Source organism: Arachis hypogaea, chromosome 8, assembly GCF_003086295.3.
Source record: "Arachis hypogaea cultivar Tifrunner chromosome 8, arahy.Tifrunner.gnm2.J5K5, whole genome shotgun sequence".
NCBI lineage: Eukaryota > Viridiplantae > Streptophyta > Magnoliopsida > Fabales > Fabaceae > Arachis > Arachis hypogaea.
The window spans coordinates 42,465,360-42,537,448 of NC_092043.1; the positions used below are offsets into that span (position 1 = coordinate 42,465,360).

Sequence of the window (72,089 nt, forward strand, 5' to 3'; positions counted from 1 at the left end):
TCTCTTAATCGCTAAAGTCATCTGAATAAAATTGTTCTACTAATTCACATATTTTATCGATATTAAAGTTCATAATATTAGAGATCATTAATTTTGGGTTGAGCCGAACTTTTATTTATACCAAAGTAAATATTAAATATATTTTCTTAAAAAATTAAATCATACTTAATAACATACTATTATTAATTTTTTTAAAAAAGCTGAGGCTCCTATGTTCATCCCTCACACTATATTCATTTAATATTATTTAATACGCCGTATCTTTCTTGTACAATTGTATCTTAATAAAAAAATAAAAAAAAAATTTTAAAACACGTTTAGATAAGTTAAATATTATTACGTGTTAACATATTATATATAACATTTTTTTTAAATTAGTTTAAAAATATTATACATTATTTATTAAAATAAAAAATTATTCTAAATATTTTATATAATTATAAAAATATTAAAATTTTTAAAATATTAATTTATATTTTAATATTAATAAAATATTATAATATTATTGTAATTTATTTAAAAATATTTTATATTCGTTCAATATTATCTGATACATATATTTTTATGTATAATTATTTATTAATATAAAAATAAAAAATATTTTTTAAAATATGTATAGATATACTTAAATATTATCACATGTTAATATATCTAATTTTTTTAAATTTATATTCTTAAAATAAATTTAGAAATAATATATATTATTATTTATTAAAATTAAACATTATTTTAAATATTTTATATAATTAAAAATATTTAAAATATCAATTTATATTTTATTATGAATAGAATATTATAATATTATTATAATTTATTTGAAAATTATTTTATATTATATATATGATGTCTTCGTATTTTATAACAAACTAAAATTAATCTGTTCATATATCTCTTGTCAAATTGTATCTCGTGTTCGTCTTAGAGTTTGATAGTTATATAATATCAACTCTGTGTCTTTGTAACCAGAAGATGCCGCTTTAGTCTTATATTAAGAAAAAAGAAAAAAAAAACATCTATCAAAATAGGAAAAGAACAAAAGAGGTGTTGCTTTTATGAGTTTATCTTAGCTTATTCCCTATGGGTGAAATCAATATTATTCTATTATTAGCACAATGATGGACCTACACCGAGGAAGAAATTTTATACATGATCACAAATTTGAATGATTAAAAGTCAACTAAAATTTATTTGAACAACTAAATTGAATCTTTACTCTTCTTTGCTCTTAATAAATCCAGATATTATTTTAAGAATTTAACTAATTCGGTATTGAGAATACTGGAGATAATATAGTCAACTACTACTGCCTTTTGGATGCATGCAATCAATATATTTTTTTTAATTAATGACTTAATTTGGTGTCTTAAATTTATTATGTGAATCAATTGGGTTTTTCAAATTTCAAAATATGGAAATGTTATATAATCCCAACTTTAATTTTGTCAGCCGTTTTGGCCTCATTGAAAGAAAAAAGAAAACAAAAATAGTGTTACTTCTAGAGTCGAACTTAAATTCTTAATAGCTTGTAGCTTATCATCTATTAGTCCAAATAATTATTATTCTATTATCTCATGTAACTTAGATCTGGGGGTGGGAAACGGGAAGCCACTCCGCCAAAAATCTGCTAAGCTATATGACAGATTAGTCTGTCTTATTTTATTTAGTGAGGTGGTCTTAAATATTTTTTTTTTATTTTGCTTAACAGCAGATTAGTAGGCCAAGTTTGTTAATTTTTTTATAAATTATTAAATATTAAATAATATATAATTTTAAAATTATTTTAATAAATTTATAATTTCTAAAGATATAAAAAAAATTATAATCTTTATATTTATAAATATTAAAATCTTTATAATTATAAATATATAATAAATATAACTATAAACTAAATTTTTTAAAATAAAATAATAATACTAACATTATACAAAGCAAAACAAATACGGTTGAAAATATATAATTAAGAGTAAAGTATCGTTTTTGTCCCTAACGTTTGGGGTAAGTCCTATTTGTGTCCCTAACGTTTATATCGTCCTATTTATATTCCTAACGTTTAAAAAAGTGATTCAATGTTGTCCTATTATCAATTATACTAACAAATTAGAATATATTTTTCAATTATTCTCATTTGGATGTATTCATTCTCAATTAAACCTCACTTGGATGTGTTCGATTTTGATATTATACCCACTATATGTGTTTAGATTCAATTATGTCCCTAGAAAAGTGAATTATGTAAATGTTGTAGGAATTATTTTCAACTTTTGATGAGCTATTTTTCGGAGTGAATCATTGATTCTATCCCAAACATTTGTATTCTAACTTTAAGAAGAGATTTTTAAAACTCAAACTAAAAGCGTTTATGATGTGTAATTGATTGCAGGATAACATTGAATCACTTTTACAAACGTTAGGGATATAAATAGGACGATTTAAACGTTAGGGACATAAATAGGATTTACCCCAAACGTTGGGGACAAAAACGATACTTTACTCTATAATTAAATATCCTTAAGTTTATAATCAATCAAATATAAAACATAATCTAAAATATAACTTAAAATATCTTCAATTATCATTTTTATTTTCTTGTAGATCAATAACATAATAAAAATTTATAAAAAAAAAGTTTTAACCAAAAAACGTCTGACCCGCCAAAAAGGTTCGACTCGCTCTGCCGAAGCCTGCTGAAATCCGCCAAAATTCATAAATTAAGCGGTACGAGTTAAACAAATTTTTAAAATTTGACAATTTTAAATTTTTAACCAAACCCATATTTTTTAACGAGTTACGTGAATGAATCCTGCAGATTTTGGCCAGTTGCCATCCTTGCTTAGATCTCAAGTAAGGAGGAGATTTGTTTCATTTCTAGGGCTAGAACGGTGGTAATTCCACTAATTATTAAGGTCACTCTTTTCTAGAAGTTGAGTAAATTTTTGAACTGTTTTACAGAAATTTCAATATTAGTAATAGAGTAATGTTTGGTAATCAATTTTTTTAGTTAATATTAATTAATTTTTTTTAAAATTATTTTATTTATTTTAAATTCTAAACCTTAAATTATACACTTTTAATAAAAAAATTTAAATTATAATTCAAAACACTAAAATTGATAACTATTGACTAACACCAAGTGATTCCTTATACTTTTTCGTAGTAATGAAATAGTTTTGTTTGTACTTGTAGGATGGATAAAAACAATTTTTTTTTAAATTAAAACATAAGTATTTATTTCATTCGAGTTGTTTTTTTATACTTTTTTCAAAATATATAAAAATAAATGACAAGCACTTTTTTTAAGTTTATTCAGAAATTTAAATTTTCAATTTTATTTTTAAATGAAAAAAAATTCTTTTAAGATTAGAATGGCTTAATTGTGTTAAAAACTGAAAATGAGACTAGCATAAAAAGAATTAGAAATGTAAATTTAATATGAAATTAAAACAACTAAAATATTCTTTAATTTACTCAATTTTAAAAAGATTAAAATAATTGTGTAGAATTAATTTCGAAAGGCTAAAATATTCTTACGAGAAGTATACTAACGACGATCATGCATGAAAAGAAGATGGAAGAAGTATATATAAAGGAAAATCTTCAAGAAAAGACAAGATTCAGTATTAAGGACACTCGAGATATTATAGTCAACTACTAGTGGCTTGGGATGAATGCAATCAATATATATATTTTAATCAATGATTTGATTCAGTTTCACAAATTATTTCGTTAATCAATTCGGTTTTTCAAATTTCAAATGTCGAAGATGTTATATAATATATATCAACTTTGTCTTAGAGATTATTAATTTAAATTGGTCAAATAGTCAATTTATTTATTTATTTAAAATAAATATTAAGATTCAAATTTTATATTATATATGATTAATAATAAATAAATTATTAAATAAAATTTATATTCGTGATAAATTAATTTTTAATTTATTAGTTAAAAAAAAACCTTGATCATTAGACGATGCGGTTTTAACCTTATTAAGAAAAGAAAAAACAAAAATAGTATTGCTTTTATGAGTTTATCTTAGCTTATTACCAGTCAACTCAATATTAATATTATTATTATTATTAGCACAATGATAGAAATATACAGGGGAAGAAATTTTATAAGTCTCAAATTTGAATGATAAAAAGTCAATTAAAATTTAAGCAATTAAATTGAATCTTTATTTTTTACTTAATTAAAGAACTAATATCCAAATATTATTTTAAGATTTTAACTGATTTGATTTCATAGTTTAGATCTCACGTAAGTAGAAGACTTTTTTAAAAGTTGATTAAATTTCTAAAGTATTCTCCATAAATTATATAAGATCACTATATCTAATTATTTAAGTCGATAGAAAAAAAAATAATTATATTTCTATTTTTTAAATATAATTTTTTTTGAGTTTGTTTAAATTTTTGCATAAAAAACCTTCTTTAATTACTATTTTTTTTTGTTTTTGTCTTATGCTAAAATTTATTTTCTGTTAGGGTTCAATAAGAATCGTATTTTATACTCACTACAAAAAAAACGTTGAATATTGTCAAATTTATTGACGTTCATTACCATCGAATTCAACTTGGACTTTTGCGACAGATACTATTTATCGTTGGTTTTCCGAAATATTTACCGTCGGATTTTATATTCTGACTCTAAATCCAACGATAATAATTAAGTGACGTGAAATATTATTTTACTGGTGTTAACGTTACCGATACGGAAATACCATCGAAAATTACCGATGATAAATCGTTTTAGTAAAATACTGCGTTTATCAAATTTATCAGTGAAAGATTCCGATGGTAAAAATAACTCTCTCTCTCTCTGTGTGAGAGGAGGTGCACTGCGTTATTTTTGTAAAAAATATCATTATAATAGTTTAGTTACCTTTGTTTCAACCTAGGATATTTATTTGTATTTATCTTTAAAAAATATAAAAACAAATTATAAGCAACTTTTTAAAGTTTTAGAAATATAAAAATTTAAATTTCATTTTTTAAAAAACTGAAAATAACATTTTAAGATTAAGATTGTTTAATTGTGTTAGAAATTGGAAATGAGATTATTAAAAAAGAAATTATAAATGTGAATTTAATATAAAAATAACTAAAATATTTTTTTGTCAATTTTAAAAGACAAAATTAATCTTTTAGGATTAGTTTAAAAAGGCTAAAATACTTTTATAAGATTTGATAGGAGTGATGAACCACAAGCCATAGAAGCTGCTGAAACTACTAATGCTGGTGTGCTGAGTTCCGTGAACCCCAAGTCAGTTTGAAGGAAGTTAATTTGCTGAGTTGTTAGTATACTTAGCTGTACACTTTCTGTTTTGAGTAGTTTGTTAGAATTCAGTTACAGTTAGGCTTCTAGAATCTGTTGAGTGTTCACTTGTACATATAAAAAAGCACACTCCCACTGCTGCAAACTCAGTTCTGATGCAATAATCACATAATGCACATTTACAAAGATCAATTCTCTCTGTTCTCTCTGTTCCTTCTTCTTCAACCTCTTACTCTCATCCTCTTCTTCTAAGTTATTATCTGAGTTTCTGGTACCTTTTATGGTATCAGAGCTCTAGGTACCACAGTTTTCGCAAGCTACTGAACAAGATCTATCTCAAGAAAGATGGCACATAATTTTGTAGCAACTCAAATATCCATGAAATTGGATGAAAATAACTATCTACAATGGAAAGATCAGGCAGAGTCCACGGTTGAAGACAATGACATGTTGAATCATCTCACTAGAGAAGACGTTCCTCAAGCTTCTCTTCCAGATGGCTTACCGAATCCAAAGTTTCAAAAGTGAAAAAGGCAAGACGCTCTTCTGAGATCTTGGTTACTTGCTTCTATGTCAATTCCATTCACCACAAGAATGGTTGGTTGCACGCTCACACACCAAATTTGGAGAAGGCTAGAAGATCATTTTTCTTCTCAGATCAAAGTCAAGGTAATGCAATTGAAGAACAAACTTAGCACTATTCAAATAGGTGCATCCGTGACTGAATATGTGTTGTCAATAAAAAGTACTATAGATGCTCTAGCCTAGGTAGGAGAATCAATGAAGGAAGTGATCACGTTAATGCAATTCTACATGGCCTGACTGAGGAGTATGGAAACGTTGTGACTTCAGTCTTGGCAAGATTGAACAGTATCACTGTAGGTGAATTAGAAGCACTGCTGCTTGCTCATGAAAGTATGCTGGCAAGATTCAGAAGATATGAGACATTTGTGCAAGCGAATATAACTCAGCACTCACAGTACTCATAGAATCAACAAAGCCAATTTCCATCTGAAAATTCAGCAACAAGAGGCAATTTTAGATGATGTTTTTGAGGAAGAGCAGGAAGAATGAGTAAAGGAGGCAGAATGATGCAAGATTTGCAAAATGGAGGAAGGGGCGTATTAGGCCAGTATCTTGAAAATAAAGAAGCACAAGAACAACATCACTATGGTTATGGAAGAGGACAATCTGGAAGAGGCAGAGTGCAGTATGGACAGTATGAAAGACCACAGTGTCAAGTTTGTGACAAGATAGGACACACAGCTAAGACCTGTTGGTATAGATACAGTGAGGAGGAGCCGTATGAAGAAAACTATAGTGATCAAGTCAACCAACCTAAAGCTAACTTCAGCAATGTACTGGCTACTGGCTACACCAGCAACCATCCAAGACCCAAACTGGTATCCTGACTCAAGAGCTAGCCACCACATGACATATGATGAACAAAATCTGGTTGAAAAGAAAGAGTACATTGGTGACGAGCAAGTTGTGATAGGAGATGGTACAAGTTTGTAAATTAATTCTGTTGGTAATGCATGCATTAAATCTGACTTGAGTTCTAGATTATTTGTGTTAAGAAAATTGCTGTTTGTGCCTGAAATCACAAAAAACTTGATGAGTGTACATCAGTTCTGTTATGACAATGGAGTCTTCTTTGAATTTCATGCTGGCAAGTGCTGCATTAAATCACAGGAAACAAAAGAAATTGTGCTTCAAAGGAGGGTTGATAAAGGCCTCTATAAATTCTTCAATTTCACCACAATACACACACCAGCTGCATTTCACACTTCTCTAAATAACAAGACCAGCCTTAAAATTTAGTATGTTAGATTAGGACATCCAAATCAAAATGTAATGTCCAAAGTCCTAAATTCTTGTAATATTTCTGTTTCAGCTAGTAATCAAATAAAATGTCAAGCTTGTTGCATAGGAAAATCACACCAACTCTCTTTTCCTACCTCACAAACAATGTATTCTAGCCCTTTAGAACTTGTGTATACAGATATATGGGGACCTTCACCCATTGCTAACAATAATGAAAATTGGTATTTTGTAAACTTCATTGATGCATTTTCAAAATTCACCTGGATATATCTCATTAAGTCTAGAACTCAGTTAAAGTCAGTCTTTAATCATTTCAAACAGATGGTTGAATTAAAATTAAACTTAAAACTAAAAGTGCTTCAAAGTGATAATACAGCAGAATATAAAATCTTGTCAAAGGCCTTGCAAGAAAAAGGAGTTCAACACAAGTTTTCTTGCCCTCATGTACACCAACAGAATGGTTCAGCAGAGAGAAAGCATCGGCATGTAGTGAAAATGGGCTTGACATTGTTAGCAGGAGCCTCAATGCCAACAACATTATGGGGGGAGGCATTCACTACCGCTGCAAAACTGATAAACATGCTTCCGACACATGTGCTAAATGGACTCTCACCAACTGAGAATTACTGGGAAAGAAGCCCTCCTATGACAGTCTTAGAGTATTTGGATCCTTGTGCTTCCTACATCAAAGAGCCTACAACAAACATAAACTTGACTTTAGGTCATCTCCATGTATCTTTATTGGCTACAACACTGCACATAAAGGATACAAATGTCTTACTCTGCAAGGAAAAGTTATCATAACTCCTCATGTAGTTTTCTTTGAAGATAGTTTTCCATTTCAACAAATAGGAAAGAAATTCAACAATGCTCATGATTCAGATGTCGCCACTCCAACAATTCCAACAATTCCTACAATTCCGAGAATTCCAAGACTTGGTGAAGCCTTATAGCAACAACAACACCATCAATTATCAAGTCCATCTTCAACCTGCAATCTCAGAACTGAACAAGAACATAGGTCAACAACAGTAGTCCCAAGTGGTTTCAGAATTGATGATCAAATTCAGCAAAAAGAAGCAGAAGTGTCAAGCTCAATCATAACTGAATCAGTTCAACAAAGAAGAATAGCAGCATCAGCAACTCCCATCCCAATGCCTATTAATGGCATCGAAATAATGCTGCCACTCTTTGAACAAGAAATACCTTGTGCAGCAAGAAATCCAACAAACTCACATTCTATGATCACTAGGAGCAAAGCTGGTGCATTCAAGCCAAGAGCCTGTCAACCAAGTGTGGAGCCAAGGAGTGTAAAATAAGCTCTCAACTTAACTCAATTGAAAGAAGCAATGGACTTGGAGTATGCAGCACCAATGAAGAATAAAACTTAGGAGCTGGTGACCCTCCCTCAAAAAAGAGAAGCAATAGGAAGTAGGTGGGTCTTTAAGGTCAAATAAAATTCAGATAGATCACTACAAAAATATAAAGTAAGGCTAGTGGCACAAGGCTATACACAAAAGGCTGGATCTGACTTCATTGAGACATATAGTTCAGTAGTAAAACCTACTTCAATCAGAATACTTCTATCAATAGCATTAGCCAAGTCTTGGGTGATCAAACAATTAGATGTCAACAATGTGTTTATACATGGAGATCTAGTGGAAGAAGTCTACATGAAGCAACCAAAGGGGTATGAAATTGGTGACCCCTCACTGGTATGCAAGTTAGCCAAAGTCCTCTATGACTTAAAGCAAGCACCAAGGGAATGGTATCACAAACTAGCAGGTGGATTGGCAGAAATTGGTTTTCAAACAACAAAATCATATGTCTCTGTGTTCTTGAGGAATGCAAATGATATAAAAACCTTTGTGTTGGTGTATGTAGATGACATCATCATCACTGATGAGTCTGAACAGCATGTAAAAGAGTGTCATTGACAAACTAAACGCCAGGTTTTCACTTAAGGACTTGGGTGATCTTCACTATTTCTTGGATGTCCAAGTAGCCAAAACAAAAAACTGGGAGTTTGATTTTGTCCCATCAAAAGTATATTGGGGAGGTGCTGAAGAAGGCAGACATAGCAGAGTGCACAAGCTGTCATACACCCTTACCCTCGAATGTGAAGCTGTCAGCTTTTGGGGGCTCAAGCTTTAGTGATCTTCAACTTTACAGGTCAGTTATTGGAAGCTTGTAATACCTGACAATAACTAGACCAGAAATCTCCTATTGTGTCAATAAAATGGCTCAGTTTGTTCAGGCTTCTCTAGACACACACTGGTAAATGGTGAAACGAATACTAAGGTACCTCAGTGGAACAAGGAATTATGGACTATATTTACACAAGGACTGATCGTTGCAAGTAACAGCCTATAGTGACTCAAACTAGGTTGGAGACCCTAATGACAGAAAATCCACAAGTGGATATTGTGTGTTTCTTGACTCAAACTTAGTCTTTTGGGCTTCAAGAAAGCAAACAGTAGTTGCAAGGTCTAGTACTGAAGCAAAATATAGGAGTATGGCTGATCTGGTAGCAGAATTGCTGTGGATAAAGAACTTAATGATTGAGCTGCAGTTCTCACCGAATGAAACACCACTAATATACTGTGATAACTTAAGTGCAGTTCTACTAGCAATCAATTCAATTCTTCACTCCAAATCAAAATATTTTGAGATAAATTTATACTTTGTGAGGGATCATGTGAATAACAACTCTGTCAAAGTAAGCTATATTCCAGGAACAGTTCAAGTAGCAGACATCCTAACAAAAGTTATACCATCAGAGAGTTTTATGCACCTTAGAGTCAGATTGGGTATTGTTAAATTAGACCATAAAAAAGAGGTAGAAAAACAAGAAAGAAAAAAAAGCAGAGATGATGATAGGCTAAGATTATTTAATTCTATTATAAATTATATATTTTTAATTAAATAGGCTAAAATATTTTTTGTCAGTTTCAAAAAGTCTAAGGAACCGTTTCAGTTAACTTTAAAAGATTAAAGTATTCTTTTAGTAAAAATTATAAAAAAGAATTGATTTTTTAGTAACAGGGTTGTTAAAAATTGAATATCCTCAAACTAAATCGACACATATATATATATATATATACTACGCAAATATTGTTCATAATATTTTAGTATTTTTGAAATTAAACGATTAAACATATACAATTAAGCATGTACTTGTGCATTAACATCGGGTACAAAATAAACAAAGGATATTGTCTATATTATACTATGGCCCAAAAAATTAAAATTATGGTCCAAAACTAACTGGATTATTCTCTCATAGACTTAGTAAAACTGGTCCAGATTTAAGGAGATTAATCTAAAAACTATACTAGTCAATCTATTAGATTTATTAGGACTACAGGTCCTATAATTCGTGTTTGACCCAACTTGAGTGACAAATAATAGCTTGTTAATCCATTACTACTAATGTTATCCCTCAGATTTGGTGACAGCCACAATATGAACTTACAAATTATTGTTAGATTTAAGATTATTTTTTATAATGAATATTTTTTTATCTTTTTTCATAAAATTTTATTAAATAAAATATATATCTCAAAGAATTTTAGGATCATCATAGATAATTTTTATATGGTGTAATTTTTTAATCCATTAAATTTTTTTTTGAGGTTTCAGCATCATTTAAATTTACTCTTTGAATATAAGACAAAAAAGCTATAAAATAATCAACTACATTTTCAATTTATTCCATTAGAAGTGATGAGATCGAAGTCTGTGAGTTGTGGCTAAATTCAAAGATTGTTAATATTGAATTAGAATGTTCTTCTTCTGTTGTAGAAATTTGAAGTTGTGATTGCGATTTGATTGACCTTAGTTACTGAATTTGGAATAATATAGCTCCGTTGATGATTTTTGTTTGAATGTGAATTTGAAATTCTAGACCTGGAATCGTTGATGCATCCTGTAATTTTGTTAATGAATCATTGTGAATCTGAATCTGTTGTTGGAACGTTATTGTTGGCATCGACATTTTTTATAATGGATTTTTTCATCTTTCTCCATAAAATTTTGTTAAATAAAATGCATCCCAAAAAATTTTAGAATCATCGAAGATGATTTTTCTATGGATTTTCCAATTTATTAAAAAATTTCTCCATATCATTTAAATTCACTCTTTGAGCATAAGACAAAAAAATTATAAAATACTCAACTACACTTCTAATTTGTTCCAATAGAAGTAAAATCACTAAACCACCATGAAAATAGAGAATGGTGCCCAATAAGAGCACCAATATAAGGGGAAAGAAATTGAATAAGGAAAGTATTAATCAAAAAGAGAAAAATTACGAAGAATCACAAGGGAGGAAATAATTTCATTGATGGAATTTCAAAAATAAAATATTTTAATATTAATTTCATGTTCTTTGATTCTATCATGACTACTCTATTTATAATCTATTTTACTCCTAATGACAAGTAATTGGACTATTTGACATATTTGTACTCATTACATTAAATGTAAGAGAAAAAAATTGAATAAGGAAGGAATTAATCAGATAGAGAAAAATTAGGGAAGACTCATGAAGGAGAGAATAATTTTATTGGTGAAATTCTAAAAAAGAAAATATTTCAATATTAATTTCATGCTACTTGATTCGATCACAACTATTCTTTTTTGTTTTGTCTATGGTATCCCCCAATCCAACAGGTTTAAGACTAATTCATTGTAGATTTGAACTTCATTTAAGAATTTGTCACTGGTTAATGAGTTGTTATATGTACAAGGCAGAATTTAAACTCCCAACACTTGTTTAAACAAACGAGTAAGTTGACTACTCAACCAACCCAAGTTGGTTAATCACAACTACTCCATTTATAGTAAATTCTACTCCTAATAAAAATTCTCTAATTGGACCATTGGGTTCATTTTTACTCATTACATTAAATTCTCCTTAACGACAACCTTACTCTCAAGGTTGTGGAAAAAAAATAGACCTTAGTTAAAATGTGAAACCTAGTTACAATTACTAAAAATAATAATGGATTCTAAACAATATTTTTTTTATCTTATTTCTATTATACTATCCAAAATAAAAATACTCCTAAGATCTTATTGTTTTTAAAAAAAAAACATACTAGGCCCTCCACATGTTTGAAATAATTTTTTGTAACCTTAGGTTACTTGTTGATGTGAATTGGACTCTTGATGTAAATTGGAATTGGTATATTAGGAAAAGGTACAACCCTTGAGGAAAGAACAACTCCTCTTGTTTAGCTTCCTAAGTCTCGTTGCTATCCTTTAGAAGAGAGGGCACCGTCTCAAAATAGCCACCATTCATCTTTTGACCACTCTTTATTAATATTTATATTATTTATTAATTTTAATAAATAATTATTAAAATAAAATAATATTAGATCAAAAAACCATAAATATTATTACAGAGAATCAGAAAAAAATATTTATTAATAATTATATTAATTTTTATTTTTAATAATTTTAAATTAAAAGAAAAAAATATTATAACAAAAATTCTAAGAAATTTTTTATTAATATTTATATTATTGATTAATTTTAAAAATTACAATTTAAATTAAAATAATATTATAACAAAAAAATAAATTACAAAAAAATAATAACTAAAAAATAAAAACATTACAACCTAAAATAATATTAGTAAAGTAATTTTAAACAAATACATCGCATCAAATTAATATATAATTAGGATGTTTTAAATAATTAATAATATGTTCTGCCGACTATGTATAATTACTAGGGGTGGCGAAAGGAGAAGCCTGCTCCACCTAACTGTGGACTGGCGGGCTAAGCCCACTAAAACTCTTCTTCTTTTTTTTTTATTATTAACTACTAAATAATATATATAATTTCACAACCATATTAATAAATTTATAATTTTTAAAGGCAAAAAAATTATATTTTTTATATTCACAAACATTAAAGTCTTTGTAATTATAAAATATCTAATAAACATAATTATAAACTAAATTTTCATTCAAAACATAAGTATAAATATTCTTTCCAAAGCAAAATAAACATAATCCGAAACATAATTATAAATATTATTTTCAAAGTAACATAAACATAATCCAAAATACTCAATTTTTATCTTCATATTCTTGTAAGTTAGGTTGGGAGAAGTTAGATTTTGGCAAAAAAATTACAAAAATACCCTCTCACTAAAAAAAACTAAGCCCGGCAGAAAAGCCCGCCCCGCCAAAACCCTCCAAAACCTGCGTGATGGTTTCAGTGGCTAAGAGAAGAGGGGTTGAATCTTAGCCCCCCTTTTCGCTTGTTAACACTTGTTGGACTTAGAGGAAACTTTTCTGTTTTTAGCTCATCCCTAGTCACGAGACATTTTCATTTTGTCTCGTCACTTGACACGAGACATTTTTTATTTTTCATCTGAACAGTAAAAACAGAATTGAAGTAAGAAGAGAGGTAGAAGATTACACCCAAATATATCCTAGTTCAGCTGCTAAGTGCAGTGCAGCCTACATCCAGTCTCCATCACAACAATGATGGAATTTCACTATAATCATCCAGATTACAAATTGTAAAGTGCTAACCCAACTTACAAGGAGATTCCCACAGAATCATGAAACACAACATAGACGTACAAAGGAACTCTAAGACACCTATGGCTTTTTCTTTTAATTTTGCACTCTCTGCCTTTTTCCGCTCTATGGCTTTTTCTTACAAACCTCACTGTTTGCCTTTTTCCATGAGACTCAAGACATGACAAAATTAAACAGAAAAATATTAAACAGAAAACATTGAAGGAGAAGAGAAATCTGTTAGCTCAGGTAGCTCTGAGAACTATGTGCCTTGCACTCTCAAGTTTTCCTCCTTACTCCAAACAGTGGTTGTTCTCTCTTTTTAAAGAAGAGGGAAGCCTCCACACTTGAAGCCAACTGACGAATGAATTTTTGCCGGTATAGAAATTATCAAGTAATCAATCGTAGTATAGTCTAAACCGACGCAGAATCCATCATCAAAGTAATTCTACAATCTATAACCGAGAGTATTAGTCACGAGTCGTTCTTCCCTAGGAATGCTACAAGGATGCATGTTATTGGTTAAGTGGTCTTTTGTGGCTTGAAGAGTGTGGCATAAAAGTGCTAATAAAAGAAAACAACAATCAACCAATATTAAAAGCCTTGGCCAAGGTTGAACATTGGAAGTTCCATCACTATAGCTTCCTTCAATTGTGATGACAATGGAGTGTTGCTTTACTTAGTTAACCCCTAATTATAGAGGGAAGTCAAGTAAAAGCAACTAACTTGAGTCACAAGTCCTAGTCTTACCCTAGGGAAGTCTAGCTTTAGTGCACTCCAAGTCAATTAGCAATTCTCAATTCTTAATCAACAATTGACATCCATTATTCAAGTGTCTCCAATGACTCAACTACTAGGCCAAGTGAGGGGATACTACTCCATATCTAAAGTTGGCATTTTCTCAAACACTTGGAGAGCGAGAATGAAAGACATAGTAAAATTGAGAGGAAATTTAGAATCAAAGTAATTCAACACAAGAAATCAACAAGAATCAACAATGAACAATAATGAAAATGAGATCTTCAATGAATTAATAGAATCCAAAACAACAAAGTTAAACCTAAGATCTATGAGAATTGAACAATTACAAACACTAATTGAGATTAGAGAAGAGGATCTACAACATGAACAAAGTAAATTGAGAGTTGCAATGGATCTCACCAAGGAATGGTTGAGAATTGAGAAAATGAAGATGAATCCTAGAGAGAAGTTGGAGTTTCTCTCTCTACAAATGTAACTAACTCAAAATATCTACCTAAGGATCTAAAATTAGTCTATGGATGTGAATGTGTGTCAATCCCCTTCAATCCTTGGCTCTTATATGCATTTTGGCGCCAAAGTTGGTTGCTGAAACCTTCCAAAATCGCCAGGCACGTGTTGCAATAAAAGAATCACGTGCGGACCACGACGCGTGCGCGCACGGTACGCGTGCGTGTCCCTGGCTAATTCTGCGATGTGCGTGCGAGCGCCTTGTGCGCGTACGCGTGCTTGGCCGAGATCAACTCTTTGGCTTTTTGTGCTTCTCTCCACTTGCATGCTTCCTTCCTTGCTTCCTTTGATCCATGCCTAGCCTATTTCAATCCTGGAATCACTAGCAAACACATCAAGGCATCTTATGAAATCAAAGAGGAACTAGAATTCATCAAAATAAGGCTTAAAAAGCATGTTTTTACACTTAAGCACAAATATGGGAGAGATAACAAAACCATGCTAATTCATAGGCTAAATGTGAGAAAAGGTTATCAAAATACCCTAAATTTAATACAAGATAAACCGTCAATTTGGGGTTTGTCACCAACACCCAAACCAACTTCTTCCTCCTTCAAGAAACAGAACCGGTTCGGCCACATAGAGAGAGAAGAGATAACAATGCAAAATCCAACATGCAATTACCTTAGTCCTTTCTTGATCATCACTCTTCATCAATCCGAACTCTCCATCCTTGACTTGCTCTCCAAGATGGATTTCTGGCCCTTGATGCTTCATGATGATGATGATTTCATCTGCTTCAATCTCTGCCTCAGCCATCACTTCGCCACTCTAGCTACTTCCTGTGTTGGTTGAGCAGAATCAAAGACAAGCCATGCTTCAAGAATCTCACCTTGCTGGACGAATCTTCTTCCTTCTTTTTGAGTATGAAGGATCCGAGATTACCTCACCAAATCTTACCACATTTGGTGATAATCTCAGCCACAGCATACTTTTCTTTTTCTTTTTCGTGCCATCAACTCGATGGTTTTTAGGCTTGCTTTTCCTTCCTTTTGGTAGCTCCAAGTAGCTTCCATGGCTTCCTGGTTAATGACCGAAGAAAGAAGAAGAAGAGATGAGAGAGAATGTGAAGTTAGAGTAAAAATAATTAAATGTAATGAAGCATATGATGGATAGCTTTTATTCCCTTTGCTTTGAATAACGTATAGCATTAATTATAATGATTCCCATCAAATCAATTTCTCTCTCATTGTTCTAAGGTCTGCAATAACTTCATTTAATAAAATTTGAATTCCATCAAGGAATAAAAGTTGATGTCCGTTGAAGCATGCAGCATATAATCAAAGAAATTGGTTCCTTTGGTTAAGTGAATAAAACAATATTGTGCCTCATTCCCTTTTAATTTCGGACCAAACATTTTTGGTCTCATTCCAAGTCCTTTAATTGGGCTTGTTATCACAATTGCTGGCCCATTTAAAGCATTTGCTTTTCTGGTAAGTTTGGTTTCAGATCAAGCTTAGGAAGCTTTCATCAAAATCAAATATGGGCTTAGTAACATCATTGAGTTTGGCCCTTTAATACAACAATTCAGCGACATAAATGGGAAACATGTAACAAGGCTAATTATTGGTTATAATTTGGGCTAGTAGCATTTTATTTTTCGGCCCATTTAAAAATCTGTATCACAAAATTATTCATTAACATATGATTAATTAAAGTTAAATTAATAATTTTGTAAATAAATATTTTAATAATGTTTGCTCATCACAAATATTAATTTGGAGTTTTTCAAACTCATCATTGCGGTTTAAGCAGTGTGGATTAGGCGGACTTTTACTATTTGGCGGTCCTAATTTTTCAGTCCGACTCATCTTTTTGACAGATTACGCGAATCAATCCAACGAATTTATACCCGTTTGTCACCCCTAATAATCACATAATATTTTTACTAAACACGCCTATAATTTTTTTACACGTAATACTCTCACACTCAACATACTACTTACTCTCACTCTCATTACGCTACTCTCACTATGCTACTCTTTCACTTTCAATCTTTCTCAAAGAACTTATATAATGAACTTACTCTCAATTGCTGAAATGAGCACCGAAGTGTCACTCCCATCACCCCATTTTAAAGAGAGAAAGCCATTATTGCAGAGGCTGTTCCCAGAGCATGTTTGTTTCCTATATGCAGGTAAGCTTCAAAAATAGTCATACGCAAGGGGGGCGTGGTGCGCTGCTATCACGCCACGTGGCAAATAACTGCGGAGAATCTCAAAAAATTGTGACAATTTTTTTGCTATTCTTTAAAAAGCAGTCAACATGCAGAAGTATATTGCTATTGTCGCACCACGTGGTAAATTTTTGTGAAAAATCGCTGATAAAATTGTGACGAATTTTTGAAAAGCAATCAACACGCCATTTGCGTGTTGTCCAATTGCATCATGTATTTAAAACTGCTCTAAATTTTTTATGGAGATGTAGCAATATTCATTTTATGTATTGTATCACATTTTTCTAAACATTTACAATACTGCAAAATATCTTAAATGTCAATATTTTATAAAAACACCATGGTATCTATATAAAAAATAATTTCTAAAGTATGCACATAGTTTGCCTTTTAGTGATACCGTATAAATTTCGTAAAGAAACATTTTGAACATAAGTGAGAAAAAAAAAAAAAAGCGGTAAACAGTTTTTATGTAATGATTAAATAAAATTTATGATTAAATAATGTATATATTCAGTAAAAGGTTTATTATTAAATATCCCTTAAAAATCATTTGTACATTAGTCTCTAAAATATCCATATATTTAAAGGTCAATTCAAATATAGAGATTGATGAACATTTTATTACGAGATGGTTTGCCATGGAAATTGATCAATTTTATTTTCCCCTAAGATAAAAGAAGGTCCACAACAACTTAGTTGATTAAAATTCACGGCATTTATAGTGTTTTAGGTCAAAAGAATTATTTGAATAAAGAAATGTGTATTATTATATTTATAGTCTAGTATTCTTATTTAACTAAGTATATATATAGCTTATGATGCACGAACACTAACACGGACACGGGATACGACACGATATAGGACACGTTGACACGCAAATTTTAAAATTTTACATGATACGGGGACACACGTACATATAAAATATAAAGTATTTTTTAAATAAATCGTAATGATATTTTGATATTTTATTGATATTAAAATATAAATTAAAATTTTTAATTATTTTTAATATTTTATTTTAATTATATCAAGTATTTAAAATATTTTTTTGTTTTAATAAATAATAATATACTATATCTAACTTTATTTTAAGAATATGTGTTAAAAATAATACTAGACACGCTGATACGTGATAGTATTTAGGTGTGTTTAAGTGTGTCTAAAAAAGAATTTTTTATTTTTTATTAAGATACAGTTGGACACAACAAACACACGTGTTGAACGAGTGTCGATGAATATCGTATTTGAAATATATCCGACACGTAAATATAACAACTTAACGAAATATTTGTGCTTCATAGTATATAGCTATATATGAATATTCGTATGATGTATGATTGGTTTAAATAAATAAACAAATTCAGTGAAACCTATTAGTATGTTGATCGCGGTTTCTAGCTATTTATTAGCTGGCTTATTTTTGTAAGAATATTCTAAATATATTTTAATAACTTTGACTTGAATATAAGTCGTTGCTATTATAAATAATATTACGATCTAATATGCAAGTTGCGAGTTTTAAAATGATGATATACAATACCAAACTAGAATTTTATGACATTGTTGACAAATTTGTATCTCATAACCTTTTACTGATATCGATAGTTCGTAAGTGGAAGAGCTAATGAATTCTATAAATTTTGAATTTTATTTTAAAAGATAAAGTATAATTTTTTATTATTTATTTTATAAATAAAACTAAAAAAGTTATAAAAAAAATTATTTAAAAATAAAAATTACATTTTATTTTTTAAAATAAAAATTTAAAATTTAAAAAACTTAAATTTATTCGAAATATATTATGTAAATTTTGACAATGTAGGTTATAAACATAATTATATATGATTATTAAATATCATATACAGTTGAGAATGCAGAAATTAAAAGGTTAAATATTCATAGCGATTTTGATTGATACTTTAACGGATTATTTGTGATAGAAGAAAGATCAAAGGATCAATTTTATTCTCCCCTCAAAGATCAGCTACAACTTAATTGATTCGAAATCAAGGCATGTATAATGTTTTTCGGTCTAAAGAGTCGGCTAGTAAAACGACTTGAATAAAATAAGGTGTATGTATTTTTTATTGATACAAAATAAAGTAAGGTGTATTATTATATATATTCTTATATTGACAGAACAATTGTATGATTTACGATTGGTTTAATCAAATAAACAAATTCAGTGAAACCCGTTAGTATGTTGATCAGTTTTTATTTGACTGACATATTTTTATTAGAATATTCTAAATATATTTTAATAATTTTTGACTAATTGACTGAATTATTATAATAAGTATTAGACTAAAAAGTTAGTTGAACTTAGTCAAGTTTAAGTTAGTTTTTATTCGTTGTGGTACTGAATTCTATTTAAGAATTTGTTACTAGTTAATAGGTTATTATATGCACAAAATGTGATTCGAACCCTCACACTTACTTAAGCGAACTAATGAACTAATCATTAAATTAAGTTCAAGTTATTAGAAAATTATAATTTTTAATCTATTATGAGTAATACATATAATTGATCATAATTACATTAATTATTTTATATTATATGATTTATATAGATGATTTATTTATTGTTATAAATACTAATAGAATAAGTTATTATTATTTTTTATTTAGAATTAAATAAGAATAAAATTAAAAATATTACCATCTTATTTGGACATTAGGGTTTAATGAGTATCACACTCAAATATAAGTAATGACTTTAGAATTTTGGTCTCCAACACATTAAAACTGTCTCCATAGCTCTATTTCCATCAGAAAAATTGTAATTCAGCACTATTAAAAATATAGAAGACTTTGATTGAAAAAATTAAAAAATTAAACTCTTTCAATTATGTTTAAAAATTTAGACACGTTTCAACATTTAAGTATTTTTTTTTAATAATTTAACATGAATAATTTTTTAATTAAAAAAATCTTAAAACTTTTAATAAATGATATCAGAATCATTTATGATTAAATTATTAAAAAAATTATAAATTTATCTTATTTATAATTTAATCTTGATTTGGGTTTCTGATATTAGACTCGAAACAAATACATAAAGTTTTTTCCTTTTCGTGAAACAAATATATTTTACCCAATTTACTTGGTTGAATTAGTGTTACTGTTGTTTTATGAAATTAAAAAGAGTTTTAATTTTTGTTTTGTTTTTACAAAAAATGCATATGGATTGGACTATTACGGTAATGTCTTTTTTTTGTATTTTTCTTAATGTGCACGCATATATATTAAAGATCCAGCTGGCTTAAAAGAAATTATCTATATGCACTGAGGGAATTTTTTTTTTTGGTGACTGCACTGAGGGAATTTAACTACAAGAAATAATATTATATAGTTCCTATATATTGTGCTTGTTATTTTTTTTTATGTTATGTAAATATTTGGTCTTTATTATAAGAAAAATATTGAGTATGTAGGATTGAATTCAACAGTATAAACGGCACTGAAAATTATTTATCAGCGAATTTTTTATCGATTTTTTTAATAAATTTGTTGAGACTAAGTTGCTGATTATTGTTGGATTATTCCAACGGAAATTTTGGCACCATATTATGTGTTTTGGCACTCAATTACTATCGAATTTGTTCGTCGGTAAATTTTATGATAGTTTTTTTTTCTCACAATTAAGCCACAATTAGTAATCAAATTAAAATTCTTATTAACATAATTAGAACAGAAATTTAAAATTATCAGAAATCAACTAATAATTTTATTAAATATCAATTGTTTGATTATAATAAAATTGTCAATTAAATCCCTAAATCCTACAGATCTTGGTAATCGTCGTCGTCGTCTTTCCCCTGCTGAGGCGGTGGAGTAGGTGCTGATGTCGGTGCCCTACCAACAGCATCGCTGCCTCCAGTATGCATCTGCTCGTTTTACACCTCCTTTGCTCTCGCAAACGCTCTAGCTGCTCTAGCTTAACTGTCATCTGCAAGTTGATGGCTATGGTATCTCACTCCCATGCGTGCAAGAAACTCGTTGTATCTCTGTTCAAACTGCTGAGCTTGTTGGTGAAGCTCCTGTGTGAGCTTTTGCACCTCCTCCCTCAAGTTGACAACTTCCTCAAATCGGCAGGATTGGTGACAAAAGCAAAGGCAGATGAAGCTGCCAATGTGGAGGTATGGAGGTCGCTGGCAAAGAACGATCCCAACCCGAAGACGCAATTCTTGTAAGACTCAGAGGCGGTCTCGCGCCAAACTCAATCAGGGTATCTACCATTGAGGTAGTGGAGCCAGGGTTGTCGTTCCCACTAGGCAGCTGAGATTGCTGGGTCGCAGCCTCCATTCTCTGCGTGTAGTCCTCCTGTGTAACATAAGTTGTGATTAGGATAATAGTTAATTGACTTTAAAACGAATAAATTTCAAATTTAGAATTAATTGAAACTCACATAACGAGCCACAAACTGCTCATAAGCAAATCTGCCATTGTTGGCCTTCAACGTATCGGTATACTTGAAGGTCTTCGCCAGGGTCGCCTCACGATCCAACGAGTTAGACTACACATATTGAAATCAATCAAGAAAATAAAACAAGAAACAATTGATTTAAGTAATAATTAACAAACATTTGCAAACTACTTACCATCCTACTCTTCGTCTTCATGAAGGTTGCCGACGCATCTGTATACTTTGACGACCTCGGTGAAGCCCTATTAGCGACGTTCGTCAGACAAAGACACTTGAACCCCTCATCAGTTCTAAAATGGGCCTCCAATTCCTTCTTGATAGATAGATGGATCCAAATCGTTAGGTGGTCGCACCCCTGATGAACGTCGCTCATCATCTGCTGAAGCTGTTTAGCTGTCCAGTGGTCGTAGATCTTCCTGGTCATGAGATCATATCCCATATAAATTTCAAATGCACAAAGTGATTCAATAACATTAGTTAGTCAAAATAAAATATAGTTCAAATACAGTTAATTCAACAACATTGGGTTCTTATTACCCACTTCTGAAATCATTACTCTCTGGTCTCAGCAGGGATCTTCATGTAGCTCGGCCATGGGTGGTTGTACATTGACTTAATCATCTTGGAGATCTCTTGTACACATGCATTGTTGTTCGGTGCAAACCTATCAATGAAAAAACTTAATATTAACAGCATATAAAATGACATAAACCTTATCCGTATAAAGGACATTAAAAGAGTAATAACTCATGCTTGCATGCCATCAGGCCAAATACTCATCCGTATGATGGGCGGTGGGGGAGGGGCATCCTGTTGGGACACATTAAACGAATCGCCCACTATGGGCTTTGTCGCTGGATCTGTAGGAGATAGTAGAAGGAGGCACGTAGTTTGGATTCAGGACCATGATGAACTACTGGTCCGCTGGACCCGCCTGTGATGTCACAGGTGTCGACGGGATAGTCGGGGTAGAGGGCGATGACTAAGCAGTCCTTGGAAATTTGGTGAAAATCCTCCTTTTACCATGACCACGAGATCCACTCGATCTACCTCTGCTATTTGTCACCATGTCTGCAAAGAGAATATATGATTAACACTAATAAGCATATATACTAGTGCTAAATTTGAAGCAATTTATGCTCATGTAAATTTACTTCAAAGTGCATCTTAATTATTGATATCAAGATTAACTTATTCATAAACCCTAAATTAGTATATGATAACCAAATTCTAAATTCTAAATTAACATATAACTAATTCCTAAATCCTAAATTAACTTCATCCTAAGTCCTAAATTAGCAACGATAACCAAATCCTAAATCCTAAATTAACATATAACCAAATCCTAAATTTACTTAATCCTATATCCTAAATTAGCATATAATAATCAAATCGTAAATCCTAAATTAACATATAACTAAATCCTAAATTAACTTAAACAAAAAAAATGACCATGGAACTTGAGGAGCGAACAGAGAAAGAAGAATTCAGGAGAAGGAGATGTAGTGGCAGTGCTGGACGGCAACAGCAACACACGAAGAGAGAGAGAGAGAGAGAGAGAGAGAGAGAGAGAGAGAGAGAGAGAGAGTCACGAATGATGATGAGGGAGAGGATGAGCAAACTGGTTTCAATGAGGGAGAGAGAAGGTGATGGTAGGAGGGGCCGGTGCGGCGGGAAGAGGAGAGGGTTAGAGAAAGAGAGGAGGGAGAGAAGATGTTACACCCTAATTACCGTAAGCCTTACCTCATGCCATAAAGCAAAGGATAACTAAGTGTCACGACATTTCTAAGGCTTATATATATATATATATATATATATATATATATATATATATATAGAGAGAGAGAGAGAGAGAGAGAGAGAGAGAAAAGAGTAATAATAATACAAAAAGAATAATAATAATATGAAAAGCCCGATGAAAAAATTACAGCTCTAAAACAGAATTACAAAAGCACAAAACGTTCACACGAAGCTACAAGCATAAAGGCACAAGATATAGATACAAGATAACAAAGAACATGTAGATATATGAGTATAATAGTCATAAAATACAAGCCTTAGCCCGCGGAGTTTAAGTCGACTAGTTATATACAGACATAATAGAGTTCTGAAAGTTAAAATAGCATATACAATATCTCTCTTAAAGTTAGCCTCTAAGGCAAGTAAAGATACAAAAGTGAGAGTACTAAAACAAAATATGCAAAAAGAAATCCAAAAGATGATAAAGATCCTCCGTTCTGTCACCATCTCGTAATTCACCGAGGTGGGTTACGACCTGCATCTGAAAAATAACAACAAAATATGGTATGAGAACCAAAAGTTCTCAGTTTGGTAATATTGCCTAGTAATGTAAGATATAAGATTCCAGGACACCAGAGGCAATCCTAAAACTTCACATCAAGCATAAGATTTAAGTTATAAGACAATTCAATAAAATCCTTAATCAGGTTATCTAACTTGGGAGATTTCTAATCTATCATTTCCACTGCTGTCCCACAGCCTTCGCCAGCCTAACCTCCATGCGATCCCATCGCCACTGCCTTTTGAACCTCCTCAATCCTAGTATAAAACAGAAGTAATAGCATTACAAGTAAAGCGCAAGTATAATCATGTATATCAAGTAATTCAAAAAGTAATTAAGCATGTTATACAATTAGGCAAACAATGCAAGTCGGCAAAGTAAGCAATCATATAGAATATGCACACGATGAATGTCTGTCCTATTTGGATGTGATATCACATTGTCGGTTCACCTGCCAACCCAACACATTCCCATGGGAATGTCGCCTTTCGGTCACGAATATGAGTGGGATCCCCCTAGGGATATAGTGCTGGGCACACTATCCGCGGATATAGTGTCAGGTACATTCTTGTGATCTGAAAAGATGCGAGTGAAATACTCTGCCACAGACCTCACATCTCAATATAAGCGAAATTAACCACCGTCTTTACACCACAGCCGCGACCTCGATAAACGAGATTAACCACCGTCCTTGCCAGGTGCATAGCGTCTCGACAATACCAGTATAGAACAATATATCAGTGGTTTTCAGAAATCATTTTCAGTACTCAGTAAAATCATCATTTAACCCTGAGTCCTAAACTCGTCTCAAACATCATCAGAGCATAATTTCACAACTCATCACATTAATCATCATGATAATACTCCGCCATCTCACTCAATTAATCCATCCTCAGTACCCCAGAAACCTAAGTCTCCGTCTTCTAAATTCATACAGAAATTCACTAAATTAAGTCACTAATAACTTATCTTTAGTAATATTAAGACCTAATTGTTAGATAGTATTTTTAAACGGCACTTAAGAAATGTTTGGAAAGCTACAGAACCTCGGAAAACAAAGAATAATGATTTTTCAGGAAAATAGGAGTTTCGCATATGCAAGCCCTTGTCTCAGGCACGTATGCATGAAAAATTGCGTGTTCGCGTGTTCGCGTACGCGAGTATCGAAACCTGAATAGAATGCTCGCGTCACGTGTTGACGCTCGCGTACGCAACTGAAAATTTAATGTGAGTGTTGATGAAAAGTAAAGTAGCATAGTTAATGACAAAAAGTCCACTAAATAAATAAGTCCAATACATTCCAAATAAATAAGTCCAATACACATTCTAAATAGTTCAACAAACCGGAAACAATAAGCAACAAACACATTCTAAATAAATAAATTCAATACACACATCATTTTCTCATCGCCGATTTTACCTCTTTGTATAATTTCTTGCATTTCTATGCAACCCGGTTAAAAGCGGACGGGGTAGATCGATTAGCGCTCCGACGTGAAAGATCAGCTCTAAGGTTGTATCCTTTTTCTTTTTCGCTAGTCGTTGTACCTATGAAAACATTTAATAACCAACTAATCAAACTAAACCTACAAGGAAGTTACTTTACCAACTAATAAGGAAATTATTTTACCAGTCTAACCAATAAATTGTTTTACCTGCACTAGGCACTGGACCATCACCGTCGTCATCATCAGCATCATCAGCAACCACATCCTCATCGTCGTCCTCATCCTCGTCCTCATCCTCATCCTCATCCTTATTTCCGTCCGGATGGTCAACCAGATTGTCATCAGCCTCATCATCAACTGCCTGGTTGTACTCTTGAATTAGACCCATCGGAATACGACGTGAATTTTCGCTCTATATGATTCCCCTCGTGGCATCATCACTCCTACTCGAGTCAACAGAAAGTCTACCTCCAGAATTATCAGAGGAAGTGAGCTGTTGAGGTCTCGTATCCAATGACAATCTACCTGAAGCAATCGCACTTGGTTAGGCCCTCTGGTTGATGGGAATGTCTCCGTAACATGGATGTGAGTAACCAGGCACAGGAGCCATGAATCCAACCAGTTGGTTAAACGAACCTTGTTCACCTGATTCTTGGTGCAGGACACTCTAATACTGTTGATATACTGGATATGGTGGTGTGAAATAATCCGCAGAATGCGTGTCAGGAATGTATGGATCGATTTTACCAATTACATAAGCCTCCCAAACAAACTGCATACATTATGCAAGTAATAGAGGATTACACACTGAATAATAATACGGCTAAATGAAAACAACTACTTATTTATTACGACAAACCTGTCCTTTTTGCAGATCATCCAGTGCTCTCCTAAAGTGAGCAAGGCTACGAAATCTGTAAGGCCGATTCTCACGATCCCAGTTACGGCAGACATCAGACAATTCGTTAATTAACGTTTATCAATCAAATTTAAAATATATTTTTTCAAAGCATTTAGTAATTAAATTTACCTATTTGCAATCGGAAAGAGTCAATGATTGCCAGTAATCGGCGCAATAATTGGTAAATGGATCCAAGCCCAGGTAAGCAAAAGTGTCAGCGGACCATCAATCTCTTTACAGTCGACACAAGTTGTCCTACACAACACTCTATACAAGTGTGCCAGACATGCCGATCCCCAACTGAACTGTATGATCCCGGCAAAGTTATGGAGTAAGGTAGAAATTTTCAGTGCACCTCTGCCCCAGACTTATCTCCAAACACAACGGTCCCAAACAATAACATTACGTGGCACTTCACGTACCTCTGAATCTGAATATCATCAACCAACACTAAACGATCTTTCAATCCTCGAAACCACGCCAACTTGATGAAACTTTTCCTACAATCTACCTTCCTAGGTGCAATACCAAACTGATCCAAGCATTCACCCTCTAATGCCTCATAACTACTGAGTGTCGGTCCTGTAACTGGCAGACCATTCATCGGAAGACAAAGAATTAACGCCACGTCCTCCAGCATCACAGCACACTCACCAATCGAAAAATGAAATGTGCGAGTCTCAGGGCGTCATCTCTTGATCAGAGCATTAACTAATGCCAACTGACATTGGACAACTCCAATCTGTGAAACATGATAAAAGCCGATGTCCCATAAATACCCCTCCACTATTGAATTGTACCGATCCGGTAACATATAGTGGTCACATTGCAACATCCATAAACCCTATAAAACATAGCCATAGACCACATTAAACAAATGTAACCTTCTTTAATTAACAAATTAAATTTGTATAATAATAATAATAATAATAATAATAATAATAATAATAATAATAATAATAATAATAATAATAATAATAATACATTAATTATGTCATTTTCAACAATTATTATATTAAAAACTATTTTAATATTTATACTTCTAACATAACAAATAATAATCTGAGGGAACTATGGTCTATTCTACTCTAACAACACACAATAATAAATCATTAATCTTTTATTGAATATCTATTATTACACTCATAAGAAAAATAATTAGTTCAATAATTTTGATATATCTCCTATATTATTCTCATAATAATTATTTATTGTCATACCTTAATAAAAATTATTACTACAATTAATTTATTACTAACAATTAATACTACTCAATTTATTAACTATCAAACCTATAATCTTAATAAAAATTATTACTATATTAATAACATTTTATATTATTTAATTTATTATTACACGTATAATCCTAATTACTGCATTTAATAACAATTAATATTAATTATTTCATTATCATTCATACCTACACATTTTAATAAAAATATATACCACAAAATAATTGATCACAATTAATTTATTATCATACATCCATAATCTTAATATAAATTAATATTATCACACTAATCTCTAACATAATCACTATAATTTATTATATTATTACTAATCTTTAACATTATCACTATATATTATCTTAATTAAATCAAAATATTTAAACATTAGTAAATTTCTAACATTGTCACTATATTTTATCACTATTAATTTCTAACTAATACTATCACTATATTTTATCACCATTAATTTCTAACATTACTACTATTATTTTAATTAAATTAAATTATTTAAAAAAACTTACATAATTAGGATGATCAAAATAATTGATAATATGAAGTTTCAGACAATTGACGTCTTTTACTCTTCTTTTCCTTGGCATTGTTATAAGCTGGTAGTCCAAAAAAATTTTTTTCAAACCTTAGATTTTATCATCAATGGAGGTTGGAGATAGTGGGGTTGGAGAATGTTGAAATAAAAGTGAGAGAGGTAAAAGGAAAGGGGGATTTCGGTATATACAAGCAGAGGGAATGAGGTGATTGCATGGCTGATGCGTAGTTTGGAGATGCTGGGTGCATGTACAAATCGGATGGTCCGATTTGTGTACCTGCCGAGCTTTAAATCAGACCATCTGATTACCGTTTTCAAATCGAACCGTTCGATTACTTGATCACCGTCACACATCGATAAAGTTCCATTCACTCTCATAAATTTGTTATATACCATGCTTCTTCCAGTATTAAAATTAAAAAAATAAATAATTGTATCACCAAAATTTAAATCATAATTTATATATATAATCATCTGGTACATATAGGCATTCAATTGAAATTATTGGTATACACTTCATCTATTAAACAACATTTCTATTTCATCTTCATCTAACGAAAAGTGTAAGGATGTTTTCCAGATAAATGAGCTGCAAAAAAAAAAAGTAATTATTTGACAAGCATAATAATAACTTGGGCATCTATAAACTGTAAGTGAAACTGAATTGATTGAGTACTCATACAAGGTAACTAACACTACTTCTGTTAGTTTCCTTATTTCTTTGTAGTAATATATATATATTTTTTTTAAGTTGGATCTAGAGTTAACTACTTTATTTGAAATAAACACAAATGATTTTTTTTTTGTGTATTCCTAAAAAAACTTAAGGACAAAAGCTACTGAATTTCAAAAATACTCTCCGAACATTAAAAATCATCCACAGCATTATATCTGTGTATATTTATATATGTTGTTTCTCTCTTTTTTTAACAAAATGATTAACCATCAAAATGATGATGTTTTTTATAATAGTATAATTAAACTTTTCATATACACAAAAAATAACATTTTATTCGTATTTTGATTATAAATATAAATCTATTTTAATTATATTATTTATAAAATATGATTATATTATTTTTATTATATTATTTATAAAGTTTGATTATAAATAGAAATATATGGTCAATCTGTATTTTAATACGTAATATTCTTATAAGGCTAGTTTCATTTTTTGTTTCTACATGCATTTAATAACATGGTACACATCAACTTATTATATGAAGTTCTCTATGAAGTAAAATGTATGTTCAATAAAAACAATGCATCATTTTATTTACCATTTGAATCCTCTATATTTTAAATTTTATTTTAGAAAATAAAATATTATCTTTTATTATTTATTTTATAAATGAGATAAAAAAGTATGAGAAAAAATTTATTCAAAAATAAAAAATTATACTTTATCTTTTAAAATAAAAATTCAAATTTTAGAGGATCTAAATTTTTTTATTTATAAGGCTATACTTACCTTAAATATAAACATGTAAAAAGATTGCAAGGAAATATTGCTTGATAAATCTACAGAGTGAGCACGATTCCAAAGAATCAAAGCCATGATAGCATGTGTGGAAACCTACCAAATTGAATGATACAACAAAGTTAAGACATGGATAAAAAATGATCAAATAACTTCACTTTCACTACTTATATGGTAATAAGCTAAGTGTAACTACATAATTTGCACACTTGGAAAAGGTTTAAATGGTTGATTTGCATATTTTTGCATGTTAGGGGCTAAAGTGCATGTAGCGTAAAGTTTAGCGATAAATCCGGTTTATCCTAATTTTTTATTAGGGATAACTACTAAAAACGCTCCCAAATTATTTAAACGTTGGCAAAAATATACACAAATTTTATTATTAATAAAAATACTTTTAAATAATTTAAAAACGTAACAACAATATTCAACAGTAAATATATATTTTTAAAAAAATTCTTAGAAATTGAATTTTGATGTAATTTTTTACAAAAATAATTAAAAAAATGAGATATTATTATTCTTAAAATTTAGTAATTTTTTTAAGTATATATTTTTTTGTAATTTTTTAAAAATATTTTTCAAAAAAATATATTAGAGATTGAATTTTGATGTAATTTTTTGCAAGCATAATTAGAAAAATAAGATATTATTATTCTTAAAATTTAGTAATTTTTTGTTAAATATATATTATTTTGTGATTTTTTAAAAGTATTATTGGTTGTTAACAAAAATAATTATAAAAAAATTATATACTTAACAAAAAATTACCAATTTTTATGTAAAATAATATATTATTTTTATAATCATGCTTGCAAAAAATTACATCAAAATTCAATCTCTAAGATATTTTTTTAAAAATATATGTTTACTGTTGGGTATTGTTGTTGTATTTTTAAATTATTTGAAGGCATTTTTGTCGATAGTAAAATTCGGGTGTATTTTTTTCGGCGTTTGAATAATTCGAGGATCTTTTTGGTGGTTAACCCTTTTTATTATTAAATGATTATTTATATAATTATTGTATAGTTTTACTTAGCAGTTTTGATTTTTGGAGTAAGTACTTTATGATATATACCAGGATTTCTATAATCAAAAGTTTTAAATTTTAATTCATATTATTTTTTAAATAGAAAAAATTTTAGTATAAAAAAAATTCCAAAAAATAAAAGAGGCTCTTACAATTGAGGGAACGTCTTAGATAAATAATTATTTATATAATTCACATATTCCTATCTATCCGTCTAAACTTTTAGTATAAGTGTTTCATAAAAAAAAATGAATAATATTTATAAATCATATTCCATAAAGTAAAAAAAAAAGTACCGAAAAAATTTTGCTCCATAAGAATGGAGATGATGCTCCAATTAGAATAGCAGCTCCATAAGCAATTTCAAGAAGTGAAACACAAAACCAAAATACCTAACAAAGTATTAACAAAGTGAAGTGTGAACATTAATATATTATTATATATCACAAACTAATTATAATATATTGCACGTACGAGGGGAAGAAAAAAAAAATACCCGCTTAGAACCTAATCGGATTGCTAAAGTTTTGATTCCTGCTGCTTTGTCTCCTTCAATGTCCGGCATATCCTATTTGTTTCACCAAATAATGTTACATTAGTTAACTGAACACATTCAACCAATAAATAATATAAAAAATGAATATTCATCTTAAGAACCAAGACAGAAAGTTTTACCTTTGCCATTGCTACAACCGCATAAAAAATTGCCATCACAACAGTAGCAAAAAATAGGGATCTTGGGTAAGTAGTTGCCTTATTGAGTACAAAGGTCTAGACAATAGACATCATGGAATGAATTAGAATCCAAAAATATATTACACTATCATAATAATATTTTTTCTAAAAGTTTACGTTGATATATAGAAGAAAACACGTAAATAATTATATAAAATTTGTATGTGAACTTATTCAAGTTATATTCGATTGATTTTTTTTTTTAAAATAACATATAAATTAGGTATAAGAGCTATGTAATTTTACAATAGTTAAAAAAAAATCATCGCTAAATAAAATAAAATAATAATAGTTTAACTCAAACCGCCACTAAACGTTACAGACTTGGCAGCGTAGTTATTATCGCCGTACTAACCGCTGCTAAATATCACTTTTTGAAACAATTTGTTTGTAGTTTTTAATATATCTCCTTATACAAAAGTGTTTTTTATTTATTTATTTATGTGAACAAATCCCTCACTATTCTAATTTTTTTATTTTAAAATTAGAAATAAAAAAAATGGACTTATATTGTAATTAGTTTTCTAGATTTTTTTTAAAACCAAGTCTCTGGTGGCTATGTCTATGGTAACTAGTGGTGGCTAAAGCTACACTTTTAACTTAAAAGTGTAACTCTTCACAAAGAAAAGCGTCACCTAATGGAAAAAAAGTAAATTAGAAGATTTAAGAGAAGAAATAATTAAGTTATCAAAATTAATAGATCAAAAATTAATGATTTTAACTAATGTTAACTGTAATGACACCGAATTCTTAAAATCAATACAAAATGATTTTTCTCAAAATCTTTATTTTACTATAAGTTTTATTGAAGGACTTCAAAAACCTGAAAAAACTTATTTTTCACACGGAATTTCTAAAAAATGTTACCATGGAAATGATTCCCCACATCTATATCATACTTTTAACCCACAATTAAATTCTATAGTAGATATGCTTGAAGAAATATTAACATCCATAAAATTTCAAAGAAATAAGGAAAAAGAGAATCCCAAGGAAGAAAAATTTCAAAACATAATTAACATAACAGATTTAAAAGTAAAACCACCACTAAAATTATGAATATTGAAGAAAAATTAGAAGAAGTTACAATACTTTTTAAACAACTAAAAATGGCTCAAGAAAATAATATTATGGAACATGGTTTTCAGATAGAGGAAGAATTAGTAAATTCTAAAAATATAGAAAATGAAGAACACATTCTAGATTATTCAAGTGACGAAGAACCAGCTATTACAATACAAGTAAAAAATGAAGCTGGAACATCTAAGTATAATCAATCTCAATTTAAATGGGAAACAGGTTTTGATAATTATGCTTTTAAAAAAGGGTTTATAAATAAAGATTCAAAATATACAAAAATACCATCAAAATACGTTCCTAAAATCCAGGAAATGGAAGGAGAAAGAATGCTCGATTTAGACTGCAAAAAGAACGAAAAAGAAATTTTCGAAAATTGGTTGAATTCCTTCTTATTAGAAGCCTTTACTAATCCAAAACTTGGTGAATTGTCTGGAAGGGACATTTGGAATTACATAGGGTTTCATACTAAAAGAACTATAAGAGATTATATGACATCAATAGAAAACCAAATAATAGAAGAATTAGAAACAAAAACAACAGCTTATAATACGATATTATATATAATGATGATTCTATATAAAGAATTTTTTGGAAAAAATATTATAGATCATAGACAAGAAGTCTATAATAAAGAATATCAAGAAGCAAAAAACCATTTAGCTAATATTCAGATATATGATCTATGTAATGTGGAGTCTTATATATGTGAATATAGAATACATTATTACAAATTAAAAGAAGAAGATAAAAATCATTATCTTAGTATGTACATAACAAAACTTCCATATCCTGCTAATGAATTTATAATGGGAAGATTTATAAGAGAAATAAATAGAGGAACAATTGAAAATAATTTTGGTGGAGCAACCTCTGCTATAAGAGAGGAAATAAAAGAACGTTGTATGCAAGAAGCAACTCAAAAAAGATTTGCAAATATAATCAAAATTTGCTGTCACGATAATGAGGAGATACCTAAAAAATATGGTCTTAATAAAAATCTTCAAAGAAAAAGAAAATATCAATTTAGAAAAAGAAAATACTATCTAAACTGAAGAAAAGAGAGATATTTTAGAAAAGAAAATAACAAGAAAAACAAAAGACAAAGAAATAACTATTGCCCGAATAAAAAAGAAAATTGTAAATGTTGGTATTGTCAAGAAGAAGGACACTACGCAAATGAATGCCCGAAAAAGAAGGATAAAAAGGATCTTACTAAACAAATAGAAATTGCTAAGTCTTGTTTCATGGAACCATTAGAAGAATCTGATGATAACTTAGACTATATTTTTGAATATGTCTCGGGAACAGACTCAGAGACTGAGTAATAATGCTACATTTATTACTATAAAAATAACAGAAAAGTTTATAAATGCTTTCATAGATTCTGGGGCAACACAATGCTTTGCTAGTTCAAGTATAAAACTTGATTGGAAAAAATTAAAGAAACCATTAAGAGTTAGAATAGCTGACAAATCAATACATAAAATTGACCAAAAAGCAGAGATGGTTGAAATTTTTATTCAAAATTATAGGTTCATTGTTCCATCTATATATATGTTAGATTCTGGAATGGATTTTATCATAGGAAATAACTTTTTAAAGCTATATCATCCATTCATTCAAGAATTAACATATATAGTTTTAAAAGCTCCACACGATTCTTCAATAAATCAAAAATCAAAACGTATAAAAATACCAACTACTACTATAGATAAGATCTTAAAATTTAAAATATTTTCTATATTAGAAACATGTTATTTAAATCTATACTTTCAGATAAATATTCCAAAAAATAATCTTGAAATAAAGATAGAAGAACTCTTGGATGAAATTTGTGCTGAAAATCCTTTAGATATTAAAAATACAAATAACGAATTAGTAAGCATTAAATTAAAAGATCCCACAAAAGAGATAAATGTTCCAAATAAAATTCCTTATTCCGCGAGAGATAGAGAAGAGTTCTCATTAGAGTGTAAAGATCTTTTGAAAAAAGGAATTATAAGATCAAGTAAAAGTCCTCTTGCGGCTCCAGCTTTTTACGTTGAAAACAATAATGAAATTAAAAGGGGAAAACGAAGAATGGTAATAAACTATAAGAAAATGAATGAAGCAACTATTGGTGATGCTCATAAACTTCCAAGAAAAGATTCTATTTTAGAAAAAATCAAAGGAGCAGCTTAGTTTTCATCTCTTGATGCAAAATCAGGATATTGGCAACTTCGTTTAGATGAAGAAACAAAGAAATTAACTGCTTTTACTTGCCCAACAAAAGAATCAACAAGTATGTTGCTTTATGAATGGAATGTATTACCATTCGGATTAAAGCAAGCCCCAGGTATTTATCAAAGATTTATGGAAGAAAATCTAAAAGAGTTAAATAAATTTGTTTTAGTATACATTGATGATATACTAATTTTTACAAAACAGGATAAAGAAGATCATCTTCAAAAATTATTAATAGTTTTAGAAAGATGCAAGGAAAAAGGATTAGTTCTTAGTAAAAAGAAAGCAAGAATAGCAAAACAAGAAATAGAGTTCCTTGGATTAATTCTATCCACTCAAGGAAAGCTAAAACTTCAACCAAATGTTCTAGAAAAGGTAAATTTATTTCCTAATAAAATAAAAGATAGAAAACAATTACAAAGATTTTTAGGGTGTATAAATTATATTTCTGATCAGGAATTTTTAAAGAATATAACAGAATACACTAAAAGCTTATTTCCAAAAATAAGTACTAAAAAAGTATGGAAATGGAATGAAAAAGATAGTATACAAATTCAAAGAATTAAAGAATTATGTGAAAATCTTCCAAAACTTTATATTCCAGAAGAAAATGACTACTTAATAGTAGAAACAGATGCTTCAGACATAACCTGGTCAGGATGTCTAAAAGCTAAGAAAACTATAAAAAGTTTGGAACAAGAAAAAGAAACACTAGATTCTAAATATCCCCCAAAGGAATTACTTTGCAGGTATATTTCAGGGACTTTTACTCCAACAGAACAGAGATATACTACTCATGAAAGAGAAACTCTAGCAGCAATTAAATCTCTTAAGAAATGGAAAATTGATTTACTACCCAAAGAATTTTACATTAAGGACAGATTCAAGTTATTTAACAGGTTTCATACGATATAATTTGAAAGTTGATTATAATCATGGACGATTGGTAAGATGGCAATTATTTTTGTTACAATATCTAATAAAAATTGAATATATTAAGGGTGACAAAAATGTTATTGCAGATACATTAACAAGAGAATGGAGTTCGTCTACAACGCATTAAATCAAGAAATTCAAAAATATGAACAAGAACTCGAAAAATGCAAGCATTGTCAGCAAATAAGGACACAGATCCAATCCCTCAAGAAGGCCATCGAAGCAATGAAATCAACACAACAACCAAAACCATCAGAGTTCAGCCAGCTAAGCGTGGTGGACAAATCAGGTGAGGAAAAAATTCCAGAAAATAAAACAATTGCTGAAATTATCAAAAAATCCACCCAAGATAAAAAATATTATGTAATTTATAATGGCCCCATGAAAGGAGTATATGATGCCTGGGAAAAAGCAGCATCATTTACACATCAATCAAGGATAATTCATAAAGGAGGGTTTTTAACACTGGAAGAAGCAAAGGAATCCTTCAGAGAATATGAAGCTCTTCATCCAGAACAAACCCTAAAAAGAGCAGATAAAGCTCCAATTCAAACCCAGAGAACAGGGATAATAAGAAACATTCCTACAAGGGCTGAAATCAAGGAAAAGAAAAGGGTCTGTAGATCAAATCTCAGAGAAACCCTTAACATAGTCCTGAATTGGACTAAAGAAAAGAGGGCAATCTTGGGATATTATCCTATTGCCAAAGAACAGCTAACAAAGCTGGCTATATTTCCAGAGGCTTCCCCATCTGACACCTATCAGTTTTTCCATTATGGATTAATTGATACAATTTTAATTTTTAATGATTTGAAAATTATTAGTGAGTTTCTTGCAGGATTCGTTGATGCAGTAAAGAGATTTAAAAATATGATTGACAACGTAAATCCAAGGGATATATCCCTAAAATTTACAAACAGTCAACCTATTTTTAATGAAGAAGAAGAATGCTTGGTTCCAGCACATCAAGTAATATTCATGTCCGTCTTCCCAGGAAATTTTCAACCAATTGATCAAGTTCAAGATTTAACAATCTACAGTCATGAAGGTAGACTAGCCAGCACACTAGCAAGGGTCTTCGAAAGAACTCAAAAGATAACAAGGGAATCTCACACAAGAATCAATTATAAAAGCAGAAATACTCTGCTTGTGTCCAGTAAAAGAAATGAAATTGAAGAAAGAGAGATGAGACTCTTAGTGGAATTTGAATCAGCATTCTACAACTTATCTGGACTCTTAAAAAATCTCCCCGAAGGGATAAAGAGGAATCTCTGCTATTTGATAAAAGACAGAGAAGACCACAAGTGCCAGCTATGTGTCTCAGAGTTATTTGAAGAAAGCAATAATGAAACAACCCACATGATAAAGGAAGAAGACAACGCATCTGAAGGTCACATGATGAAAGAGGAGGACAGCACATCTGAAGCATCTCTCAACATTATTGCATAGTGACGTAAGCGCTTAGGTCATAGAGCACCAACAATATAGCTGGTGCAAGATAATAAACAATGACGTAAGCAATGACGTCATAAGAAGGGTAAAGATGGGAATTGTCCATCAGACCCAACCATTATAAATAGGTTGCTTAGGCTATTGTAGAGATCATCAAACAATAGAAAGCAGAAGGCTAAGAGTACTCATATGCTAGAAGAGCAAGGAGGAAGCGGCCGAGGCGATTCTATAGTTTGAAGAAGAATTCCCTTAGGAAAAACCAATTCTAAACTCCCCTCTGGAGTTAGTATCTACAATCTTCCCTCTGGAGATAAAAACATTTTATGTAAAATATTCTAAATAAAGGAAGTTTTTCTCCAGAAAGGTACGCCTTTATCTTAATCTCATAGTTATGAATTATTTAGAAAGTTTAAAATTAACGGAAGAATCTGATTATTATAGATTATCTGCCTTATTAGTTAATGAAAAACAGGCTGTTCTAAAAACAGAATTAAATCTCAAATCAAATGAAAATTTTAATAAACAAAATCTTTTAAAAGAAGTTTTTAATGGAAAAAATATAATATACTATGGAAAAATTCAACTTGAAGCCCCTATAAAGATAAAATCTGCTAATGGAGAACTTGAAATAGCGTTGATAAATGATGAAAAATTGAGTAAACAGATTGAGAAAATTAAGGATCAACAAAAAAGATCTAAAATTGGATGGATTCATATTAGTACTATACAAGTCTTAATCAAATCTACATATATGAAAGGAATTAATTCACCAATAAGCTTAGCAATCTGTGACAAAAGAATTACTGATGACCCAATAGATCAAATAATTGGAATTGTTCATGGAAACTTGGCAAACGTAAATGTTAAATTCAATGCCCATCTTGGATATGCTATACCTTTATCAACTGAAAATCTTGGAAGATCTATAAGTTTGACTTATAAATTTCACAGAAAGAATCTAATGGAACAAGACGATGAACCATTTTCAATTACATATGCAATAAATTATGCTTTAACAAATAGCCATCATAGTATAATATTTAAAAACAGAGAAAGAATTTATATCGATGAATTATTTCAGAAAATTGTAAAAACAGAAATACCAAAATATAAAGCTATTGAAAACCCAGTTCTTTTACTAAAAGAACCATCAGGAAAATTAGTTTCATCGAATTTTCAAATAAGAGAATCCAAAATTAATAGCCCTTTAAGTTTATCTAAGCTAAAAATCAAAGAAGAAAATTTTGAAATAAAAGAACTAACAAAAAAGGTCGAAAAATTAAATGAAACCCTAAACACTAAATTATGACAGTAAATAAAGAAGAAATATATGTGACTTATCAAGACAAGAAACAAGAGCTATTTGAAAGAAAAAATCAGTTGAATTATTTACAGTTTTCTGAAATAAATCAAAGAGCATTCAAAGCCCTAAAAATAATCTATGACAAGTTGAAAAGAGAAGTTGAAGAGCTAGAGAAATTAATAGAATCTCTAGAAAATAGTGATGAATCAATGATAGAGTTTGCAAAAATTTTAAAATAATAATGAAGCATAAAAAGATTGAAAAATAGGACGAGAAAATTAAAAGGTAAAATAAAGGAGTATAAAAGGGAATTAAACAATCTTCAGATTAAAATTAATGATCTTATAATAAGAAGGATAGAAATAAGAATAAATATAAACAAGTTGGAATTGAACTTAAAAAAGTTATAAATGCCTGGAAAACCATATTATGACCTAAAAGAATTAAAGCTGTTAAAAGAAAAAATGGAGAATGAAATTGAAAAATTAAACAGATATTTAGGAACAGGAGAAAGTGTAGAAATAAAAGAAGTTATTGAGGATTTGAGAAGTTATATTAAAGAAAAAGACAAACAGATAAAAGATTTTATATACAATAATCCATGCAAAAAAGAATATTATAAACTAAAACAAGATTGAAAAGTTATAAACTGGTAGAAATGGTCAATACTTTCAAAGAAAAATATAAAGAGCTAATAGAAATTTCGAAAAAAAAATTAAAAAAAAATCGAAATTAAAAATTTAGTATCAGAGCCAAGTTAACGATTAAGGGTAACACTTTTTCTTTAAACAACACTTTTAGTGATACGCTTTAAAAAAAATCAATTATCAAATATCTACAATTAATTGGTAAACTTTTTTGTAGTTACTATAAGTATAATAAAATAATAGGTACCATAGGAGGCACCTTTTTTTAAAGGCTAATGCATGAACATCTACAACAATATAATATTCTTGGAAAGATTTAAGTTTAGAATGGATAAATACCTTCATGTGCATAAAAGCTGCAATATTAAAAGATATCGTCATCCCAATTGAATGAATCATTACAGTAAGTGTTGTAGATTTCTTCCACCTTAGAAAAGGTAACTGCAAATGTAGGTTTAAAAATAACAATTAGTTATATAAATATTATGAACAATATGTAGCCACCGTTATGAAAGAAAATTAAATATAATCCAACCACCATTTCAATATAAAAGTATTATTAAAAAATGCTCTAAGTAAATTAACTTCATATTCAGGGAGAAATCTATTATCATCATAAGACAAGTTGCATCTTGATAATATGTAACAAAAAAAAGTTGCATCTTAATAAATTTTCGTTACATAAACAACTTGTGTGTGCATATATTTCGTAACGGTTAGAAATATAATTATTCGTGTTATTTATTTGACTTTTTTTATCGATTTAAATTTTTTAAAAAAATAATTTTATAACATAAGACAAATAAAAATAAAAAATAACATAAAATAAATAATAACATAAGACAAATAGAAAAATGTCTATATAAAAGTTCAAATAAACTTTAAAAAAACTTTTATTTAAGAGAAAGTGTAATTTCATAACAATAACAAATTATAATAACAAAAATATTTAACACAATAAAAATTAAACTCAAAGTTGTCTAAAATTATTTTATTTTATATTCTTTAATTATTATTTATCTTATTTTATATTTTTTATTACGGTTAGAATAATTGAATAATATTAGATATAAAACTATATAACTATGCATATTAAAAACATAAAATTATAAATATTAAAATAAATAAAATTATTTTAAATTATTATCTTCTTATCATTACTGCTATTACAATAAGTATATAATAAAAAATAAGTGAAGATATTTACTAAATGAGAGTGGCTGTAGCACTCCCAAAAATGATTATATTAGAGAGGGAACATTTGTGGGCCGCATAATAATATATTGAATAACACTGGATAGATAAAGTCTGATATCAGTTTAGTTAAGTGGGCCTAATTGATGATAATGATCTCTTTTCCTAGTTGTTGTGGAGTCATTTGTTTCTATGTTTGAGGAGTTGTGTTTGTTTACCAATGCTATAGGTTTCTTGCATCTAGGCACGTTGTGCCAATCCTCTCAGTTTCTCTATTATATATTGAGGAATAAAAATAATATTTCATATTAATTAAATTATATATAAATTTTATTCCTTTTAAATAATTGTATATTCTATGCACAGAACATAAAACGATACACGCCACACAAATTTTAAAATTTTATAAGATATAAGGATATGTATATATATAAAAATAATTTTTTTAAATTTATTTTAAAAATATATATTAAAAATAAGGTTAGAGATACTGACATATGATGATATTTAAATGTGTCTAAATATATTTAATAAAAAAATTTTTATTTTTTATTAAAACATAGTTAAACACTATAGACAAACATGTCAAACGAATATCAATAAATATCATGTCCAAAATATATTTAACACGCAAATATAATAATTCAACAAAGTATTCATGTTTCACGGTCACAGGTATAACGTGAAAGCATCCCTTTCAGGAGGTTGTGGGTTCGAACCATATAAGCCAAAAAATTTTTATTGAGGAAGTATATGGATTCGATGAAATATTTGTACAATGTGTACAATGAGCATTTAGCGATGTTTGATTCAGTAGGATATTAGATGTTTATTATCCCCTGATATCTGGATGGTTATTCTGAATAGTATGGGTGTATTGTGTTTGAAAAATTAATAATATTTTACTCTAGATATTCATTTTTTAACTTATATTAGGTCAAATAAATAGTCTATTGACTCTCTAGTGAAATTTTTTTATTTCTTTTTGAAAGGTGTCTCCTGCAGTGATCCAGCATACTGCTGGTCCACCGTGGGCTTGCGGGAGTCAGCAGGGAGTCATGCATCCCAACCGCACTGGTTTGACACGCGCGAATACTAAGAGACTTTATCCATACTAATCGTGAAACTTTTGTAATAATTTCAATCAATTTTTTGAGGATATTGATAAACAAAAATCATTAATTGATTTACAATGCAATGCAAAGACAAAACTGCAGGTGTTCAAAAGCAATATTAAAATCAACTCACATTAACGGAATAACCTGTCATTAGCACAAAAGTGAGAAGAAGAGCCCAAAGCGATGGTTTTGATCCTATCATCCAAGCAACTCCAAAGCTCTGTACAACAAACATAATTAATAAGAGCATGTGTGCCAACCTTGTTATAAAGATATAATAAGAAAAAAAATTGAGGGTTAACAATTTTAATTTATATTCTTCAATACTTTTAGTTAATAGTCCAACACTTTTAACTTAACAGTTTAACACTGTATTTTTAGTAAATATTTTTAAATATTATTGACTAGTTCCTGATAAAAAATAATAAATTATAATAGTCTATAATATTTTTCAATTGTATCATCATAAGGCACATGCTTGTCAGTTATCAAATTTATGTAAGCATTTTTTTTACTTTCTATTCATACTCCTCCTCAATATAATGACTTGAATATTTTCGTAGGTGGGTGATAATTATTAGTATCAAGTGAAATTTCGTAAATTATTAGGTGAGTTGGACAGCTTTTAACTTTAGAAATTATTCATTTACTATCTGATCTCAGCCAAATCTCAAATCCGAATACCTGTTACAAAACGAGAAATTTCACCAGTAAACCGATGCTGTGTGTAATTTTTTTGTAACTTTGGTAACTTTATTTATTCCAACAACTTTTGTTTTGAACAATTTTTTTGCAGGTTTCTGAAGTGGGTTTATTTATCTTTTGGCCCAAATCTCTCATTCTTTATTGGCACGTATGTAGGTTTGGTCCATGTCAAACCATGTTATGCAATTTTACATTTTAATAGCACCTCGATTTAATACCCCAAAAAAAAAATTAATGGCTGAAGTGCAACTCATTATAACACATTTATTCAACACAATTTCTGTTTTAATTCATTCACACTCTTACTTTCTTTCTCCTTCAAGAACTCAAGCTGAGTTTCTTCATCTCAGCAATGCTTCTCGCATTACAAATCTTGGTTGATTATTCATCAACTCTCTTTTGTCGGACCTAATTATATAGTTTTTATTTTTGTCAAAATGTTCTTCTAATTAATTTAATAAAATACAGAAAGAAAATAAATGAATAAAGAAAGTCGCATCCTAATTAATAACAACTGAAATTAAAATAAACTTAAAGCAATCAATTTGGCAAAAGTGATATATGATTCTGTATATAACATACCAGAAATAGAAATGATGCCACAACTATAATTCCATTTGTGAAAGAAAATTCTCCAGATGCTAAAGGAAGATATGGCTTATTAATCTACAATAACAATTAAAAAAAACGAAGCACCACTGGTTAGAAAAATAACACAAACAAGTAAACGCAGGAAGCTATAACTATAAACGATCGATGCTTGTTTCTGAATTGAGTAAATTCTAATGAATTAATGCTACAACACTTGATGAGGGTAACTTTTAATTCCTCTTACTAATAACGGCTTATGTTTGCTCATCTCAGTTATCTTTTGTATAAAATCACTTGACCGTACCGTTATAAATTTGTATAAATTTTACGATAAAATGTAATGCTAGGTAGACAAAAAAAAAAGAGCAAGAACTTGTCTTATTTAACATTCATTAATTGTCGCAACAATTAATGAATGCTAAATAAAGCAAGTTCTGGTTGTTTTTTGCTGATTTTCTTTGATTACCAAACATTTTCGATAAAATATTGTACGTTTACTTTCTCTATATATCGAATATGAAACTATATAGTTATTTATCAATACTAAATTTAATGGTTCATGAGTTGAGTATTTGACTAATAAATTTAGATCTTTTAAAATAAATAAATCAGTAAAGTAATAAAGTGAGCAATTAATTATTATTAAATTTGTAACTTATATTATATATATTATATAATTTTATTATCTAAATTTAAAAATAATTTTTCATTTTATCACTTTATTAACCATCTCACTTTAGAGGATTTTGATTCTTGATTAATGATCGTGGTCTTAAACCGGACTGGTCCAACGAATCCTTAGCCTTTAAACAAAAGCTTAGTTTTCAAGCACGTGCATTTGCCTATATAATTAGTGTATCTAAATAGAAAATTAGAAATACATACCTTGTCTATTTCAAGATCAGCTAATTGATTCAATCCAACAAGATAGAGATGCATGAAGAAGTGAGGTACAATATACTGAAATGAAATAGCAGGGGAAAAAGCTCAACATTAGGAACACATTCTCAGCTTAGACTTTGTATTGTATGTAGGGTATATAGTGAAAAATGTGATGCAAAACTTAATATCAAGAGATGTGCTGCTATGATTGAAACTCATTAATTTCTTTTGAGATAATATTTAAATTAGTTTTTAAAGTTACATTCTTTTTTTACTGTGATCTTCAAAATTTTAATTTATTCAATTAAATTCTTTAACTTATTAGTATCTGTGACTTATTTATTTTACTAGTATCAAATTCTATTCTCATCACAAAACCAATAATAATGTACTGAAATATGTTAACGATTACCACACTAGATTCTCTAGTGACTATTTAATATGGTAATTGAAATTTTTTATCTCAATTTGTTCTTTAAAAAATTTTAAAACCTTTAAATGAAATTAGAATTAAGATTCTAAATATTTCATAAAAAGCAAATTGAGATAAAAAGATTTCAATTGCCATTTTCTATAGCTATTAAAAAGTCTAACGAAATAGCTATTAATCCATTTCAACACACCTTTAATAATTTCATGACAAAAATAAAATTAGATACTAACGTGAGTCACAAATGCTTAATTAGAGAAGTAAATTAAGTCAATCAAACTTTAGAATTTATATTGCAATACAAGTGTAACTTTAGAGACTAATCTCATGAGCATTAACTCATTTTTGTTTAGTTCGTACAATGTTATTGTCGTTTTAAAAATGATATAAGCATGACATTACAGTATAAATGTTCCTTTCTATGTTTCTTGACATATAAATTGGAGCGAACCTGTAAATAGCCATTAAAAAATGTTGGATATAATTGTGATAGATTATCCACAGCAAGGAGTGAAGAAAAAAGTGAACCTGCCACCTGCACAGATTAAAAGATCCAAAAGATTTTTACAGCAATTGATCATTGATGAGTACAACATTTTTCAAGATTTAATTTAGAAATGAAAGAAACTAACTTGGCTCATGAATGCGTAGAATCTGCTAAATTTGCGAAAAGCATCCAAGCCGTGTATGATAGATTCAATAATAATTTTTGAATTATGATGAGCTTGTGGTTCATGTTCATATGATTCTGTAGTGACTGCATTTATTATTTGTCTCTTCTCATATTTATCAAATGTAGATTTTTGTTCAATGCCTTTGTAATGGTTGGTCCAATTATTCTCCAAAGTCTTGATGATACGATTTTCTGTTAATGATTTTCCATTCTTGTTCCATGAAGATCTTGGTACATAATATCCTGGAAAACCAAATTTCATAATTAAAACATTATAAGTATTTATCTATTGAGACATTCAAAACTCATATCAAAATATACATAAGGTAAAACTTTACTTATTTTTTAATTATTTATACAGTAAATAAAGAATAAAATTGAGAATTGATTATAAAATTTTACAACTAAATTAGAGTGTTATTACTGTTATGTTATATAATAAGTTTATAATTGTCTGAAAGATAAAACCAAAAGACAATTGACTCAATAAATATTCTATTTGTAATATAAAAAGTAAATATATATTAAATAAAATTCGAAATAATAGATATCAACATACCGTGAACTATTACTACCATATACTTAGGTCAAAAATTGAAAATGTCAGCGGAGAGAGAAAGAGAGAGACAGAGAGAATGAAATATGTGACTTACTTGAGTAGGAATGGTCAACGTACTTTTTATTCTTCCGGCAATGACCACCTATCAATGTCACCTCTTGTTATAAATAATAATAATAATAATAATAAAAGAATATATACATACATTGCTATAGTATATTTTTCAATATAATTGTTTAAAATTACTAACAATTATTGATTTATTTTATTTTAAATATTTAAAATAAAATTGTAATTTTATATTTTATAAATTTTTTTTATCATCAATAATTAATTTTTTTTTAATTTTGCGTTTAACTACATTATTTCATTCCTATCTCTAAATGAGATAGATATTTAACAAACATTTTTTTATTCTGTCTTTTATGTTATAAGTTATAACTGTTCAAATAATCATAAATATAGAAATTAAAATAAATTAAATGGAGAATTAATTTTTAAATATATATATATATATATATATATTTAGAATTTATTAAAATATTTTTTTTCATGATACTACTTCTCATAAAAACTTAAGCTGATAAAAATAGATAATATGAATACTTATATTTCTAACGCACTCTTGTAATTGGCATTTTTTGGATTTGCTCAATTTTTTTAACTTTCTTTTCTCTTTTTATTTGTCTTGTGTTTTCTTTTTTTTTTTGTTCACTAAGAATCAAATTCTAGATTTTTTTAATATAAAATTTTGATATTATATCATGATATAACTTTTTTTAAAAATTTAAACTGATAAGAGTATGTGACATAAATGATTATATCTCTAACAATACTATTAAAGACAATAGAAAGTACAATTATAAATTGTTTGTTAAGTAAATACAGGGTTACCTTTTTTTTTAAAATATAGTTAAGATAGGAGGGAAAATATGCTGCCTATATGGTCCATTTAAATGGGTTACAACTGTATAAACGATTTTGAAAAGCCATATATAGCTCAAAAGCTACTTGTTACAAAGGTGGCGGTTTTTTATTTTTAATTCGTATTCTTTCAAGTTTCAATATATCTGAAATGTGTTGCAGTAATCACCCTTATATATCTATGTATGTTTACGTTTTTTTCCAGCCATTGATTTATGAGTTCGTCTTTTTTCTTCTCAAATATCTAAAATTCCTTATCTAGTGGTGCTTGTGGGTGTGATGGAGTGGTCGTTTTAATTTGTGGGTGAAATATATACAGTGATATGTATGATTTTTGTATTTTTTTTCTCTTTTGGCAGTATATTATATCGTAAATATCTCATATTACTTATAAAAAAAAAAAAAACAGAAGTAAAGAAAAAGAATAATTCGATCTTTTAGATATTGAATTTATGTTTATTATAATATATAAAAAAATAAAAAATTAATACTTTTTATTAATATTAATTAATATTTAAAAAATAATTTATTTTTATAATGTTAGAATTTAAGATTTAAAATTTAGTTTTTGAGTTTATTATTGGTAAAAAATGATAAATTGTATTAATCATGTAACATTGCTTTTAATATATAAATGGATAAAGTATTATTTTGATACTTAAGTTTGCCTTAAATTCTAATTTAGTGTCTAACTTTTTAAACGTATTTATAATGTTGTCCTCTACCATTAAATTTAACTCGATAATTAACCAACAAACTTTTATATTAGTGATAATTAATGGGTGAGTTTTACTTACATACTGAAATCGAAAATTATATTAATTCTTAAATATACTAATTGTTCGTGTCAAATTTAACTATAGAACAACATTAAATCTGTTTGCTACTTTTAAAATAGAACATTTGAAACGTTAATGACCAAATTAAAATTTAGCCTAAATATTAGAGACTAAAATAGTACTTTACCTTATATTAATAAGTAATTACCGTCTATTAGTTCACTCATTTAAAAAAAAATATTAAAATAAACATTAATATTGAAAACAAAATAAAAGAAAACAATAATAACTAATACGAAAGAAGAAAGACGGAATACCGGGGATAATGGTGATTGAAGAAGAACAAGAAATTGAGCCTAGAAGCCCAAAAGCCATTATTTACTGAATCAGCAAAATCCTCAGAAAGTAACACAATTTAAGAGAGACATGATCTTCATTTGTCCATTGTTGTAACTATTTATAAAGAATCGTAGAGATAAAGACAGGAACAAGCTGGTTGGTTTGCCGGCGACGCATAGAAACTAATTAAATGAAAAAGTCATCACCTAATGACTTAAATATCAAATCGAAGAAGAAAAAGTCCGCTGAACTATCTTATTATATATTTATGTGTTTATATATCTTTGTAGTATAATAATAATTAACACTGTCAAAAATAAAATAATTAACAATTAAAATAACTAAATTTTTAAGTAAAACAATAGAATATTTTGTAGTATAAATTTTTTTCATAATAATCACAAACGTATATAATATTTTGATACTTTTGTTTATATTTGATTATACATGTAATTTAGTTTAACTATGATATATTATTATTTAAGAAATTTAAATATAGAAAAATATTAGGGAACTAGCACTTTTTATTATTATTAGCCAATATTTTTAGTCAACAAATTATTTTTATACTATTAAAATTTAGAATTTAATATTTAAATTTTAAAATTTAGTATTTCGGATATATCTAGAGTGTTAATTAAGTGTTGGCCAAAAAAATAATTTTTGTTAGTCATATAATATTGTTCTTAAATATAAATATAAAAATACATAAGAACTTTTAAATAGAAATAAAAAATAGATGTAACTCTAATTATTTCAAAAAGGTAAAGATCTTTGGTGTAAAAATGCAAAAAGAGAATTTATACGTAGAATATGTTGTGTGCATAAAAATGTCTCTAATAGAGTTTTTATTATTTGTATTAATAACTATTTCAGGAGGGATGTTTTTGTGGGACCTAACAAAATATTTTAATTTATGTTCCTATCTACTTTTTGGACATACTTAAAAAGATGTTTAATTCTATCACTATATTTACTAATGAGTGAGACAGGTTCTTCTACTTTTGGTTCATAATTTCTTTTAATTCTGTGGTTTATCTGGGGTAGAGATCTAGAATAGTGAATGGTCTTATATATCAATGCATAAATATACAATTCTTTGAAAATTTCAAAGATATCAGCAGGGCACGAAAGTTAACGTTGTATATTTTTTTTATTCTTCAAATACAATGAAAAGGTCAACAACTTCAAATACAATGAAATAGTCAATTATGATTTTGTTTGTTCTAAATTTAACTATTATAAATTGTCATCAAATCATTTTTTTAAAGTTTTTTATTTAATTTATACTATTTTTTTAAATAAACAAAAATCAAATTCTAGATCTATACATCATAAAAAATTTGATATATAAATATAATAAGAGTTTTAATATAATTTATATTTTTTGTTTTACTTTATCATGTATAATTTATAAAAAAAACATATTTTACTATTTAAATAATACATAAACAGTTAACTCAAGATTTTTTATTTAAATTTCAAAATATTTAATAATTTTACATATATTACATATATTTAATCAAAAGTAGATTAATAGATACATTAATACCTATTAATACAACGATAATATAATTTTAATCCAGTTATATATACGTACCATAGTATTGAAAATATAGTGGATATGGAGGTATCAATGTCAAGAGATTTTTAACCCGAATGAAATTTGGTCTAATAAAAAAGCGACGATGCTAACTAAAAATATGTGCTTTAATCTTAAAAACATTTATTACAACTAGTTTATCTATTCAGATATAAGTGGATATTTAAGTGAAAACCTCCATTCAATGACATTTTTAAGGTCAATTGTGATATTAGTGTTTTTCAGGGAGTCCAGCAAATTGATTTTGGTTGTGTTTTGAAAAATGATAGAAGGAGATGGCTGTTGGACTGTTCAAGTGCTCTTTTTTTTTGTCTGTTTGTCATTGTGAGCTCCTGGCATCTTAGTAGGAGCTGACGTTAGCTTGGAAAACTAATTGCACGAGTGTTATTTATGAGACAGACTCACTTCATCATCTTATATTGAGTAATATAATCAGCCACAAAACACATAGATGAAGAAGAAGGATATTGTGTTAAAGCTCCAAGATCTTTTGTCCAAAAATTGGGAGAGCCAATTCCATTTTATTCGAAGAAAAGCTAACGATATCGCTGATCAGTTGTCTAAATCTAGAACAAAAAGTAATTCAGTTCATGTTTTCTAAATCAAATCTGATATAAATTTAGAATAAATTCTGGTACAAAAAATTATCGATTCTAACTAATTTAACTTAGCTTGTGTTTTGGTTTTTTTATCTTTTGATCTTTCCTGTCACCAAAAAAATGTGCAGCATATATATAGTATCGAATACAGAGTTTTCCGTAATCAAAACATCCGGCTAAAGCAATAAATAAAAAACAGTTTACTTGACAAGCAAGTGCTCCAAAGGTGGTTGTTTTGTAATTTCCTTAATTCTCCAAATTTAGTAGATCTAACTGCTTTTAGTGTTGTTTATGAAACACCCATATATATTTTCAGTTGCTGATCGGAATTTTCTAATTTTCAATGTATAAAAGGTACCATGCCTTTGAAAAAAAATTGCTTCAAGGGTTTTACTATATATTTCTTACTTTCTCTTAATCAATAACATATTTCACATACTTATATGTTGAAATGTATTGATCAAGTATGAAATCCTCACCACAATTGTATTTAACACTCAAATCTCACCATGTATTTATGGTTCACTCTTATTATATCATCTCGTATCAGATGCACAATCGTAAACTTACAATAAATTTTTAATAAATATTAAATACCGATTTAAAAAATTTTAAATTGAAAACTTTAAAATTTGTTGTAGATAATTCTAAGCCAAAATTTAATATTATTAAAATTTAGTTTAAAATATGTCAAACATTTAAAATGATATCAGAAATTTTAGTTTCGAGTCATTCTCCTATAGAATTATAATGTAATGCTTTAAATTTGACTATAAAAAAAATTGGAGTTTGTTCGCAATTAAAAATAATAAAATAAAAAGAAATTAAAAGAACAAGCAATTAATAAATGTCAAGAGAATTTAAACTAAGAGCAATTAAGTCAATTAACTAGAAAATGTAATTAAATTCATATTTTAAAAGATCTTAATAAGTGTTAAGGGTTAAAAATCACTATCTTTATCACCAACTAAATTACAAAAAATAAACCCAATTTTTCAACTTTTAAAAACTAAGAAAAATCAATTAGGTTTAATTAATCTTAATTCACACGTCCTAACTAACTTACTAATTGTTAGTAAGGTTAGCGTTAGCAAAAATAAGATTAATTAATAACTCTAAATTATCAGTTAACTTGGACATTAGTACCTCAAAATCACTCAAATTCTCAATTCAAGACAAATACATAAAGCATCATAAGTTACATAAATTAATAAAAAAATACAACTACTCACTACAAGAATTAAAAAATAACAACTCAATTAAGCAACAATATAACATAAATTAAAACATCAAATTTATTAATAAAAAACAAGAATTCAAGATATTCTCATAAAAGAAAATAATGAAATAAAGAACTAATACAAGAATTTTAGTCAAAGTAGTAGAACAAGAAAATATAAACAAAAATAAACTAAACAAGGTTAAAAACTAAAACTAGAGAGAAATTGATGAAGATTCCTAGGAATTCAACTTCTCTCTCTAAATTTAAACTAAAAACCCCTAAGACATTGTAAAAATTGAGTGCAGTGTGTCATTCTCCTCAAAGATTTGGCTTCATATATCATCTTATACAACTGTTGGAGACTTTTAGAGAGCCAAATTCGTGGCTGCACGTGCTTCATTAATCATGACACGTGAAACCACTCATATGCGCGCGAAAAAATTTGGTTTGCGTGAGGATCTCGCGCATGCACAGAAATGGTATGCATGCAAGTTTCTTGATCACGCAAGAAAAATGTGCTCATCATGCGAGGTTCATGCTCATGCAATAAAATAGTGCGCATGCAAGCTTTCAGACTGTTATTCTTAGATTGCATTTCGAATATGCTTCTTCGCGCTCCATGCTTTTCGATCACTAGAGATTGTTGATGAGTTCAAATCTGAAATATTTAAAATAATTCATCATCACAACAAATGTCACAAAAAAATTAAGAAATTGACAATTAGAAGCTTGAAAAATATGTTTTTCATACACAACTTTATTGAAAGAAAGATTCGAAAAACACAGTTAACCAAACAAAAATTGTGTAAATTAGTTGATAAACTTTTAACACATTAAGTGCTACGTTTTTTCTTTTGTCACATCCCATATTATTATTGTTTGAAATGAGTTAGCTTATCATGATTAATTTTAACGGTTTATCTAACCTAAATTTTGATCACCTAACTAATTAACCAGGGTATAGCCTTTTTTGCAATTTATAAAAATCACTAAAGGGCGCAGTAATTGATGAAAACTGAAAGACACAAGACGCACCGAAGCGACGCGTGCCTTTTCAAAATCACATTGAGTTCTGACCCAAGTTCAACGCAATGGTATGACTTTCACATACAGCGATCTACTCACATAGCGACTTACCTGAACTCCAACCTTACGATCTTAACTTAGGTAAGGACACTATCCATACCTGTGCTAAAACAAAATTCAGTCCAAGAATCTACTTGGCAATGAGTAGTTCTTATAGAGATTATTGAAATTTGATTTCACTATGTAACAATATCACAACAGAGAAAAAAGAGGTAACTTTCTATTACCGAAATAAACCATCATATACTCTACTATACTTCCCTATATTCAATATATATAGCTATACTATAGCATCAAGAATATAAAAAGATCCACACTAACTAACAAATCTTGAGCTAAACATCAAATAACTGTCCAGACTATTAACTAACTAACTATCTGAACTAACTAATTGAGTGTTATCCTTATCAACCTCCCTCAAACTAATAGTTGGTCTTAAAACAATTCTCAATCTGCACCTAAACTTGATAAAAAGAGGCTATAAATAAGGGTTCGGTCAAGACATGCGCAACTTGGTCATTTCCTGGAATATGAACAACATGCAGCTGCCTTTGCCTAATCAAGTCTCAAACAAATTGGATATCAATTTGGAAATGTTTAGTCTTGCCATGAAGAACTGGATTTGCAGTGAGAAGAATCGTACTGAGATTATCACAGAATATTGTAGGAGTCGTAGCCAGGCCAATTTGTAGCTCAGCCAGCAAATTTGTGAACTAAACAATCTCAGCTCCATAGTCAGCTAAACACCTGAACTCTGCTTCAGTGGAGGATCTGCTTATTGTACTTTGTTTTTTACAAGTCCATGACAGAATATTAGTTTCAAAAAATACACAAAAACCCGACACTAATCTCCAATCCTCAAGATTTAAAGCCCAGTCGGCATCAGGAAAACCATAGAGCCTAAAGTCCTGACATTTATGAAAAACCAGGCCCTAGTCCTTCGTTCCCTGCAAGTATCAAAGGATCTGCTTTACTAATTTCCAATGAGCTAGTTTAGGAGCATGCATAAATTGGCTTACTTTACAAACAGTAAATGATAAATCAAGTCTAATAATAGTTGTATAGTGAAGAGATCTAACTATAGATCTATACAGTTTGGGATCTTCAAAATCCTCAAAGTCCTTGCTTGTGAGCTGCAAAGAGGACAGCATGGGATCAGCATAGGACTAGCACAATGCATACCTACTTTTGAAAGAAGATCAGTAATGTACTTAGATTGAGAATGATACAACTTATCAGCAATCCTCACTACTTTGATGCCTACGAAATAATTTAAATTTTCTAAATCTTTCAACGAAAATACTTTGTGTAATTTCTTAATCATATCATCAATTTCAATAGCATCGTTTCCAGTGATAATAATATCATCAACATAACAAAGGATGTAAATAATAGAATTAAAGGTGGTACGAATAATGACATATCAGACTTTGAATTGTAGAAACCAAAGATTTCTAAAGTAGTACTTAGTTTTAAAAATCACTCCCTTGGAGCTTGTTTTAGACGATAAAGGGATTTATTAAGCTTACAAACCTTTGTCGCAACATCCATTTCAAATCCCAAGGGATGTGTCATGTAGATTTCTTGATGCAATTCTCCATTGAGAAATGTTTTATTGAAATCAAATTGTCGAAGTGCCCAGTCTCTGGACAAAGCAACACTAAGAACTAACTTGACAGTAGCTGGCCTAATCAATGAACTAAATACTTCTTCAAAGTCAAAACCTTCACTTTGATAAAAAGCCTTGGGCCACCAAACGAGCTTTGTACTTCTTAATTTGTTCATTTGGCAACCTTTTGACAGCAAATACCCAATGACAGCCTGTGATCTTAGAACTTTTCGATGGAGATACAAGTGTCCATGTGTTGGCCCTAATTAGTGCTTAATATTCATCTTGCATTGCTTAAAACTAATGAGGAATGCTCAAAGCAGATTTAGCATTCTTAAGCAATGCCACATCAATAACATGAGAGTTCATGCAAGAAAAATGTGCTTTAGGTTTATGAATGCCTGCTTTGGACCTAGTGACCATTTGATGAGTGTTTTTAGGGATAGGGTCAGGCTGAATAGGTGGTAAACAAATCTCTATGCCAGATATTGGAATTGGTTTGAGGAAACAATGGATGGAGCTGTCACAGCAGTATTGATAGGAGATGGATTGGGAGCATCAGTAGACACATCAGGGACAACATCACTAGATTGCAAAGAATGGATGGAGTCATCTCGCAATACAGGATTAGGATGCCTAAAGGCTAAAGGTCTAGAAACATATTCATTAGGAGAAGCATTAGTAGTACTCCTGAGAGACTCAAAGCTCCCAGAGAATAACAGAGAATATGGATATATATTCTCATCAAATAACACTTTTCTTGAAACATATACTACCAGATGGTAAAAAACACTTATAGTCTTTATAATTCTGAGCATAGCCTATAAATACACACTGGTGAGACCTATAGCTAAACTTTATTTTGTTATATGGCCTCGAATTAGGATAACAAGAAGTGCCAAGGACCTTTAGAAGAGTATAGTAAGGTTTATGGCCTAGAAGAACTTCAAAAGGTGACTTACTATGTAAAACAGAGGTGGGTAGTCTATTAATGAGGAAAGCAGCAGTTAAAACTGCTTCATCCCAATATATTAATGGCATATGTGCAGTAGAGATCATAGCCAAAGCCATCTCAGTGAGATGGCAATGTTTTCTATCTACCCATCCATTCTGCTTATGAATATAAGGACAAAAGAACCTATACTAAATTCCAGACTGCTGTAAAAAAAAAGAAGAAAAGGTACTGGAGATATGCTCCTTACCATTATCAGATTGTAAACACTTAATATGGTGACCAGTCAATTTTTCAATGTAAGCCTTATATTGCAGAAAAGCATAAAAAATTTGAGATTTATTCACTAATAGATAAAGACATGTATATATAGAGAATACATCAATAAAAATTACATAATAACGATATCCTAAATGAGAAATCATGGGACTAGGCCCCCAAACATCATAATAAATGAACTGTAAAGGAGAAGTATAAGAAGTCAGTGAATCAGAAAAAGGTAATTTGTGCATTTTGGCATAGGCACAGTCATTACACAACACAGATATAGAATCATCATTATTAGAAAATTATATAGAGTTACACAATTGAAGAATAGTTTTAACAGTGTTAGTAGTGATATGTCCAAGTATCTTATGCCACAGCTGGAAATTGAAAGAGAAAACAGAAAATAGAGCAAGTGGGTAGTGTGTAGTGAGTCTTGAAACTCCAACATTGTGAAATTGATAGGGTCCTCTAGTATTAAAACCTTGAAGAAGAATCTTCTTGGTGTGCTTGCACTTTACAAACCAAAATTCATCATGAAACTCAAAAAATAATGCATTATCTTTTGTAAATTTAGAGACACTCACAAGATTCTTAGTAACATCAGGTGCATGAATTAAAGATTATAATTTGAAAAATCTTTCAGAATCAAGGGGATGCAGATAAGAATCCCCAATGTATTTAATATGCATACCTGTTCCATTACCTATATAAATCTGTTTAGGACCCGAATATTCAGAACACGAGAGCAGATTTGACTAATGAGGAGTAATGTGATATGAGGCCCCAGTATCAAGAAACTACGCTGGATTAGAAACAGAACTGCCATATAGGCAGAGGGATTATGGAAAGATGATGATGGTGGGGGTGGAGTTGCTGAATACAAAGAAAAAGCAGAAGATGAGGAGGCATTGAGCTATGGAAATCATGAGATCTGAGAAGGGAGAGGGTGTTCTTGAACGAATCATTGGAGCAATACCACACAATATGACCAAATCGGCCACATACTTGACATTAAGGGCGATTATTGTTAACAAAGAAGGCATGACCACCTCTGAAGAATCTTCCACCATGCCCCCTTCTATCCCCAACACTTCTACTAGCAGAGGATGAAGAAGGGATTGCAGACTGAGTGAGATGTGCTTGAGCAAGAAATAGCTCAGATTTGCAAAATTTCTCAAGCATATCATCATAAGATAGAATGGACATCTCAACCTCTTGAAGAGAATACAACTCAGATTTAATAGAAACGGTAGTAATTAGGTTTTGGTAATCTTCATTGAGCCCTTCCAAAAGAGCATCAATATGTTCATCAATAGTTAAAGGAAAATTCAAAGACGCTAAAGAATCATCAATTCTCTTAATTCTTGAGACATAGTCAACAGCAGGAAGACCTTGTTTTTTTGTAAGCTTCAGATGAGTTTTCAGCTGCTTGACCCTATATCGAATCGATTTTGAGAAATAATCTTCAATTCTATTCCAGATATCAGAAGCAGAAACATAACCTATCATTTTGTTCTTAAAGGATTCATCCATGAAAGCATGAAGCTAAGAAATAATATTGTAATCTTCTTGCCTCCATCATTTGTAATAGGTTGATACAATACTAGCAGTTCGGTCAGCATCGGACGCATACTGTGAGGGCATTCTATCAGAATGTAGATGATCCTTAAGGGATTGCCCAAAAGTTGCAGCCAAAGTCTGTTGTTGCCAAGTCTTATGATTATTTTCATTGAGCTTGTCACCTATGAGATGATCAAAGGATCATGGAGTGAATGATGAATTAAAAAAGGAAGAGGTGACTGAGGAATATGAATTAGCAGCACTAGTAGCCATGGATCATGTACAAGAACGAGGCTCTTGATACCATATAGAGATTATTGAAATCTGATCTCATTAGGTGACAATATCACAACAGAGAAAAAAAACTTTCTATTACTGAAACAAACCACCATGTTCTCTGCTATATTCCTCTGTATTCAATATATATAGCTACACTATAGCATCAAGAATGTAGAAAGATTCGTACTAACTAACAAATCTTGAGCTAAACACCAAATAATTGCCTAGACTACTAACTAACTAACTGTCTGAACTAACTAATTGAGTGTTATCCTTATTAATTCTAAAGTTAGGATGCTCCCTACAACTTGACCCCAACAGTGTTAACTCAATACGTGTGGTCTCGTTCACACAGGTCAAACTGACTAAGATATAGGTCTCTAAAATCTGTATTTGACCTACGTTAGAGAACAAACCAAAAGTTTTCTTCACTACTTCAGTTATCACCACTAAACTGATAGTCAACTCAAATATAGGAATAACTTTTTAGTTTGTAAGAGAATAATCATTTATTATTATCTGAAGTCATTCTTAGAATTGAATAAATTTTATCTACAAACTCTATAAATATTCTAACTCTCATTTTAATAGGTATAAACAAAATAATGGGCCACTACAATTACGTCTACAAAAGAAAGTATGTTAGAAAGTCAAATTATGCTTCCATTTAATTTATTTTGAAAAGATTTTTAGAAACAATAATAATGATTTTGGATATTAAATTTGTAATTAATTGTAAAATATGATGTTCGTTTGCCACGGAAAAAAAATAATCTCATTAGGTAAACTAACAAAAGCTTAACCAACAAATATTTTTAAATTGTACTCTATATTAATTAGTTGTCATTAATTAATAATTATTTAAATTTTATTTTTTAAAAATACAAAATTAATGATTATTATTAATTACAGTCATTTAAAGTTGATTAATTAAAAATTATTTACCTATATACTTTTTCAAGAAAAAAATATCTCTCCTTTAAATCATAAATATTATGGATATATTATATATAATCATCTGGTACATATATGCATTCAGTTGAAACTACTATTGGTGTACACCATATATGCTGGCAATGACAAGCACGGTTATCATGTCTTTATTTATTTATTTATTTTTATCTGATAGTTCACATTCTCACAAGGTTCCAAATAGGAATTGAGGATATTCAAATACAATATTACAAAACCACAAAACACACAGGACAACACACATCCAAAACTATAAGGATATAAAAAAAAAATACAATACAAACATGATGGCAAGCATCAACATAAATAAAATGAGACGAATAACATATTAAAACACAAATAATATAAAAATCAGCCTTCTTCAAAAGAGCAGTTTCATAGGACATGTGCCTTGGCATCATCTCTTAAACAACATTTCTGTTTCATTTTCATTTTCATCTAACGAGAAGTGTAACGATGTTTTCCACATAAATGAGCTGCAGGAGAGAAAAAAAAAACACTATTGTAATTATTTTACAAGAATAACAACTTGGGTGTCTATGTATTGTAAGTGAAACTGAATTGATTGAATACTCATACAAGGTAACTAACACTACTTCTGTTTTTTTTTTTTTTTTTTTTTTTTTACTACTACCATAGATATACTAACATTAAATTTCAACCAACCATCAGCAGCTATAAATAATAACGTATAGTAGTTTGATCTATTTCTTTGTAGTAATGTATTTTTCCACTTGGATTTAGAGTTCACTACTTTCAAATAAATAAACACAAATTATTTTTTTATTCCTCAAAACACTTAAAGACAAGAGCGATTGCATTTCAAAAAACCTGGTAAACATAGAAAATGAGTCACCATATTAAATTGTGTATATCTTTATGTGTTACTTCACTTCTTTTAAATAAAATGATTAACTATCAAAATTTTCATAATAATATAATTAAACTTTTCACAAATACACGAACAAGACCACTGTATTTTTTATAAATTTTATTCATATTTTGATTATAAGTATAAATTTATTTTAATTATATGATTTATGAAGTTTGATTGTATTATTTTTTATTATATTATTTGTAAAGTTTGATTATAAATATAAACATATGATACTTTTCTATTTGAATATGGATTCTTATGCGAGTTGTTTTGATTTTTTTTTTCTACATATATCATGAATCATGATACACATCAACTTATCATATGAAGTACGCTATGAAGTAAAATATATGATCAAGAAAAATAATGCAGCATTTTATTTTATAATGCTATACTTACCTTAAATATAAACATGTAAAAGGATTGCAATGAAATGTTGCTTGATAGATCTACAGAGTTAGCACGAAGCCAAAGAATCAAAGCCATGATAGCGTGTGCGGAAACCTACCAAATTGAATTATTATACAAAATTAACATACTTGATAAAATAATCTACATACACTACTAAAAAATAGCATAGTTGCGAATTTTATCTTGAATTCTTTTTTCAAGATTTTGCTATGTAAAAAATTTAATAAAAATATTTTTTTATATTTTTAAATTTATTTATTTCTAAAATATTTTTAATCAAGCTTTTTTTAAATAATAAAAATAAAATAATACAATATATAAATAATAATTATTAACTAAAACATATAAACAAATAAGCATAATACTAAATATATATATATATATATATTTATTTATTAATTATTATTGTGCCGATCTGCGGATCTACAGATCGAATATGCGGATATTTAGCAAATATCCGCAATCTAATCTGTAAAGGGACGGATGGGATCCTATCCATAATTTTTGGATTGGATGCAGATATTTACCGCAGATTTACGGATACAATCCAATCTATGAACATTCTTAGGATTAATAGTCAAATTTATTTTTAAAAGATCATATATTTTTTATTTTTATTCTTAAAAAATTTGTTTAATCAAATTAATTCTTAAATAATTTTAATTAAATCACACTCATCCTTCCATTAAGCGATTGCCAGAGCAAAACCGGGATTTGTGTCGTTATCAACAAGATTCTCACCAAACTTCAAAAAGCACGCACTAGTGTAATGGTGGTTATGGGTTAGAGAAACAAACAATGAGAGTGAAAAATAAATAAGGACTCTTGTTCAAAAGATGAAGAGTTAGTCTCTTTTTTTTCCTTTCTTTTAAAACTACCATGTTTAGAATCTACACACTCCTTTCATTAATGACAATGAAAAAAAATTAATGGAGAGACGAACGTAATTTAAATAAAATTATTAAAAGACTAATTTGATTAAAAATTTATTTAAGGACAAAAACAAAAAATACAAGATTTTTTAAAGATGAATTTGACTATTAACCATTTTATAACTTATAGACAAAAGTTTAAGTAGGGTAAATTGATGGTTTCAGTGGCTAAGAGAAGGGGGTTGAATCTTAGCCCCCTTTTTCAGTGCTAACACTTGCTGAACTTTAGAGAAGACTTTTCTGTTTTAGCTCGTCACTTGACACGAGCAACTTTGTTTTGTCTCGTCCCTTGCCACGAGACTTTTTGTTTTGTCTCGTCACTTGGCACGAGATAATTCTGCCTTTTGCTCCTGTGTAGTAGAAAACAGAAATGGAGTAGAAAGAGAAGAAGATTGCACCCAGATATATCCTGGTTCGGCTGCTAAGTGCAGTGCAGCCTACATCCAGTCTCCATCACAAACATGATGGAATTTCACTATAATCAATCTGATTACAACTTGTAAAGTGCTAACCCAACTTACAAGGGGATTCCCACAGAATCATGATACACAACATAGATGAACAAAGGAACTCTAAGACATCTATTGCTTTTTCTTTTAATTTTGCACTCTCTGCCTTTTTCCGCTCTATGGCTTTTTCATTACAAACCTCACTGTTTGCCTTTTTCCATGAGACTCAAGACATGACAAAATTAAACAGAAAAATTACAAAACAGAGAACATTGAAGGAGAAGAGAAAACTGTTAGCTCAGGTAGCTCTGAGAACTCTGTGCCTTGCACTCTCAAATTTTCTCCTTGCTTCAACCAGTGGTTGTTCCCCCTTTTTAAAGAAGAGGAAAGCCTCCACACTTGAAGCCAAAACCGAACCAACTTCTTCCTCCTTCAACAAACACAGAACCGGTTCGGCCACTCAGAGAGAGAAGAGATAACCATGCATTAACCAACATGCAATTACCTCTAGTCCTTTCTTGATCATCACCCTTCATCAATCCGGGCTCTCCATCCTTGGCTTCCTCTCCAAGATGGATTTCTGGCCCTTGATGCCTCATGATGATGATGACTTCATCTACTTCAATCTCTGCCTTCAACCATCACTTCGCCACTCTAGCTACTCCCTGTGGTGGTTGAGCAGAATCAAAGACAAGCCATGCTTCAAGAATCTCCTCTAGCTGGCCGAATCTTCTTCTTCCATTTTTGAGCATGAAATGCTCAAGATAGCCTCACCAAATCTAACCACATTTGGTGAATATCTTAGCCACAGCTCACTTTTATTTTAGTATGTTTTCTTGCCATCATAGTGACGGTCTTGATGCATGCAACTCTTTCTTTTTCTTTGTTGATGAGCACGGCGTCCATGGTTTACTGGACAAAGACCAAAGAGAGAAGAAGAAAGAGATGAGAGAGAGTAAAAGAATCTGAAGAAAAGCAAAGCAAAGTGGTTAAGTAAATTAATTGGAATAACTTGCTTTTACTTCCCTTAGAGTGGCGTGCATAGTCATAATAGCCATCAAATCAATCTTCTCTCTCTTTCTTATGTTTCCAATGCATTAAATCAAATTTGAATTCCATCCAAAGTGAGGAATGGAATCCGTTGGAGGCAATGAACCAATTTTCTTTGCTTCTTGGGTTCGGTCATGCATGAAAACATTCATCAAAATTTTGAATTTGGGCTATGTTGCAATAAAGCTTAATCTGACCCAATAAAATTCTGATTCAATCAAATTAATTTGGGCTTTGTGACAATATAATCAAAGCTGGCCCATTTAGATAACATTTGCTTTCCTGATAAAATTGATTTCGGATCAAGCATGGAAAGCACACAAGAAAGCATTTGTTTGGGCTTGCAACAATAATATTTATTCTGGCCCAATTATAACTAGCTTTAATTGCAACAGTTGGGCTTTTGTTTCGGCCCAGCATAAAATCTGCACAACAAAATTATTAATTAAACAAGTATGAATTAGGATTAAATTAATAATTTTGTATTTAAATATTTTAATAATGTTTGTTTATCATCAAAATTAAATAAGAGTTTTCCAAACTCATCATAAAGTTTAAGAATAAATCCAGTTAATTCTAATTAATTTTTATTATTAAATAATTAAATAATTAAATTTACTCTTCAAATTTAAAATATACTATTGCCTAAGATATGTAAGATATATAATTATTCATATATCTTTCCATATAAATTAAAATCTTTAGAATCAATAATTTCATAACAAATACGATCTACAACATTAGTGAAAACAAGAGAGACCATCACATTAAATTTGATTTAAAGTAATTATAAAGGTATTGGTGTAAAATATTAGCTGATATGGATAGAAATTGTTGGACCATAAAGAATAAATATAAAGCCATTCCATTATTTTTATAATGGGTGTATTTTTAATTTTATTTTTGTATTTCATTAAGTAATATTTTTGGATTTTAATAATTTATTATTTTATATTGTACATAATTAAAAAATGGTTAATTTGAAAAAAAAGAATATAAAATTAAAATTAAAATTAATAAATATAAAATAATTTAATTAAAATATTATATGATATAATATTAATTAACACCTGTTATAATAAGAAATATTTTAGTTCGGTGTTATAAAGCTAGGCTCATTAATCTAAAGGTTCAGGTTTGTTTGGTATTAATTTTTTAAAGTCTCACCTTGTTTGATTTTTGCACGCAGATTATTTGTGTTTGCGTTTTTGTTTAACTGGCCAATTTTTAATAGATTTGATCGTTGTTGATCGATTCAAATTATAACAACAATCTGAGTCTAAATTATGGTAAGACTATTAATTTATTGATTTTTTTAGTCGAATTAGTTGGTTCGGTTTGATTTTAATAATTATATTTACAATAATATAATATTTTTAGAATGGATAAATAGTTAAATACCTTCATGTGCATAAAAGCTGCAATATTGAATGATGTAGTCATCCCAATTGCATGAGCCATTACGGTAAGTGTTGTAGATTTCTTCCATCTTAAGAAAGGTAACTGCAAAGGTTTCAAAATAATAGTTATATAAATCTTATGACCGTTATGAAAGAAAATTAAATATCATCTAGCAACCATTTATTTCAATCAAAAGCATGATTAAAAAATAGTCTAAGTAAATTAACTTCATCTTCATGGAGAATCTATTCTCATCATTAAGTTGCATCTTAATAAATTTTTACATAAACAATTTTAGGCATGTATTTCATAACAAATTACAATAAGCACATAATAAAAAATAAGCGAGACTAACTCATGGAGTGTGAATATTTGTGGGTGACACAATAATATTGCATAATAATAAATCGAGATAAGAGTAGGCTGAGACTTGTAAACACAATAAAAATTTTATAGATATGAGATTTGTGATTATCTTAGTTACTTCCTGTTTTGAGGGTATTAATTAACAAAAATTCCTTAATTATTGATATTCAAATCAACTCACATTAATGGAATAAGCTGTCATTAGCACAAAAGTGACAAGAAGAGACCAAAGCGATGGTTTTGATCCTATCATCCAAGCAGATCCAAAGCTCTGTATAAAAATAATAATAATAATAATAAGAGCATGCATGTGCTAACCCTGTTAACAAAATATTATTCGATTAATAAAATTGTTACGCATGTACACTAAAAATTAGTTATTAAATTAATTATTATGTATTTATATATAAATATATTTTATTTTTAATATGTGTTTTTGTATATTATATAGAAGTAACTGATTTCTTATATATTAATTGATAAATTAATAAGTACATCTCAATAAATAAAGTGAAATTATGGCCACTATAGAGGAAAGGTACGTATGCATAAACTGTATATCATCACAAGGCACATGTCCAATTATCAAATTTGTGTGTCCAATTATCAAATTTATTTTTAGTATAAAGTGCAGTTTCACAAACTATTTTATAACTATTCTAACTTTTATATATTCCAGCAACTTTTATTCCTAATCTATGTGAATAATTAAAAACCGATATATACAGAGGCAGAATCAAGGTCCTGAGGGAGAGTGAGTTAGTAATGAGTTAGTCTAAATAGTTTGTATTTATATGTTTCTTGCATAGTTGCTTTATCTTTTGCATTTATATGTTTCTATATTCTTTTTTTTAAAGTTAATTGGTTTAATTTTGTATATAGTTAATTAATGTTTTTACAAAGTATATTATAAAAATATATTATATTTGTGATCGGTTTATTTTTCAAAATTTTACTTGTTATTAGTAATTAATTATAACAAAAAAAACTAACTTGTTAACAAGATTGTAAAACAGTCAGTTTGACCCATTTAAGTATATTTTGTCTAGAGGCTACAATTTTTTAATCGGACCATTTATGACTAATTCGAGTAGTTAAATGGATTGACCCATTTACTTTTGATTCATTTTTTAAAAATATTTTGATAAAAAAAATTATTTTTGAGTAAAAAAATTTAAATAAATAATATTTTTTAAATTGACGAGTCGTATTTTTACATTGAATCAGGAGAAATATTTACAAAAGTACTAGTTAAAAATACAAAAAAAAATTAAATAGATCACTCTTTAATTTAAAGACTAGTCTATTTAATCTGTTAATTTTTTCGAATTAATTAGGCTCAGTCTATTCAACTCAAAATTTAAACATATCTAATTTTAGAGTTAAAAAAATAAGCCCATTTAAATAGGTAAACGAACTAGCCCAATAAATTTTTTTCATTTTGACGGTCTTACTTTTTTGTTCAATTTTTTTAAATACTATTTGTTACGGTGGGTAACCGGAGATTAATAGAACAGATGGTGTGGGATGGCCCAATCGTCCACGAATGGTGAGCTCCGGGTTGGTTTGCACGCTGGAGCCTTCTTCCGACTTGTATACGTGGGTGAATGGGGGGTGGTACCTGCAAAGACACTCCGATGCCTAAGTTAGCAAGAGTGTGAGCAGGTCTAGAAAGTATTGGGTTTAGAGATACCTGAGGGGTGTCAGTGTATTTATAGTGGTGAGCCAATAACCACCGTTGAAGTAGTACCGTATCTTTAGGGTGTTAACCGCCCCCATTATCTTGGGGAGGTTAAGATATGGCTTTATGAAGTGGTTAGAGAGATTTTAGGGGCGGTTACTCATTCGAATGAGTATTTATCTGCCAGCTAATCTCACATCCGACTTCTTCAGACCAAGTCGTGGTTGATACCGACTTCTTATGTGAAGGTCGGTACTTAGCTAGGCTTAATCCTTCAGATTAGGCCTTTTATTTGGACCTGGGCCTTTATCGTTGGGCCAGGGTACGAACAGTGCCCCTACTTGAGCCCAAAGTCTCTTTAGAGTTTGGGTTCAAGTATTTAACTCGGGTTCGTAGCCGACTTATTTGGAGAGCACATGGGTCCTATAAACCGACGTGATTTTCGCGACCCTTTGTTTCTGACAGTTACGTCAATTCAAGCGTCGTGTCCGTTAGGGAAGCATTGAGGGCTTTGGTAACGGTGCAATCTCATTAATGACTGCTCCGCTTTTACCATTATGCCCCTTAGCATGTTTATAAGTACTTTCCCTCTCTTTCCTTTTTCCGTTTCTGCAATCTTTCAAACTTCCTCTTTCTTTGTTCGTGCTGTGTTTGTACGTACTATACTTCCGGAGACTTCTGCTTCTTTATTTTCAAAAAGAGGTTAGTTTCTTTCTTCTTCTTTGTATGACTTGATTTTGTAGAGGGATAGTTTTGTAGATTTTTGCTCGGCTCCTTTTCTTCTCTCTAGAGACCTTTTTTTTTTTAGAGAAAAAATAAAAAAGATCTTTATTAATCGGGGAGGTACCTTCTTGCTACTAAGGGTCTTGATAGCCTATTTCCCCTTAGCCTCTACTATGATGCCTCGTTAAAAACCCTTCTCCGGAAAAAACCCTTTTGGGAAAAAATCATGAAGTTGGGAAAAGAGTACATCAGGGAGTAGAGTTCGCTTTTAACTGTAGTACCTTTTCATATTACAAGCATGCCACGACCTTGGTAGCTCAGTGTCGTTCAGGTCGGTTACTTTATAATAACCCTTCCCTAGCACTTCCTTGATTTTGTATGGTCCCTTCCAATTTGCGGCGAGCTTTCCTTCTCCTGATTTGTTGACTCCTATGTCGTTTCTGATTAGGACCAAGTCATCCGAGGCAAATGTTCTTCGAATGACTTTCTTGTTGTACCTGGTAGTCATCCTTTGTTTCAATGCTGCTTCTCTTATCTGAGCATCTTCTCGGATTTCGGGGAGCAAGTCGAGCTCCTCTTTGTGTCCCCGCACATTTCCGACCTCATCGTGGAGAATCACCCTTGGGCTTTGCTCATTGATTTCTATCGGAATCATGGCTTCTACACCATAGACTAGTCGGAAAGGTGTTTCTCCTGTGGCGGATTGGGGGGTTGTCCTATAAGCCCATAGCACCTGAGGGAGCTCTTCAGCCCAAGCTCCCTTTGCTTCCTGTAGTCTCTTCTTTAGTCCTGCCAGTATGACTTTGTTGGCTGCCTCGGCTTGCCCATTGGCTTGTGGGTGTTCTACCGAGGTGAATTGATGTTTAATTTTCATGCTGGCTACTAGGCTTCTGAAGGTAGCGTCGGTGAATTGGGTTCCATTATCCGTGGTAATGGAATAAGGTATCCCATATCTTGTGATGATATTTTTGTAAAGGAATCTGCGACTTCTTTGGGCGGTGATAGTAGCTAATGGTTCTGCTTCTATCCACTTTGTGAAGTAATCTATTCCCACAATCAAGTATTTGACTTGTCCTGGCGCTTGGGGAAAAGGACCTAACAAATCCATTCCCCATTTTGCAAAAGGCCATGGAGAAGTGATACTAATGAGCTCTTCTGGGGGAGCCACGTGGAAATTTGCATGCATCTGGCACGGCTGACACTTTTTCACAAATTCTGTGGCATCTTTTTGCAAGGTCGGCCAGTAGAATCCGGCTCGGATCACTTTTCTGGCTAGTGATCTTGCTCCGAGATGATTTCCGCAGATCCCGCTATGTACTTCCTCCAGCACCTCGGCGGTTCTTGAGGTCGGTACGCACTTCAACAATGGTGTTGATATCCCTCTTCTGTAGAGGACATTTCTCACCAAAGTGTAATGTTGTGCTTCCCTTCGGATCTTTTTAGCTTCTTTCTCCTCCTTAGGGAGGATGTCGAATTTCAAGTATTCGACTAAGGGATTCATCCATCCGAGGTTTAAACCGACTACCTCAAGTACTTCTTGTTTATCTTCTGTTTTTGTTACCGAGGGCTCTTGGAGGGTTTCTTGAATCAGGCTTCTGTTGTTTCCTCCTGGTTTGGTGCTTGCTAACTTGGATAGGGCATCCGCTCTGCTGTTTAGATCCCAAGTTATGTGTTTGACCTCGGTTTCTGCAAAGCGCCCAAGGTGCTCCAAGGTTTTTTCCAAGTACCTTTTCATGTTAGGGTCCTTTGCCTGATATTCTCCGCTTATTTGGGAAGTCACCACTTGTGAGTCGCTATATATCATCACTTTTGTAGCACCGACTTCTTCTGCCAATTTTAGTCCGGCTATCAAGGCTTCATACTCTGCCTGATTATTTGAAGCCGGAAATTCAAATTTTAAGGAAACCTCTATTTGGGTTCCTCTTTCATCTACTAATATTATGCCTGCACCGCTTCCTGTTTTATTGGAGGATCCGTCTACATAGAGTTCCCATGTAGTCGGTTTGTCCTCTTGATCCCTGCATATTCTGCAACGAAGTCGGCGAGACATTGGGCTTTAATTGCTGTCCGAGTTTCGTATCTCAAATCGAATTCGGAAAGCTCTATTGCCCATTGAACCATTCTCCCTGCAACATCCGTCTTTTGGAGGATTTGCTTCATGGGTTGGTTCGTACGGACTCTGATTGTGTGCGCTTGAAAGTAAGGTCGTAGCCTTCGTGAGGCTATCACTAAGGAGTAGGCAAACTTTTCTAGTTTGTGGTACCTTAGTTCAGGGCCTTGTAGGACCTTACTGATGAAGTAGACCGGGTGTTGTCCGACCTCGTCTTCTTTTATCAGGGCTGACGAGACAGCCCTGTTTGCTACGGATAAGTACAGAACGAGGTCTTTTCCAGGTACTGGTCGGGATAAGATAGGAGGTTGGCTTAAAAACCTTTTGAACTCTTGAAACGCCTCCTCGCATTCCGGAGTCCATTCGAATGGGCATCCCTTCTTTAATAAGGAAAATAATGGAAGGGATTTTATTGCCGATCCTGCCAAAAATCTGGAGAGGGCTGCAAGTCGGCCATTGAGCTGCTGGACCTCTCTCAAACAAGTCGGACTTTTCATTTCTAGGATGGCTCTACATTTATCGGGATTGGCCTCAATCCCTCTTTGTGTTAGCATAAATCCTAGAAATTTTCCTGCTTCAACCGCGAAGGCGCACTTTGCAGGATTTAGTCTCATCCCGTGCATCCTTATGGTGTCAAAGACTTGTGAGAGGTCGGATAAGAGGTCGACTTCATCCTTGGTTTTTACTAGCATGTCGTCGACGTATACTTCCATTAGGCTCCCTAGGTGGGGAGAAAACACTTTATTCATCAACCTTTGATATGTGGCTCCTGCATTCTTTAATCCGAATGGCATGACCACGTAGCAATAGTTGGCTCTGGGTGTGATGAATGATGTTTTCTCCTGGTCGGGTTCGTACATCGGGATTTGATTATATCCCGAGTAGGCGTCCATGAATGATAAGTATTGGTACCCCGAGCTGGAGTCCACCAGGGTATCAATACTTGGTAAGGGATAAGGGTCCTTAGGACATGTCTTATTCAAGTCGGTATAGTCGACGCACATTCTCCATTTACCATTCTGTTTTTTGACCAGCACTACATTGGCTAGCCATGTTGGGTACTTGACCTCTCTAATAAAGTCGGCTTCCAGGAGCGCCTGTACTTGCTCTTCTACTATTAGGGCTCGTTCCATGCCGAGCTTGCGTCTTCTTTGTTGTACAGGTCGGGATCCTGAGTAAACCGAGAGCCTGTGGGACATGAGCTCGGGATCAATCCCGGGCATGTCGGAAGCCTTCCATGCGAAGAGGTCGGAATTAGCTCTTAGGAGTTCAGCCAACCCTTGTTTTAGGGTTTCCCCTAGGTTGGCTCCTATGTTAGTGTTTTTTCCTTCCTCCCCACCGACTTGTATCTCCTCGGTTTTTCCTCCCGGTTGAGGTCGTAGCTCTTCTCTGGCCCTTGCGCCACCGAGCTCTATAGTGTGGACTTCTTTGCCCTTTCCTCTCAGATTTAGGCTTTCATTGTAGCATTTCCTCGCCAATTTTTGGTCTCCTCTCACCGTTGCTATTCCCGCTGAGGTCGGAAATTTCATGCAGAGGTGGGGAGTGGATACCACTGCTCCGAGCCGATTAAGGGTAGTCCTGCCAATTAAGGCATTATAGGCTGACCCTTCATCAATGACTATGAAGTCTATACTCAGAGTCTTTGATTTTTCCCCTTTCCCGAAAGTGGTGTGAATGGGTAAAAATCCTAGTGGTTTTATTGGCGTGTTCCCTAATCCATATAGGGTGTCGGGGTAGGCTCTCAATTCTTTCTCATCTAATCCTAGCTTGTCGAAAGCAGGTTTGAAGAGAATATCCGCCGAGCTTCCTTGGTCCACGAGAGTTCGGTGGAGATGGGCATTGGCTAGGATCATAGTTATCACCACGGGATCATCGTGCCTGGGGGTTATCCCTTGCCCATCTTCTTTTGTGAACGAAATAGTGGGGAGGTCGGGTGACTCTTCCCCGACTTGATAGACTCTTTTGAGGTGCCTTTTGCGAGAAGATTTGGTGAGTCCTCCTCCCGCAAATCCTCCTGAGATCATATGGATATGCCTCTCTGGGGTTTGTGGTGGTGGATCTCTTCTATCCATATCATCTCGCTTTCTCTTTCCGTGACTGTCCGACCTTTCCATGAGATATCTATCAAGCCGACCTTCTCTAGCCAGCTTTTCTATCACATTCTTAAGGTCGTAACAGTCGTTAGTGGAGTGACCATATATTTTATGGTACTCGCAATAATCGCTGCGACTCCCCCCTTTTTTATTTTTAATAGGTCTAGGGGGTGGCAGCCTTTCGGTGTGGCAAATCTCTCTGTATACGTCCATTATAGAAGTTTTTAGAGGAGTATAAGAGTGATATTTTCTGGGCCTTTCGAGACCGAGTTCTTCCTTTTTCTTGGCTTCCCTTTCCCTCTCCTTAGTTGAGGGAGGGGGTCCAGGTCGCCAGCTCAGGTCCCTTAATTTGGCGTTCTCTTCCATATTGATGTACTTTTCAGCCCTTTCTTGTACATCACTTAGAGAAACGGGGTGCCTTTTAGATATGGACTGTGAGAAGGGACCTTCTCTGAGCCCATTGACTAGCCCCATTATGACTGCCTCTGTGGGCAGGTCTTGGATCTCCAAACATGCTTTGTTGAACCTTTCCATATAGGCTCGTAAAGACTCCCTGACCTCCTGTTTTATTCCCAGGAGGCTCGGTGCATGTTTTACCTTGTCTTTCTGAATTGAGAACCTCATCAAAAACTTCCTTGAGAGGTCTTCAAAGCTAGTGATCGATCTCGGGGGAAGGCTATCGAACCACTTCATTGCTGCTTTCGACAAAGTGGTCGGAAAAGCTTTGCATCGAGTAGCGTCGGAAGCATCAGCTAGATACATCCGACTTTTAAAGTTGCTTAGATGATGCTTTGGGTCCGTGGTTCTATCGTAGAGGTCCATGTCAGGGCTTTTGAAGTTTCTCGGAACTTTTGCCCTCATTATGTCCTCGCTGAAAGGATCGTCTCCGCCCAAGAGTTGTTCTTCTTGTTCGTCGCGGGAGTTGTGATTCTTGAGTGAAGATTCTAGCTGTAAGAGTTTTCTTTCTAACTCTTTTCGCCGCTCCATCTCCTCTTTGAGGTACTTTTCCGTTTCCTTTTGCTTCTCCCGCTCTTGCTCTAATTGTTCCAGGCGGCTGTGGACTAATCCCATTAGTTCAGCTACGTGGGATGGTCCGCCTTTTTCTGATTCGCGCCCATCTGAGGAATTTACCTTCGGGTTCTTCACTCCGGAGGTGCCTTCTCTATGTTGATTATTAACTTCCTGTTGTAGGGCTAGATCCGCATCGTTATTACTCATGTCCAGATTCTCTTGTTCGGAATCTGTTTCCACATGGCCTTCTTCGTGGGATCTGTCCGCCATCAATGGATGATCTCTCGGGTCCCCGGCAACGACGTCAATGTTACGGTGGGTAACCGGAGATTAATAGAACAGATGGTGTGGGATGGCCCAATCGTCCACGAATGGTGAGCTCCGGGTTGGTTTGCACGCTGGAGCCTTCTTCCGACTTGTATATGTGGGTGAATGGGGGTGGTACCTGCAAAGACACTCCGATGCCTAAGTTAGCAAGAGTGTGAGCAGGTCTAGAGAGTATTGGGTTTAGAGATACCTGAGGGGTGTCAGTGTATTTATAGTGGTGAGCCAATAACCACCGTTGAAGTAGTGTCGTATCTTTAGGGTGTTAACCGCCCCCATTATCTTGGGGAGGTTAAGATATGGCTTTATGAAGTGGTTAGAGAGATTTCAGGGGCGGTTACTCATTCGAATGAGTATTTATCTGCCAGCTAATCTCACATCCGACTTCTTCAGACCAAGTCGTGGTTGATACCGACTTCTTATGTGAAGGTCGGTACTTAGCTAGGCTTAATCCTTCAGATTAGGCCTTTTATTTGGACCTGGGCCTTTATCGTTGGGTCAGGGTACGAACACTATTTTTTTTATTCAAATAAAAATTAAAAGGAAACAATCATTATATATAAAATTAATCAATTGTAAGAATTAAATTTAGTCTTCAAATTAAACTATTTTATTTCATTAACATCTAGGTAATCGGACTCAATTATAGTTTTATTTTTGTAAAAATCTACTTCTAATTAATTTGATAAAAATATAGAGGAAAATGAATAAAGACAGTCGCATCCTAATAAGAATTGAAAATAAACTTCTAAGCATCCGACTTGGCAAAGGTGATAGATGCTTCTATATATAACATACCAGAAATAAAAATGATGCCACAGTTATAACTCCATTTGTGAAAGAAAATTCTCCATATGCTAAAGGAAGATATGGCTTATTAATCTACAATAATTAAAAAAATGTAGCACTGGTTAGAAAAATAACACAAAAAACATAACTCTATAAAGATGCTTGCTTTCTAAACTCTAATGAATTAATGCTAAAACACTAGATGAGGGTAACTTTTAATCGGTCTATCTTACGTACTAATAGGTCATACCTTGTCTATTTCAAGATCAGCTAATTGATTCAATCCAACAATATAGAGATGCATGAAGAAGTGTGGTACAATATACTGAAATGAAATAGCAGGGAAAAAAGCTCACCATTAGTAATACATTCTCTAATAATAATAATAATAATAATAATAATAATAATAATAATAATAATGATGATGATGACGACGACGACGACGAAGATGAGAAACTCTTGAAGTCAATAATTTTTAATATTTTTTGCTATTATTTGACTAATATAAGTATTAAATATTTTTAATAAATAAATTTTATTAATTTATGTATATAAATTTTAAAAGAATACGGGTATAAATTATATTAATTTATATGTATAAATTCTAGTAAATATAAATGTAAATTACATGTTTTTTTTGTAAAATCCTGTAAATTCGAATATAAATTCTTAATGATCAAATACTAATAAAAAAAATAATA

General features: G+C 30.7%; 5 protein-coding genes across 5 annotated transcripts in view; all 5 read right to left on the reverse strand.

The window, feature by feature from the left end:
- Positions 1-25,932: 25,932 nt before the first annotated feature.
- On the reverse strand, positions 25,933-42,506 carry LOC112705387 (naringenin 8-dimethylallyltransferase 2, chloroplastic-like). The gene is made up of 11 exons (XM_072200243.1): positions 42,428-42,506; positions 41,271-41,360; positions 39,168-39,269; positions 31,128-31,223; positions 30,949-31,020; positions 30,749-30,844; positions 29,414-29,518; positions 26,893-27,010; positions 26,589-26,754; positions 26,125-26,179; positions 25,933-26,037 (listed from the first exon to the last, which is right to left on the reverse strand). The coding sequence occupies exons 2-11, from the start codon at positions 41,340-41,342 to the stop codon at positions 25,933-25,935; spliced, it is 987 nt and encodes a 328-aa protein (XP_072056344.1). The 5' UTR covers positions 41,343-41,360; positions 42,428-42,506.
- A 661-nt stretch (positions 42,507-43,167) lies between these two features.
- Positions 43,168-47,098, reverse strand: LOC140174738 (naringenin 8-dimethylallyltransferase 2, chloroplastic-like). Its single transcript, XM_072200244.1, has 6 exons — positions 47,001-47,098; positions 45,075-45,122; positions 44,381-44,664; positions 44,200-44,283; positions 43,322-43,396; positions 43,168-43,239 (listed from the first exon to the last, which is right to left on the reverse strand). Exons 1-6 carry the CDS (start codon positions 47,056-47,058, stop codon positions 43,168-43,170), a joined length of 621 nt encoding a protein of 206 aa, XP_072056345.1. The 5' UTR covers positions 47,059-47,098.
- An 8,273-nt stretch (positions 47,099-55,371) lies between these two features.
- On the reverse strand, positions 55,372-55,893 carry LOC140174739 (uncharacterized). Its single transcript, XM_072200245.1, has one exon. It carries the CDS (start codon positions 55,891-55,893, stop codon positions 55,372-55,374), a length of 522 nt encoding a protein of 173 aa, XP_072056346.1.
- A 1,363-nt stretch (positions 55,894-57,256) lies between these two features.
- LOC140174617 (probable homogentisate phytyltransferase 1, chloroplastic) lies at positions 57,257-62,921 on the reverse strand. Its single transcript, XM_072200102.1, has 4 exons — positions 62,839-62,921; positions 62,292-62,393; positions 58,448-58,552; positions 57,257-57,647 (listed from the first exon to the last, which is right to left on the reverse strand). Exons 1-4 carry the CDS (start codon positions 62,908-62,910, stop codon positions 57,606-57,608), a joined length of 321 nt encoding a protein of 106 aa, XP_072056203.1. The 5' UTR covers positions 62,911-62,921; the 3' UTR covers positions 57,257-57,605.
- An 8,461-nt stretch (positions 62,922-71,382) lies between these two features.
- LOC112707571 (naringenin 8-dimethylallyltransferase 2, chloroplastic-like) overlaps positions 71,383-72,089 on the reverse strand; it is a 9,460-nt gene continuing 8,753 nt past the window's right edge. The window contains exons 5-6 of the mRNA XM_025759360.3: positions 71,639-71,713; positions 71,383-71,481 (exon numbers count right to left, since the gene is read on the reverse strand). Coding sequence (XP_025615145.2) covers positions 71,383-71,481; positions 71,639-71,713 — 174 coding nt within the window. The remainder of the gene's footprint in view (positions 71,482-71,638; positions 71,714-72,089) is intronic.

What these genes read in the sequence shown, in the direction of transcription:
- LOC140174738 (XM_072200244.1), bottom strand. Translation starts at nt 47,058, where the DNA reads ATGGCTTTTGGGCTTCTAGGCTCAATTTCTTGTTCTTCTTCAATCACC. An exon ending in CGTTGACCATTCCTACTCAA is followed by an intron (nt 44,665 to 45,074) that starts GTAAGTCACATA and finishes TTGGTTTTCCAG; the next exon opens with GATATTATGTACCAAGATCT. An exon ending in TTTTTAATGGCTATTTACAG is followed by an intron (nt 43,397 to 44,199) that starts GTTCGCTCCAAT and finishes ATTTCATTTCAG; the next exon opens with TATATTGTACCTCACTTCTT.
- LOC112705387 (XM_072200243.1), bottom strand. Translation starts at nt 41,342, where the DNA reads ATGATAGGATCAAAACCATCGCTTTGGGCTCTTCTTCTCACTTTTGTG. An exon ending in CAGCTTTTATGCACATGAAG is followed by an intron (nt 31,224 to 39,167) that starts GTATTTATCCAT and finishes TCTATTGTCTAG; the next exon opens with ACCTTTGTACTCAATAAGGC. An exon ending in ACAGATTGGAGTTGTCCAAT is followed by an intron (nt 26,755 to 26,892) that starts GTCAGTTGGCAT and finishes ATGGTCTGCCAG; the next exon opens with TTACAGGACCGACACTCAGT.
- LOC140174739 (XM_072200245.1), bottom strand. Translation starts at nt 55,893, where the DNA reads ATGGATGAATCCTTTAAGAACAAAATGATAGGTTATGTTTCTGCTTCT.
- LOC140174617 (XM_072200102.1), bottom strand. Translation starts at nt 62,910, where the DNA reads ATGATAGGATCAAAACCATCGCTTTGGTCTCTTCTTGTCACTTTTGTG. An exon ending in CAGCTTTTATGCACATGAAG is followed by an intron (nt 58,553 to 62,291) that starts GTATTTAACTAT and finishes TCAATTTGGTAG; the next exon opens with GTTTCCGCACACGCTATCAT. An exon ending in TTTACATGTTTATATTTAAG is followed by an intron (nt 57,648 to 58,447) that starts GTAAGTATAGCA and finishes TCTCTCCTGCAG; the next exon opens with CTCATTTATGTGGAAAACAT.